The 71,911-nt window shown below is 46.1% G+C and overlaps 1 protein-coding gene across 6 annotated transcripts; it reads right to left on the reverse strand.

The window, feature by feature from the left end:
• Window positions 1-12,973: 12,973 nt before the first annotated feature.
• Window positions 12,974-53,766, reverse strand: MRAS (muscle RAS oncogene homolog). Of its 6 annotated transcripts, none has more exons than XM_075093102.1 (7): window positions 53,645-53,766; window positions 52,984-53,155; window positions 31,206-31,416; window positions 21,667-21,820; window positions 18,295-18,394; window positions 16,973-17,052; window positions 12,974-13,923 (listed from the first exon to the last, which is right to left on the reverse strand). In XM_075093102.1, the coding sequence occupies exons 3-7, from the start codon at window positions 31,396-31,398 to the stop codon at window positions 13,824-13,826; spliced, it is 627 nt and encodes a 208-aa protein (XP_074949203.1). In that variant the 5' UTR covers window positions 31,399-31,416; window positions 52,984-53,155; window positions 53,645-53,766; the 3' UTR covers window positions 12,974-13,823. The 6 variants fall into 6 exon arrangements, with proteins under 6 accessions (XP_074949203.1, XP_074949201.1, XP_074949200.1 ...); XM_075093100.1 differs by having other exon boundaries at window positions 31,206-31,419; XM_075093099.1 differs by lacking the exon at window positions 53,645-53,766 and adding an exon at window positions 53,389-53,491.
• Between the last annotated feature and the right edge of the window lie 18,145 nt (window positions 53,767-71,911).

A 71,911-nucleotide genomic window follows, 5' to 3' on the forward strand; every position in this document is an offset into this window, starting at 1 on the left:
TCTTACATCAGCCTCTGCTTTTTACTGACATTTGCCAGCGATGCCTGTCTGTGTGCCTGTGCATTCATGCACAGCTTCAACATAGTTAAACCAAAACCCTGCCTGTCCTTCCTCATCAATCAATGGCCCCTCAGTATTGTCCTGGCACATCCCCTTCTGCCAGCCATGGCAGGAACGGAACAGAAATCCTATGGAAAGACATTGACCCAGTTTTACCCTGGAAGCTGCCAAGACCAGGAGAACAGAAGATGAATGCGGGATGGGCGTCAAGGAAGCATGCAGACCTGCCAGCTCTACAGCAATGCAGGCGATGAGCTAGTGGATATCTGGATATCTGCCAGCCTGGGCTGCTGGGCATCCGGAAATCCTGGGCAAATGCAGAGGGACGCTGTGTCCCACGCGCAGCAAGTCGGATGCATTGTGATGTGCTAGCCCTCTTCCACATGTGCAGAGGCTATTCTGAGCAATCCAGTTTGGAATGCATTAAAACACACTTTTGGACCTGAAGAAGTTGTTAGGTTTGTGTGTTCAGGCTGTAAGAGGACTGGGAGAGCCCCAGGGGGCTGCAGGATGAGTGCACAGGCATGGAAGGGTGGGTAAGATGGGAACGGGGAGCCAAAGGTCTCCACTAACTCTTGGCACTGAGGCGAGTGTTTGCACAACCCAACCTGAGGCATTTAAATTAGGTGTCTAATTTAGGAATGTGGTCTCCAGAGGCTCTTGAATATTCATTGGAGAGAGGCAGGCTTTCCTGCGGGGCTATCTGCAGCAGAGCCTGTATTATGTGGGAGAGGAGCCCATCTCATCCAGCAACTGCAGTGGGAGCAATGGTAGTTTGGACTCTTCACTTGCACACCTAGCTGAATGCACGGAGTTAAATGCTGTGACCAGCACATCTATCCAAGAGGGAAAAGACACAGTGTTTATGTATTTAAACAAGTGTCTGGATGGAACAAGACATCCCTGGCCCTAGGCACAAGACCCCTAACCCTCACTGGACTGTATCCTCATGGTCCAACAACAACCACCTCCCTCTGTGTCATACTGGCAGGACTGTTGCTCCTGGCCTCATCCTAGCTCTTGCCAGTGGTGTAAAACATGATTTCCGTTTATCGAGGTGTCTGAATACTATTGGGACCCGACTGACACCTACTGCCGTTAGTCTGTTTCCTGGACCGTGTGTTGTGCAACTGGTCCATGGCTCAGAGGTGGGTGTATCATTGCTCTGAGTAACGTTAACCGTGGTAAGACATGGGGCAGCCTGCAATGTCCCACCTCTTCGAAAGCTTTTTCTCCTTTGGTGACTACTATGTCACTGCCTGTAAAGTGGAGGGGATCCTTAGCGTCAGTAGAGCTCTTCAGGTTGGTTTAGGGTTTTCAGGGTGCTGGCTGTTCTTTTATTTTGTAAATACCAAGTGAGCTGCAGTCAGATGGGTAATCGCTGATGCTTCGATTAAGGCATTGTTGCATGTGGCAATTCATTAAAAATCCCCAGGGAACTAAAATGAGGTTTTTATTTTAAAAGCTATAATCTCTAGGACACACACAATGTTCTCATGCATCCCAGATTTGTCACAGCCGGCTGCTATAAAGCCCCATTCTCTGCTGTAAGCCATCTTCAATGCATTGTCATTAAAATTGACAACAGATCTGTTTTTTTCAAGTGACACTCGAGGAGGATTGGAGGATGACAGCACATGACTGAGTAAAATCATAGTTAGGGAAACACAGGAAGAGCCGACTCTTCCCAGAGAGCTTGTGGCTGTCAGGCAGGGTTTTCTTTTTTGTGTCTGAAATGGGATTAAGCCAAAAGGCTCATGGATTTGCTGCCATTTGTGCTCAGATCCTTTATAAAAGCAAGTAAACCAGTGTCTGTTTTGAATACACTGGATTAAGATCTGACCTCACATTTTGCAGGGTTTGGGCATCCGAGTGAGTCCCTGGTAGGGCCCCGTGTGCACCAGCGGGTCCGGGAGGCTGGGCTGCCCATGCTGCTGCCCTGGGCTTTCCAGCGGGGTCGTGAATGAGCCCCTTTGGCTTGCTGGGACCCCTCCACCTTGCAGCCTGCTGCATGATATGCATGGGGGGGTGTCTCCAAATTTGTTTTCGATGTTTAAATTTAAACAATCTCTCTCCCTCACTCACGTTTCAGGCAAGCAGCATTAAGCCCTTCTTTGTCTAATTACTGCCTCCTTTTCACTTACAAGGTCCCTCTACTCATTCAGCTGACCAAGACTCCTCTTTGTTCAGATGAAGCCCCTGCTCCGGTGCCACCTTACAAGCACAGCCCTGAGCAGCAGGACTACATTTTAGATCCTACATTAGAAAAGTCTTCAGCAAAGAAAAAAGCATTACACGCCAGTAAGTCTTAAACAGATGGAGAGTCAGTGGCAAAAACTACAACAGCGAATGCTCCAGGAAAGTAATGCAATGAAGAAAGGCTCTTATACCAGCTATGGTGGAGAATATGGAGGGAAGATGGAAAGGTAGTGATGGAGGAGTAAAGGCAACAGCTAGGAGAATGAAAGGCAGACAAGGAGAAGGAAGGTATGAAAGGAAGAATGATCTGACTGCTGATTTGTGGAGAGGTGGTTTGCTGCTGCAAAGTACAAATGGTCTGCACCAGCAACACAAAGCATTTTCTCTGTGATGCATGCATTTGGTGAGCGCTCTGGATTATGTTGTAATGGCCTGCCATAAGTCTCTTAAGCATAACTGAGTGTACATTTAACTGCAATGGTTTTATGAGGGTAGCAGGTCAAATGGACGACAGCCCCTCTGCAAAACAAGCCTCTTACTGTACTCAGCAAGTATTACTTGTGCTAGGTCTTCAAGATTAAATACATCTTTGTTCAGTTTTGCAGGGCAAAAATGCAGAAAATGCTTGTTAATAGGCTACCTTCGCAAGTCACTGTCATTTTCATGGGGTCTTGTATTGCTAATCTCAGTGAAGATGGGCTCCTTGACTGAGCAGGGCAATGTGCAAAGCGAACAGAAAGGTGATTCTCAAAGCACAAGAACTATCAAGGCTCCGAGTCCAGGAAAACAAAAATAAGCTTCTGTTTAAAAAAAAACCCCCACCCATAAACTGACAAGAGATCGATTTACCTGCATAAGTGTCTTTCTGCCTTTTAGAGAGATGTTACCCAATGAATACAGGAATAAATTATGTAGCAGAATTGAATGTTTTAGGGAGAGGTCATTTCTTAATTGAAATTGTCCAGTATGAAGGATGGCTGTGAATTAAGGCATAATTGCAGAGCCTCATGACTTTTGTACGAATAAAGAAGCTGGTCACAGCTTTTCTGTCAAAATGATTACTGAACTGAAAAATTATTGGTGAAGCTGGCACTTTTTGTGGAGTGCCTCCTTTCACAGAGTTTCTGTTGCTAGAAGCCTAACCGGTGCAAGGTCTCAGCCACTTCTTCCCCTCATGGTTTCTAACTGAATAATATCTGGTTTATATTTTGGCCTTCTTGATGAAACGTCAACATTTTTTTCTGCATTTCTCTCCATTGCCTTCCCCTGTCCTCTGCCTAAGAAGGGAAAAGCAGAGGAATAAAGCAGCTACAGAATACAGCCTTCCAGTACCTCTGAATGGACAATGTGCTTTAGCAGTGACTGAGGGCTCCTTTGAAACCAATGATAAAAGCATCTTTTCTGTCGAGGAGCACAAGGCTCACAGGGGCAAGAGACTTTAATGACACCATTATCTTTCAGGCAATTAGGACTTGCTGGCACAATCTAGCATGGGTACAGGCACTGTTTTGATTGCACTGCAATGGCTTAGTGAAACAAAGACTGCTGAGACTTAGGAACACCACAAATCGCTTTTAATCTCAAACCACCATGGATAAAAATGTACTAACACAGACATAATTGGAATTCACAGGCATATTTTCTCTTTTAAAAACATATGCCTGGGAACAGAGGTCTCCCCTCCTCCTATCCTCTCCCCACGTACATGAGCTATGTAATGCTTATTCTCCTGCTTCTCTCCTAAAGCATTTGCAAAAATGGGTTTGAGCCTGCCAGCTGCGTGTGTGTTTGTTGTGCATTGTGGATTATATTTTAATGACATAGCCTAAACCTCTTACACTCGAATGTGCATATAACTGTTTGTGCTGGTTTATAAGGGAGAGGGTCAACCAGCTTATCCCTCAGCTTCTCTGCAAGGGCACTGGCCAAGAATTTTAATGGAGGTTTCAAAAGCCTCCCGTTATGCAAGGTGCCCTTAATGGAGAGTCCTCTTGCCTCTGAAAGTTCCCTCTTATTGCTAGACACAATGAAACGCGAGCCATAATCTCTGCAGAGAGCGCCCGGATTTTTTTGTGTCACAGCGTGTAGCTGGGATGCACGGCACGGCTCCCTCCGCTCTCCTGCCACAACCAGAGGGATTCATTTCATTAGTTCAGAAAGCTATTTTGGAGGGAAGGGGGGTTATGTAGGTCACCGATTCATCCCTGCTGCCTTGCAAAGAGAATTCATTATGAAATTTCACTTTAATTAATGTGATGCACCGGCTCTTAGTAGTATTTCATTAGGACATCTGGTAAAAGCACATTAGCTACAGTTTAATGTTAAGACATAATTGAACAGAACTCCTGTTGGAGCTTGGCTTTTGCAATATGTTTCACTTCTTCTTCAAGCTGCTGATTAAAGGAATTGTGGGACTCCCTTGTCAGAAGGTGATGGAGCCTGATCCAAAGCCTGTTCGACTTAACAGAAGGGCTCCGGCTAACACTCATGGGTTCTGAAGTGGGTCTCCGAGGAACAAACCCGACATCCATTCTATGTTTACATACCAGGTACTGCTGGTACTGCCACTGATCTATAATCCTGGATAAAAGTAACAACTCTGGTGTTTAGTTCCACTTGTATTTGAAAGGCCACTGTCAAAAGGTCTTTATAAACCATTTTCTTTTGGCTTAACTTAGAGCTCTTTCCTGTTCTAATTTTATCTCTGCATAATTGTGTGTTTTAATACTTATTTGATTATCTGCCCAAATTAATGTCAGTGCAGCAGCTTTCCAAACAGCGTATTAAATATTCACATCCAAATTGGATTTTTTCAGCCCTTTGTTTTACAATAATCTCCTGGAGTATGAATGTGAACTCTCAAAAGATTTTAGTTACTCAGTAAGTACTAGGTCATGATTATTTAAGTCTAAATAACAGGCTAAAGAGCCTTTGGAAGATTAATATATTTAGAAGAAGTTTGTGACCTGTTTGATCCACCATGAACGCAAGTGCAGATTAGTTTGTTTCCCTTTTACACCCTCCTCCTCTGGCAATTTTTTCACCATTGTTTTTGGGGCAGTTTTACTCCCAACCTTTGCTGAGAAGGGACACAAAGGCCTAAGAGGTGTTAGAGAAGCTCTTTCTGCTGTTTGGTTGTTCCTTGGGTTATTTTCTGCACCGATAGGAAAGCGAATGGGACAGGAGGGGTCTGGAAAAGTGTCGTATGCCCTCACCAAACCCCCCAGCGGGTTTCTAGTGGTGCCCAGCTCCTGGCAGTCCTGCTGGCAGTACCTACCTTGCACACACATGAAGCAGTCCCGTGGGCGTATTGACCTCCCCAGTCACACCAGACACGGTACAGCTGGCTGCGTCCAAAGGACCCCGCGCCACCCACCGCGTCTGCATTTGCTGCTGGACGTTGTCACAAGGGGCAGGTGGGACAGACGGACAGCACTGGGACAAGGCCAGGACACACAGCAGGTAAGGTCACCTCTCCTCACAGACGCTCTCCTGGGGTCCAACCTCTCTATAAAACAGCTAATCCTGATTCCAAGTAAAAACACAGACCAATTGTTTCTGTCCTTGGCTGGTCAATGCAGGGGATTTGTTTCTGGGAAATGGTCAAATTGCCCCAAAGAGATGCTAAGACCCCCTTAGTGATACAGGTTGGCAATGAATACGACCCTATCCTTGAAGCTGCTCAATGCTCCAAGCCCACATCATCAAATTCAAGCCACCAGCCTCTCTCCAGGGAGGAGCACCAACTCAGTCCCCACCTTTACAGAGCTCCTGGTAAAAGGCTGTTGGTGAGGAGAGACATCTGGGCAGGAAAAGATGCTGTGCTGTAGCCAAACTGGCTGCCCAGTGTTTTTTTCAATGCTACAAGTCCCATTCTGGTCACAGTAAGAGGAAAGCCAGCTGAGACCATTGCTAGGGCTGAATAAGCCTGCAGTTTGGCATTAGCTGGCACTAAACATAAGAAACATATAGGCAGCCTTCCTCCCTGTAGCATTGGTCAGGCTGATGCTAATGCTGGCCCAAGAAGCAGAAGTAGTTTATTCAGCACAGGCATCAATATCGTTATTTATATGGCCAGTTCTGAAAGTCCTCTGGACGCTAAGATGAACAGCCAGGCTGGCATTAGATAGCATCCTTTCTTTGTTGTTACCTTAGGACAACATTGCCAAAGGGCCAGCCATTTTAATAAAAAATAAGCGTTGGTCTCTGCCCCTTGGGAACTTGAAACAGCAACCCAGCTGTGGGCTTACACAGCTTACGCTTGGTGCTCACAGGTTTGTTCTCCTAGGGCAGCCCATTTTTAATACAGTCACTGATATTGGGGACTCCATGGGACAAGCAGGGTTCAAGCTTTTGTTCTGGAAGAAGAACCAAAGCAGTCATGCAAATAAGTCCAAAAACGTTTTACAAAGAGTAAACTTTTTATTTTCTTAAATGAAGTAGAACTTGCAACCTTTTCCATATTTGTTTTATCTCCATGATGTGATAAGCTAGATCCCAAATTAGGAAGGAGATGGATTGTTTAGGGAAAATACTGGGAAATATGCTGCTCTGGAAGCAGCCTATATCTAGTAGGTATTTACAGTTTGTATCAGGGACTGAACCTCTCAAGATAGCTGGCCTTAGACCTCTTCTTCCAGCATTTAATATTTATCTTCAATTAAGTATATGCTAATTGTAGTTCTCAGCTTGAAGCAAATTGAACACAAGTCCCAGCAGTGCTAGGTGTTCGGGCATCTCACCAACTACAGCGCTTTCTTTCTCCACATTTCAAATCTCTGTTCTCTCATTTCTGTAGCCTACAGAACAAGGTCTGCTACCTTGGAGAGTCCTGACAGCAAAGTGGTTGGATTGATTCATGAATACTTTAAGATCCTGAAACGAAAAATCATTAGCGCCACTTCTCTATTCTTACAGCAGCAGGTATTGTGTGAATTTTCCCAGAATAATTGTTACGTGTTAGAGTAAAACCACCAAAAACTCAGCAGAGTGCCATCTCTGACTTGAAGTATTTCATGCTGGTGGTGTGACTCCTCTTCCCCATGAAACACCTTCTGCCAAAGGCTGCCCAAACACACCCCCCCACATCAGCAAGCTAACCCTTCTGGCCAAAGGGTGCTGAAGGAAACAAAGAAACTTCACGAAGCTGAGCAAAAAAAAAACGTGGGAATGAAACTCTGTGACCAGCTCTGTGGGAAACTCAATGCCAGAAACCGGCTTAAGCTCTTGTGAAGGTTTGGAGACAGGGATGAGGGCAAGGCAAGGCAGGAAGCTCCCAGGGGAGGGCGGGCAGCACCCTGTCCCCAGCTCACACCATTGTGCTTTGTTCGACCTCCACAATTGTGTGAGCAGAGCCCGGCGCATCAGCCTTCACTTTGAATTTCCTGCTTTTTGTCGGCTCACATCCCGGGGACTGTTGTTTGAAACATGGCTCTTACTATGGAGCTTGCAGAAAAGAAACCCCTGCCCCGTAAGCATGAGCCCAGGCCTTTCAGCAGCTTCCCAGCGCCAGGGCTCTCGCTTTACGGGGATGTGGGCTATTGAGATGCAAAGAGGCATGCCAGATACCCAACTGGGTCTTGGACTGGCTGGGCTTGACTACTGCAGTTGAGGGGAGCTGCTGTCACAGAAGCCACAGGGTAACCACCTCTGTGTGTGGCAGTCCAAGGACCAGCTCGTGACTTGTTCAGCTGTGCTGACTTCTCAGCAGAGATTATCCTAATCATGGACCATGCAATGTCTCTTACCCAGATTTGCGGAGGATCTGGCTTTGTAGAAGAGGCTTTCAGTTCACGGAGTTCCTTCCTCCTCCTCCTCCTCTTACTCCTGCTCTCTTATTGAGCAAATCCAGGATTTTTTTCCGAGTCCCCCCGAGACCTGACCACATGCCCAGTCTGAGCTCTCAGACTACGCTGCATGCCCTCGTCTGCATTAGAGAGACCTGGGAGGAAGGACGGGAACCAGAGAAGTAGTAACGCTTGTGGCAGGTCAGACTGCTGTGGTGGGGTTGGAATGGTGTTGCTGGTCCCCAGGATTTGGCAAAAGGAGCCCTCAATTCAAAAGAAATAAAGCTGTCCCAAAACTGCCAGAAGGATTAGGGGATTTTGCCTGTCTCTACTCTGCACTCAGTACTGCTGGACATCCCCATGGCTGTCATGAGCACTAACCCCTGCACTCACTGACCCGGTGGGTCTCACATGCTGACTGTGCGCCTTCCTCCCCTGGCTCCCTCCCTTTGGCACCGCACACAGCAGCAACGCACGTTTCTCCTGCCTCGGGAAGTCTTGGTCTGCCTGACCTGCTGGCCACTTACTGCTGACTTCCTGGAGCTGGAGTGATTTGCCACAGCAGTGGGAAAAAAACCCCAAACCAGAGCACGCATCCATGCTGCCGCTCCCCATCGCAGGATACGGCACACGCAGAGCCATCTCTCTGCTCTGTTCTGCTGCAAGCAAGTCCCATGTCATCCCACAAACCGTGGCTGTGAGATCATCTATGAAATATTTATTCCTCTCAAATGCAGGAGAAAAATAAGCAAAAAGCCTGCATGGTATCGATGGAAACCCTGATAACTAAATATTGAATTATTTACAGCCTAATTGTGCAAGTGATACTCATGAGATCACTTAGGTTGCAAGATGCAATTCATACATTTCACAAAATTTGTGACTTCTACTTCAGACTTTGTTTTGATGCATGGGTGAGTCCTTAAAACACAGGTGAGATCCCTTTGTAGGAGAAGAGCTAGAATAGCCATGGACACTTGAAATATCCTCAGACTTTTTTCAGAGTGCTGTTGTGAAATAAGAAAGGGGTCTCAAACCACCAACTATATGCTCACCTAGCTGCCTGAAGATAGGCATCTGGAGGCATTTCAGATGCTCAGGTGAATCTTAGCTGGCTGCTAGCTGTTGCTTCAGAAGGGCACAGATCTCCTGTACGTGTTGTGTTACATCTGAAACTCCCAGGCAAATGCCCTGGATACCCCAAGGCATCTCAGATGGCATTAAATACGTATATGCAAGACACAGGAATAAGCCTATGTGACCGCTGGCCCCAGCAGACTTCCCAGCACACGGATAAGTGACCAAGAAATTAAACAATCCCTGTGCCATAGCATCCTTCATCTCCTTTTTCCTGTAGTGCTGGATGTGAAGCTGTAACGCAGTACTTCACTCACACTAACGGTCCTCCTTTCTGCCCAACCTACAGCAGACTGATTAGATTGGCCACCCAACCCCAACTCACAGAACCTGGATTTCCAGACACAAAGTTTTTCTGCCCAGTCTCAGGTACACGGGTTGATGTGGCTGTTGTCACAGGGGCTTGGATATTTCTCTAATGCCAAACTTCTCTCAAGCTCTCTCATTATAAATCCGTATCTGAACACTGACATCTGGAGTAGTCCACAAGTTGTGTCTCGTAAAACACTCTTATATTCTGTACTCATTATATTCTTCCCTTAGCAGAGCTTTGGGGGGATCACCTCACTCCCAACCACTTCGGCAGTGTTTAGTGATCATCCCTTGAAATCACTGGAGCTGAACAAGGCTCTGGGCAGTGGGTTTTGTCCTTAGGATGGTAACAAGCCAAAAAAAAAAAAAAGGAAAAGTCTAAGCCAGTACTACAATGCTGTCCTCTGCATGCCTAATAATGTTCATTTCCTCTCAAGACGAGACTCATCATGTATGTCTAAACCCCTCAGCCTATCCCAATTTAAAAATTCTAGTACAGCCAGAGTTAATTATGACAGATTAAGGAACAGAGAAACATACTGCAATGCCCTCTTGTTAAACCGAAACATCTGATCCAAACCAAGCAATCTCAGCCCCTCATTAAGCTCCTGCTTGCCTTTTTCACCATCTCTGGTGTTTTTCTGCTGAGCACCATCATCTGAACATGGTTTACTCAGACGTACCCAGGCTGTCATTCAGCAGCTTTACCAACAATAGCACTGGCCTTGGCTGAGACAGCCAAGAAAGCAGGTTTGTAGGTAGCCCACCACCTCTAGGGCTGCATAGTTTTTTTTTTTTTGTTGTTGTTGTTATAAGGCTTTTGTTCCATTTAGAGTTGGCAAGCAGAGAGGAATAATTAAATTCTCCACTCATGCTAAAGGAAAATGAATTTATTTTAGCCAGGTACTTCTTCTCTTCCTTCCCACCCCCCTTTTCTTTAAATGAGAGACAAAGATAGGCAGACAGACAGACGACTTTGCTTGTACAATAAATGCCATACATCTCAAAAGCCAGTAAGAAATCAAGCCTGTGTCTGCTCTATATGCAGAACAACCTGAGGGGGAAACAGCAACACAATTTACCTGAAGGCAGTGATACAGCTGGGATGAGATCCCAGGTTGGGGAGGTGAATTACTCCTTTACAAAGCCAAAACTTATGTAGCTTGAATTTTTTGTTGTTTTACAAATATTATTCAGTGCCTAAAATGAAAAAAAGGAGGCCATTTGGTTATCAAATACAAGTGAATCTGTAAGGTTTTGCCCTTCTTCTCTTATTTTGTAGGTGTCTGTTAAAAACAAGGTAAGGCTATGGCCAACTCTATCTTCTAAATTCCTGTTTAGCAGAAGAGGAACCAGATACAAGACAAGGGAAGGCAGATTTACCCAGGGGCTGAACATGATGTTAGGTCACTGGGACCATCAGTTCTTTGGAAAATGAGCCCCAAGCACACCCTTACAGGATCCTTCTCCAGACTTTCTGATCACAGCAAATAACTCCCTTTCCATTGGATGCTCCATAGGAAGAAATAAGGCACCCACCAGCATAGTTGGTACTTTTAGTAGCGTAAGTACCACCAACCAGTGTTTCTCAGCCCAGGTCTCTACATGCTGCATATAGCAGGGAAGGTGCTCCTGGCTTGCTGAATATGAAAGGGTGAGTTAGATGGCAATAGGCATTGTATCTCTTCACTGTTTTGGGCACCCTAGACTCATTAGAGAGGCAATCCCTGTTGGAAAATACCTTGCTATAAACAAGTTGCACATAGAAGAAAATGGGCAAGCTTTCCCCATTTGCCGCTACCCATATTCAGTTGCTAATCTGCTGCTTTCCCCTCCTCCCCGTTATTCTGCAATATTTGTTAGTTGCTAAAGAAGCTGAAGAAACAATTAAGATGCTTCAGAAAAAGCAGCTAATTTCTCACATGCCGTGCTAAGTACCCAGCAGATGTGACTCAAGATACACACATGCTGTTTTCAAGCAAGTATTCCCAAGGGTTTAGATAAAAAGGATGAAGGGTTTCAGCAGAAATCAGGTTATTTTAAAGTGGAAGGGCTCTATGGGTTATTAGCAGGGGTCCCTGAAAACGCCATCATTTTCTTGTGTGTGGGATCCCACAGCATTAGTTGTGTATAATTAAAAAAATTAAGCCAGTAGCCAGGCTAGACAGGGGTTCTGGCAGGAAAGCGGCAATGGGGGTTACAGCAAATTGGGTTGGTTGGTTGCATGTATCAGCCACTAGAGGCAGAACAAATGAGATGCCTACAGGGAGCTCTTCATCCCCAGAAGATAGCGGCAAGTCTCAAGAGCCAGGGAAACAATATAGTGGGAGAAATGCTGCGATGGTCTGGAGCCAGATCTCCATTGACATAGGGAGCGTTAATGCGTACTGAAGCGTGTGGCCCACATCCAATGCAAGAGTCCATGAAGAATATTTCTCCCCAATATCCACCTCCTTAATCCAGCCCCAGCATCTGTCATCACACCAAAGAGGACAGAGGCAGTGCAGCCAGCATTACAGTAAGCAGCTTGCTGAGCCAGCCGCAAACTTTTGCCATCTTCTGGCCGTGATGAAGATTGGACAAATTAGGAAAATGTTTTCATTAGCCGCACTCACCTGAAAAATAATCAGCAGCTAACTCCCATTTCACAAGGTGGCCTGGCAAAGACTCAAGAAATGAAATCTGGCAGCAAATACATTGCAAAGACAAACACAAACAATTAAGTTTGTGATGATCCACTCTCTTGAACGGATCTTCAATATCCAATACCAGGATTTTCTGCGCTCAGACACACGAATCTCAGGCATCCGTACTCTGCCAATATTTTAAGTCGTGCCCATAAAGCATATTTGAATAGGATTCAAGCTGATGAAAAGCAAGTTGTTACTTTTAAAGGGATTTATTGACCCTGTGAATGGAGCTGATGGCTTCAGTCCAGCAGATGACAATCCATTAAATTAAAGAAAAAATTGCCACTACAATTTTTAGTGCCAGCAAAGGTATCACAGAAAACGTGGCCCCTCCAGGATGGGCACAATGGTATTTCTGGTGCCACAGATGGCAGTAGGTTTTTTGCCTTGCCATTTCATAAGGCATAACGATATTCAGTCTCTGCTGTTCACAAGGAGACATTTTAGATATATAAGCTTATGAAGAGACACATCCCACTTGAGTAACTTTCAAAACACCTCCTCCTTTCAAGTCACCAACTCTCAGCAAAGGGGGGAGAAGAAGAAATGAAGAAACATTGAGCAAAAGCCTATAAACTGATTTTTGTGTGTGAGATGAGCCTGGGAAAAGCAAAACAATTCATCTACCCAAGAGTGGCTTTGCAGGGAAAGGTTAAGGAATAATAAAGAGGGATTTAGATTGCATCACTTTACACACATTTATGAGGGAGAAATTCAACACCCAGATAACACATTCAGTTCAGGTTTTACTTCCTCTCTCCTTTCCTCCCCCTTAAAGATGACAAACCCTTCCATTTGTAAATTACTTTAATTTAAATACTTCCAGGTTAACAAAATGTCTTAACTTTGACATGCCCCAAATTACAAAACAGAAACAAAACCTCTTGACAAAGGGTAAGAAAAAAAAATAATCCAAGCCCAAACCTCCTTTCCTAAGCTGGAGTTTATGGTCTGTGAGCTGGCTGCCCTCCAGGGTCTGACACAATGTCTGGAGCACCCACAGCAGCTGGAATTCATTTTCTTCCTCCAAATCTATGCATTTTCATATGAAGTCGTGTTTTGGCACTGCCGCCTAAGAGAGTTCAGTGCAAAAAACCTAACCCCGGCCATGTTTCTCTGCAACCCAACACTCGCTGAGCAAACAACGAAAAAGGAGAAGAGGACAAAAAAAAAAACCAACTAGAGAAAGAAAAGCCCTTTCCCTTCCCCCACATACACAGACAACTGTACCAAACAGGGGGGCTATTCATGGCTGTTCAGAAATGGGTCACAAGGAGAAGTGTTTGCAGATAAACCCAACACTTTTTTTTTCTTTTTTTTTTTTTTTTTCTTTCTCTCCCACTTTTTTTTTAAATAAACACCGTGGAGGCCCCTGGAAGGCACTGGGGATGTTCAAGAGTTGAGTCCTGCTGATCCCTTCTGCCTCCCGTTTGCGCGGCTCCCACGCCAGCCCCGATGAGCAGCCCCGCTCTGGGGGGGTCCGGTCCCTGTTGAGCCGCCTCCTCTGAGCCCAGGCCGCCGTGGGGAGCCCGAGGGGGTGGCGGGACCGCGCGGGCCTCACGCTGCTGCTCTTTGCCTGGGTTGGCGGTGGGTCAAGGGGGGAGGAGGGAGGCGTCCAAGACACTCCCAGGCAGTCCCATCACAAAATCACACACTGGAGTTTGTGGGAGCCTGTGGCTCTGTCCCCTCGCCATTTGGCCTTTTTTTTCTTTTTCTGGCTTTTCTCTGGGATCTGTTGCCTGTTTTGGGAGACACAGAGGAAAATAAGCAGGTGAGTGACAAGGCTGGGTTGGACATGAGCATCCAGAGCTCTGGGCAGCCAGGTGTACATATGTATATTTGCATATATATCTCCATATATCCTTCCACCACCATGTGGCTTTTCATGCCACACAGCTAACACCACAACCCCCTGCATTTTCAAGGAAGGAGGAAAGATGCCATAAGCAAACATTAAGGCTAACGGCAGGGATGTATGTCCTGCCAGGGTACCATGCCTCTGGTTGCCCTGGGTGAACTGCTGCCTCCTTCCCTGCCAGGGGGCTGCTCTGGGAAACAGGGATGCTCTAAGCAATGCAACGTCACCCATCACGCTGCTGCTAACACTCGTTAGGGAGGAGAGTGAAAGAGATACAGAGTACACAGAGAAATAAACCCTCCTGGAAAGATTGACTTTCAGCTGGCATTGCCCTTAGCCAACTGCACTGCTGTGGACTTGGTTTTGGAGGGGGGCACAGAGAGCGAGCTGACCCCAGCAACCCCTTGGTTGCCTGAAATCACAGCTGTCAAACACGCAGCAGAGAGCCCTCCTGCGCTGTGCCCTGGCAGCCCCCATCACTCAGGTGGGTTAGAGCAACCTCTAAAATGTTATGTTGAGGGTTTCTCCCTTTTCATTACGATGAGGCACTGCCCAAATGCCTGTTTGCAACTGTACCTGTTTGCAGCAGCCCCTCAGCTGGCCCAGCGGTGCAAATTCAACAGAAGACGGCTTTGTAGTTCAGACACCCAATAGGCAGCCCATAGACTTAGATTTTATTGCAAGATAAACCAAACGAACACCAGCAGCTTCCGTTGGTTCAAACAGTGTCTAAATAACCAACCTGAATTTGAATAGTTCAAACCCAGCCTCTGCTATGTAATATGCAGGCACTAAACTGAGCGCAGACCAAGTTATCCAGAACAGGGTGAGACGTATCTGGGGGACAAACCATTATGTCTTCCATCTGGTGTTTTTCTTACAGCCTCAGCTCCCAAATGTTGCAACCACCTGAAAAACTCAGCTTTGACTAGTAAGATTTTTTTTCAGCGCATATGAAGGCTGGAGGCATGAAAAATGTAAAACTTTAAAGCTCAAAACTAGAAAGCTGAAATAAAAAAATACTTTAAAGTTAATCTGGATAAACACTAAACGGCCACAAGCTGTTCGCAGTGTTCTGGAACTGTTTTAGAGACCCAGAAAACCACGTCTCATGCCTGCTCAAGATTTCTGCTGTGACAGTCCTTGTGTATGCACTGCTGCAGCATAAAAGGGATATCAGGAAATTTAAAAGATCTAACAGGCAGACTCAAATCACCCCACTCTTTTCTGGATTACTTTCAAGCAACAGTTTCTTGCATGAAGCTAAATAAACTGGGAATTAGCTAAGTACAAGGAGCACAAACAGTGCCGACCCTGAACGAGTGTCCTTACTCTGCAAACTCACACGGGCTCTGAGGAGCATCTACATTTGCAAAGCACTCCAGGAATGAAACAGTTATTAGGGAGCTGTAAATTTACATTTTATTTGTAAAAGCTTACTTAAAAAAAGCAATTCTTGGTGGGTGATGCCATCCTATGGCTACAGACAGTTTGCAACGTCCAAAGACCACACGAAGCTGCTTTGTGGCAAATGACCAGCCTAGATCACAGAGCATCTCTCTGCTCTCCGACTTAACCTGAGTTGCAGCTTTTGTGAACATCTCTGGTGCCCTTGGTGCTGTGGAGGGTTCCCCCTGGCTGGCAATGACTTTCAGAGTGACTACTCAGGGAACTGAGGTGCCTCACCTATTTCTGAGGTTACAGAGTGCATTTTCAGGGCTAGAATTTAGTGATGTCTCACTACAACGCTCCTTCCAGCCCATCTGGAGTTGCGTTATGTAGAGAAAGCAAACAGAGCCTCACTATCTTATTTTGGCTACTTTTTTTTCCCAGAGTAGAAGAGATGGCGGTAAGAGCCCACTGTAACACAAAAGTAATATCTAGCCAGCTAATGCTGAGTTACAGAACAGTTGGGAAATAGCTTGGGACATTTCCAACTCAGCTCTGTAGTTCTCCAAAGACTTTCTGCCCCCTGCTTTTGAGACATGTGGGAAGAGTGGGCAGTACCATCTGCTTTTGATGGAGGCTGACTGGAGGCTGCACTAAGATATTCACAAGTACAGATATGCTGAGAATAAATGCCTCATGGTTTAACTGCCGAGCGAGGCACTTTGACTGCATGGCAGGGAGGAGCATGATTTCAGCTCAGCACCCTCCCAAAACGTGAAAAATGAGGGCCCAGAAAAATCTGGCAGACAACCGGTGCCAGAAAAACAAATCTTCTCAGAGAGATGTGAGGTTATCAGCCGAGATGCTGAGATGTGCGTGCAGCTCTTTTCCTGCAGGGCAGCCGGGATTTTGGAAGGCAGTCCCTCCCTGCCGGCAGCGGGAGCAGGGGTTCGCCCGGAGAGCAGGCGTTTGCCAAAGCGAGCAAAGGCAGCTCATGCCAAAACTGGGAACAAACCTCTGCAGTCTGAGGAGGAAACCTGCGGCTTAGCCATTAGGTCATGCTGTTTCTCCTACAAAGCAGCTTAATTTTTTCCATTTAATGAGCAGAAAATGTTAGAAGTCACATACAACATTAGAATTTTGTAGAATTTTTTGCCAGTCCTTTTTAACCTCTGGCAATACGAAACCCTGAGAGGACAAAGCTAAGAAAACCCAAATTACTGGTCCAAAGCTTTTAAAGCCAGCCTTTTAAAGCCGATCATTATAGTAGGCTTTGCAGTATTCATTGAATAACACATTTTTGTCATGGCCACAACTAGTTCTCAAACTGCCTAGCAATGATGTCCAACAAGGGTAACTAAGTGTTAGTAACATCCCTATGCAGATACAGAATAAGAAAGTTTAATAAACCTCAGAAATCTCCCACCCCCAGCCAAACCACCTGGCCCCTGCTCCCCAGAAGCTGGCTCCTGGCTCTCCAGGCCAGGACTCCCGCACAACCCATCTGTGGGCAGTGAGCAAGTGAAGGGGCTGCAGCTTACCTTATTACCCTCACGAGATCATGGAAGGCCTTGTCAACGTTCAGAGGTGGGTCCTTGGCGCTAGTTTCTATATAGGGAATCTGGAGGACAGAAGCGTTATCATGAAAGAGATTAGTAACAGCCTACATGTTGGTAGCAAACCAGTTTCAAAATGAAAGAACCTAAAGGCTGGAGAAATCGTGTGTCTAAGAGACCAGGCAAATACAGGTAAACAAAGTGTTGTCATGACACTGCTATCAACACCTTCACGCTCACAGCAAGGTCAGCAAGCACTTATAAAAGGTCTGGAATAAGCACTAGGCAAACCAGCTGCTATCAGAGCTCTGGGTGTGGGGAAGAATAATCATAGACTTCATGTCGTCAGATGTTCTCTCCCTCTAAGCTGTGCTAGCAGACATGAAAATAGCCGAAGGTTGCTGAAAGACGAGCACTTGCCAAAAATTCTGGCTTGCCACATTTTATTAGGACTACTGCATGAATATTTCATGACTACAATTCCCCTTCAGTGTAAAATGATCTTCTCCTTCAAAGTCTGACAGCCAGATGGGGCCTCCTAGAGTGCTTGTCCAGCACGCTGGCAGATTTATAAAACTGCCTCTGATAAGGTATTTTCATACATGGCCTTTTCCAAAGCGTGTGCATACAGATGGGTGCAACATGTTGCAGTTTAGGTGTCTGGGCTCCTACAGAAACGAGCTGCCTTGGGGAGGGAGTGAACCTGCTGTTTGTTTGCCTTCACCTTTCCATTCATTTCTTCCTACAGGAGCTGTTGCCTCCCTCTGGGTGTTCATGGCTGCTGGCATTTAGAATTGATTAGTGGAGTATCATGTCATCTACATTCATCCAACACCAATTTCTCAGGGTAAACTATGGCATGAATAATGCAGAGCTAAGATGGTGGGCCAGATTTATATAGGCTTAACAACCCTGTAACTTCATTGTGTTTAAGAAGCTCACTTCCTACAGACACCTGAGTGTAAATCCTAATGCCTGACTCTGTCTTTTCACTCCAAGAAGGTGCACTTTCTTCCCTCATTTTGAACATTTCATGTTTCTCACCGCTTGCAGACACCTTGTACACGTGGCTTTGTGATGGCCACAGCTTTGCTACAGCTCTGTGTACAGAGCTCTAGTTTCAACGATGAATTGGCCCTACTGAAAATAAACTGTATAGTCACTACTCTGTAGTAGTCGAAAATGTAATTGCACATGTTTGATTGTAAGAGAAATGCTTTAATTCAGCTCCAAGTGCGTAAGGAATTCAATTCTAAATGCCCGTAGTAGGACTTAAAACAACCAATTAAACTATCATGCAAACTTACATTATGTTTTGTTGCCATTTCTCTTCCCTGTTCTCTTGTAATTTTCCGTAAATGCATTAGATCAACTTTGTTCGCTACCAAAATCATTGGAAAGGACTCTCTGGAAAAAAATCAAAACCACCACCCAATTATTAGCAAACTACAATAAAAAATGCTGAGCATAAGTTTCACTTTCTGACGCTGACATCATCTAACATTTTCAGCTACAGACATACCACATACATGTAAAGAAATATAAAGAAAGACCAAACAAACACACATCAGCCCCCAGACTGTGCAACACATGTTCACAAGTTGCATGCATGCATACATTCATTCTTACTTGCAGGCACTTCATGGAGTTAGTGTAATTGCTTTTGCAGTACCTGGTAATAGCTAAGACTGAAGGTCCAACTACATGAAGAGCTACAGAATTAGTCAGGAAATTAATTGAGACAGAGACAGATCTTGAACAGGAGAACAGAACTCTTTTGCAACAATTAAGGCATCTCAGTAATCACATATCTTGGCAGCTGCTAGTCATTGCAAGGTAATGAGCTATGTTGGAGGAACTGGTGTCAGTTCATGTCCTGGTGGACACTCATCCACTGAGAGCAACCATGGGGGAAGAAAAGACAGACTCTGGGAGAGCTGGCACTTCAGGGGGCACCTCATGGGGGAGAAAATGACTGGGGGCAAAGATCCCCACCAGTTACCCCACGACAAATTGAAAGACTGGCAGTGGTAGCTGGAAGGATGCTGGAGGGACCCGAAGAGTCTTCCTAACTCTCCAGATGCTATTACCTGCTTCTAATCCCAGAGCAAAAATCTGATGAACAAAGGTCCCTTTCTACCAAAACCATCTACCTCTGTAATAATACTCAGTATTTCTTTAACTTTACGGGGCATGTAAGTGACTGTCTTCAGCCACCACCTGAGAAGAGACCCATCTATCCACACCACGTCCAGTGCAACACTCTTCTGACCAGGTGTGCAGGTCAGGCCCTGCCCTGGTAGAAATCCCTGTAGCTCCAGCGACTAAACCGAACCGAGCCAGCTCATGCCATGGGTGGTCCTCGCAGTGTAGCTGCTGCCCACCCCACCTTCCATACAGGAGCCTCTCCTCCAGCTGCGTGATGCAGAGAGCAAAGTCATGCTGCAGGGCCTCTACCCACTGCTAGGACAGAGAGGGTCCCTTCTGATAATTGACAGTTATTGCAGTATTATTTTCTTATATTTAACTTTAAACCCTCCTAAAATGATTCCAGTGTTCTCTGCTGTAACAGAGCTGATTTTACTGGGGTAAGGAGCAGCTGGTCATACTAATTTCTGCATAAAACACTTCCCTGAGTAACTCAGGATTTTCAAACAGCGTTTCTGTGTCATTTTTCATCGAGACGGTAAGGGCTCCATCTTCTTTCTGGCATGTTGCCCCTTTGCTCTGGCTGGAAAAATACCGTACTGCACTCTGCATTTTAAATGAGGCTTACAGTTGTTCATTCTGATAATGTGGTTTTGATTTAATTTTAATACCTGAGCACTGATATATCTTGACTCTGATCATTCTGGAGCAAAACACTTGCTTGTCTGGATTATTTAATTCCTTTTTGGCTTGCAGCACATTGATAAGAAAGGGACTGTATTTGGACAGTATCTCGTTTGCCATGTTTACATCAGAAATAAAAACTCTATGGGGACTTTGTTCCCTCTGGTAAGCTGTACAATTGCTAGTTGGACAAAACTACTATAGTTGGAAGTTTTACTGTAAGGAGGATTATGGAAAGAAACAGGAGGAAGGCTTTGAACAGCTCTGCTAACGAGGCAGCCTGCAATTCCTCTGGATTTTAAGTTGCCAGAACAACCTGCTAGCTTGAAAACCAGGGCAATGCTCTGCTCCCAGCTACCTGCACGTCTGGCAGGATGGTTTCTTTACTCACGCTGCTCTTATTGCTGTGATTTTCTGAACAGGCTCAGGTTTTAGATGAAGCGTTAAGCCCCTCGCACTCTGTGCTTCGGTGGCGTTGGGCAGGGAAACAAAAACAACCTCACCAGCGTGTTTCACTTCCTGCTTCTCACACGCCGGCTGCAGTGTTTGCACGGCGTATGGAGGGGTAAAAGTTTCAGTCCAGTGCAAAACAATGAATACCACATCTTATTTTCACAAAGTTAAATAAGGTAAAACCAGCATCGGTTTGGGGCAGGTTACAGGAAATGCCGTCCCATCTTCTCCAGCTTTCAGAAACAGATTTAATTTGCCCCAAGCTGAGCTGGCAGTGAAGAAAGGACTGTTGTGATCTGGGAGGCAGACTGAGTGACTGGCATTTTTCTTCATTTAGATTAAATCAAAGGGTGGTTTTTCCTTTACTTTTCACTCTTGTGGGCTCTGCTTTGGATGCTTTACTGGAAGAGCTGTCAGCTGTGAACCTCACATGATACGAGTCCACCCTTCCTGTGGGGAAGTTATTCAGAACTGTGAAAGGAAGCCAGAAACGAGGCCCGAACCCTCTGGTGGCTTTTCTTGATGACTTCCATAATTAAAAGCCATTATGAATGGAAAAACTAAGCGTTTCAAAGCAGCAGACAAAGCAAGCCGTGCTTGATTCATACCCCACCCAGTAAGGATGGATTCATCACCTCTTGAACTGGGATGGGAAGAGATAAAACCCTGGCAGCTTCCCCTCGTTCTGTCAGGACACATTTGCTTACCATGATTAAACCCTCAGTGCTACCTTCTCCCACGCACGCACAAGGAGGGGAGCAAGCAACCTCTCTTCCTTTCTCCCCAGTCAATCAGAGATGTTTTATTCATTGAAAATGGTTGCTGCAGAGCACAATGCATTAACTGCATTGCACCCCTTGTAAGAAACACAGCTCCTCCCGATGTGAGGCGTTTTCCCCCCAAGACCCTTGTACACAGCCCCATACCATGCAAGACCTTCTAAGGTTGGTCTGGCACAAACTGAAGCCAGGGAAAGGAGGATGCTGCCAGGACACACAAAAGGATTAGGGCTGAATGAACACTTGCTGACTCCCTGCTGGCATTCCCGAAGTGCATGCACTGCGCACAGAGCATCCTTCTCCCTCTACAGAGCCAAACGGATTACCTTCAAAGGTGTCTGCCTTGCTCCGCCAGACTGTTCTGGCTGGAGTTTCTTCCTTCTAGACCCATTTCACTCCATCATAACACTACTGAATTTTTCCACACTGAAAGCACTAGATGCTTACCAGAAAAGGTAAAATACTACTTCTTCCTCATACATAGGTCTACAAACCCATAGAGAGCAAGGATTCGCCCTGGGACACCCAGGAGGAGAAAGGCAGGGTGAGATGCGCACCCACCCCACAGCACAGTCTCCATAGCAGTCAGGCAGTGCCTGGCTCCACAGCACCCACCTGTCTTTGACTCTGAGGATCAGCTGGTGGAACCGGTCCACGTGCTCGAAGCTAGCCTTGTCTGTCACTGAATAGACTATAAGGAAACCATCTCCGGTCCTCATGTACTGCTCCCGCATTGCGCTGAACTCCTCTTGGCCTGCAGTATCCAGAACTAGGAAAGAAGAGAGAAAAGTTTTTAGTTCCTCTGAGGACCTGCGGCTCCTGTCACCACTACGTGCCCTACACGGCCCTTCTGCCTCTGCCAGGCTTGGTCCTCTCAAAGGCTGCAAGATTTGACAAAAGCAAGTTGGAAGGACAAGGTGGTTTCTTGTTGCAAAGTGAAAAACACCCCCACACCCCACTCATCACTGTGTCTACACTGGGAGCAAACGGAGGGGAGGAAGACTGCGGATTTTACCTTCCTTTTCTAGTATCAAATACTGACCACTGAACTTGGGGTGTTGCTCTGCTGGCAAGGTATGACTCAAAGTATTTTGCAGCCCCCCGTCTTCCAGCTCTCTCTGTTCCCCACATGGAAAAACCCAAGACTGGAAGAGTAAGTAAATGCCAGTTTAAATGTCAGAGACAATCTACAAACTACAGGGTGAAGCAGAGCTGGGAGACAACCCAGGGTAATAGCTACAAACACTTTCCTTTTCTCAATGCCTGGATATTATTTCTACACAATTATGTGCTTTCAGAGCAAGATGGTACAGCCTTGAGGAACTCCCCTTAAATATTTACTCCCAAGTGGTGTTCTGATATTGAGAAGCTAGTTAAAACAGGTGGAAAAGCTTTAAGTGACTTGCATATCCTATATAGCAATCATGTTTCTGAGCATTGACAATGCCTAGATCTATGCTCAAATCCCCTAAAACACCCCAGTTGTGGCAGCGACCCAGATGCTGTTCCCCGCTAGATTAACCTCCTCTCTAATGTGACCATAACTCACTGGCTCTCCATCACTCTGCCTCATGGGGGGTCCCATCAGCTACATCATGGACCACATGTAGAGCAAGCTACGCCAGCTGTCTGGGTAAACACCACATACTGACGCACACCATCAATGTCGATTCTTGGGCCCCAGCTTCCCACATGGCCAGGATTTTGACTGGCAGGAGGAGGATACAAGAGAAGTTCATCAGCTTAGGCTATGCCAGTACAAACGCGGTGTGAGCTCAGAATGCATTGGCTGCTCAGAAGTAATAGTGCTAATGCATCATTGTATCCTAGTGGCAAACAGATGACCTTTATGATAACTGGGAAAGTTTTCGCATCCCAGTCAATTGGGCTGTGTGGGAAAACTGTTTCCACCTCTGCTGTACAGCCACAGTGTTAGCATCTGCTGCCCACGAGTGGTGGGGAAAGCCCAGGGCACCAGTGGATGGAGGCTGTGGCAGGAGCGTACTGCTGACAGCAGCAAGGCTTGATACGGGTTTTTCTAGTCTGAGCAGGCCCACAGTCTTAGCAAGGTGTTCCCTGTAGGGGTAGGTACTCAGGCTGTCCCAATTTCTAGATGGGGCCAGGATAAAGCCCACTTTGCTGCGGGTGCTACTTGCTGAATCAGCACAGGTGGCCACAGGTGGACATGTTGCATGTCACAGCACATCCCACACCTTCACTGTATGTCTGGAGGAAAGGCAGCTTCACTGGAGGACCTGAGACCTTACTTGGTGATGGCAGGCCCTTTAAAGCCTTCAGCCTCATTCATTCGCCTGCCCTAGCTGGTCCTGAATGCCTGTTTCGAGGCACCTTTAATGTGAAAAGAGCTTCTAGGCTCTTACGGAAATCCTGAGACTTAGGTTTGTTTGCTGAGTAGCTGGAGCTTGCTGGAAAGCTGGAAAGTCATGGGTGTCTTTTCATAGCTTTTTATCCTGCTTCTCTCCTCTAAATCTAGGAAACAAGGATCTCAGCTCAAAGGCATCCAGGCTATTCTTAAAGACTGTATAAAAAGAAGAAAAAGAAAAAAGACAAACAACCCAAGGACACTGCATGTGCTGGTGAATTTCTATGCCCTGGGCAGAATTGCTACCATGGAATAAGGCCAAGACTGTGTGGCTAGGACGGAAAAGGAAATTAATCCTTCCTACCCACCCAACCTGTAAGGAGAGGTTGGGCTACCCTCATCTGACTCCTGCACCAGCTGGATGCGATGTCAGGGCAGGGCTGACAGCTGACAACCAACACATACACACACAAACACACCCTCCCTTCTCCTTTCCAACACACATACCCAACTTGTGGTGGAGTGGGACAGCTTCTCACAGTGGCCAGGCTCTCCTGCCCTCCCTTGCTGGCACAGAGCAGGTACCCAAGCACAAGTTGTGGGCAGGAAGGTAGAGATGGATGTGCCATATCCTGCATGCTAATTTGCTTAGGGACTTCCCCTTGCTCTGGCACATTTGCAAACTTCCCATGAAACACATGAGAAGCACCCAGCTCTGCTCTTGCACCCATCAACCCATGCCCAGCTACTGTCCCCCAAAGCTTTTCATCCCCTGCGAGAGGGCAGGGGATGAACCCTGGGGGGGCCTGTGGGGATACCCAAGGGATAGCACAGGGCTGTGCTCCTGCCACTCCTACCTCTTCTGGATCTTGGCCGCAGCATCGCACTAAACACAGGCACAGCTGCTGTGTCAGCAGCTGCTATTTAAAGGGAATTCACTTGCAGCATTCGTAGAAAGGCAAGCAAGTCCAGGCAGCATTTAAAATGGCACTTTGGAAATGCAAGGGACATGCAGCAGTGAAGGTTAAGGTTAATCTCAGATGAGTTATTCATGCAAAATTAAGCATTATGTGGTTGGCCAGAAAAAGCCTTTGTTTTAACTTTAAATGAGCTTTTAAAGACACCACCACCCCGCCCCATCCTAACAGATCTGTGCTACATGGATTTTCAACAATCAGAGCTTCAAGAAAACTCTTATCTACAGAAATAGGAACATAGCAAGGAGAAACCTTGAGAAGATGAAACTGGGACGATGATTTGACTGACTTCCCAAAGGAATGAGGAAATTTAGAACGTTAGCCAGCTTTCGTCGTCTCCTAAAATCCACATTTCTGCAGACCAGATGCCAGAAGACATCGAAATAATCATAAGCAGAGAAGAACTGCAAGCTTTCTCTTCCCCGGGTACACTTTAAAACCGGCAGTTGCCTCTTACTGGCAGTTGCCCCACTGGCAGTACATAAAAGCCAATGTAGAAGCAGGGCTGGACCAAAACACAGCGGGTTTCCCCTACCTCATCTTCCAAGAACTGCAATCAGATTCATAGCCTGCGCAGCGCATGGCCAGGGACTTCCAACAGCAAACTTGGAAAAGTTTGCACAAACTTGACCGAAGCAGCAGCAAGAAGGAGCATTAGCAAAAGCGTCTGGGTGAAGAATGAGGAGAAAGAGGCCAAGGAGTATGTCTGATGCAGGAACAGACATCTAAAGAGGGCAAAGCCATTTTACAGAGCTATCACGCAATCAGCTGGAGACTAAACTAAGAGCAATTAGGCTTTGAGAGCTCAGCAGGGAGGTCTCTTGCTTCGCAGGTAAGAGGTTGCTCAGCAAAGAGATGCCCTTTTCTACTTTCCAGTGGATGTGACCCCAACTGTTCTGATGAACTCGTTGCTAATTGAGTCCTGCCCCATTACAGCTCTACACACCATTCTCCTGTGAATCCTCATGGGTTACGTAAGAGTGTGGCTGCTTAGGGAGCACTTCTGAGCAGACACAGGAGCCCAGGAAAACACAGGAATTTGTGGCCCAAAACAGAGGCACTTGGTGCTTCCAGGTATTTTATGTGGCAATATCTCCGCTACTGACAGTGCTCCGAGTGCCCATCCAGAGACACAGGCATGTAAATCTAAGACAAGGGCAGAGACATACTATGAAATCTAAGTCACAGCATTGCTTTTTCTAGAGCCAAGGCTAGATTCAGTTCAGATTCAAATACAGCCTTCCCATCCTTCAGAGAGCTCAGATATCATTGTGCAGGTTAGTTCCTCTTCTCTTTTCATACCTATGCAAAATTTCCTTCTACATATTTATCTTTACATTGCTGGGCAGCTAGGCATATAGATCAACTCAAGATGGTGTCTCCACTGTCCATGGCACCTAGGGGGCCAAAGATGACCAGACAAGCAGGTTAAACTCATTTTCTATCCTTCAGCCCTTGGGTTTCGCTGCCTGGATCAGACACCAGTGGCCCATTCCAAGCAGTGACTCCACATTGCTGCAGCCAGTCCTGAAAGCAGCGCAACATAGCTCTTGGAACACCTTGCCTTCCAGCATCCAGAGAGTGGCTGCACACCACGAAGCTCAGGGACAGGACGCAGTTTGTGCCTACCTTGATCTCATGCTTGGAAAGGTGAGCACAATGTGTACAATTTGATTTTTGCACGCAGTCTCCAGTGAAATCCCTTTGGCTACATATGTCCAGCACACGTGCAAGCCTTTAAAGAGCTGGACAGGGCAGCAGGCAGAAAAGAACCTGAGTTCACAGCGCCAGGGAGAGGAGCACCACAAAGCAGCCTGACCCTAGGTGTTTTCTGCTTCTTCAGTGACTTATTAATGTGAAATACAGGAAAAGTCCCTGGAGCAAAGAGCAGAACTGGGAATGTGGCACTGTCAGGGGAGTGCTGCCATCATGGGTTACAGAGCCAGACTCCTCTTGGCGCTTCTCTCTCTCCAAGTCTTGCTTCCCTCTTGGCACTGCAGCTCTGCTTCAAAAGGTGAGGCCAGAGAGAAACTCTATCCCCAGCTGCCCCGCAGCTTGGTAGCGAAGTTCAAGGGAAACCTTAACTTGAATTGACAAGTCAGACCAAAAGAGTCTCAGGCTGAGGAAAGCCATCCCCACATCTTCATCTTCCTTCCATCAGCAGCGCAATGGGCAGGGCAGCCCCCATCAGACATTGGCTTCAGCTGAGGAATTGGTATTCTGGGCACTGAGCAGATGGGGTGCAGGGACCACGGCTTATATTCTATATTCCCATACCCCAAGTCACCCTGAGGAGGTATGGAGTGCCCATGCTGTGCGCAAGGCAATGCAGATCCTTCACTTGGTCACTCTGATGCTTCTGCTCCTTCTCAGATACAGCCACACTGCCCCCAGCACAAGAGCTTTCCGCTGGGAAAAACATGGGATAGGGAAACACTGGGGCTTTTATGAGCCCTTCTTCTGTACCCTAACTAAATACACAGATGTTATAACATGGAAAACCCGAGTACTTGAATTCTTGCCCTTACTTTAAGGAAAAAGAAAAGAGGGGCCTTCAGAAGAAAGGCTTCCACATCAATAACCAGAATAAAGATGTGAGCCCTTAAAGGAGCTCTTTCTTTAACAAAGGGCAAGTATTCAAAGCCTGTGTTTTCCATGTTGCAACATCAAAATTTTCCTGGCAGGAAAAAAATCCCCACAACCCAAGACAAGAAACCCTCTTTCAAAGTTGCAAACTCCCAGCAATTAAGGGAGGGAATATACTGTACACACAAATAAAAGAATGAAAGTACAAACTTAATTTCAACTTTAATTCTTTCAATGGTGCTACCCAAAGTTTAAATAAAAAAAAAGTGAGCTGCAAACCGACTCTTCTGCCTGCAAGTCTGAAGTGACCTTTGATCTCCCTTTGGCCTCTTGGCTGAATTGTTCCCAAGCTTCCTGAGGAGAAAAGCAGACAGCCTGTCCTGGGATGACTAGCAGCAAAAACCCGTGGCAAAAAGGGATGCATGGGAGACACGGGTGGAACGGGCAGAGAGGGAGCCCAGGGGAAGGAATGGTGCTTGGTGTTACTCCACAGGGGTGCATACCAGGGCTGTGCAGGTCCAGCCCAATGCAAGGGCACCCAGGGATTGAGAGGGGACTTGGGAAGAAAAGAAATAAAATGGACAACTGAAGTGCAGGAGCAGGAAGGCAACTTCTAGGCAGTGAGAGTTTAATCTAAATCATACCAGGGGAAGGAAAGGCAAGAGAAGGGAGACCACAGCCTCCTTTCACCCAACACACAGGCACAGTTCCTTGCGTTACTGGTACCTATTGGCACCTCCCTACTGACAGCTAAAGGGTTTAGCCCAATTCATCAACATGCCCAAGCCATGTGCTTGTGACCATCCCTTCCTCTCTTCTTCCTCACCACCTTTTTATCTCTGTGTGGTTTATGGGCCATAAGGAATTTTGAACCATTGGGAATTTTTTGCTATATTAAGGTATTCCACTTTTGGCTTCATGCCCAGATTAATCATTCCATACTGGCATTTTGCAGCCACACCAAAAGAAATCCTCTGCTAATTGCTAAATTAGCCTGCACACAGAAAGGAGTTTACAAAATTAATGATAGCAACTCAATTGGAGCAACAGCTAATCAAAGCAGATTAACCTTGGCCCCCACTTAATTCTGACCTGATGTGTCTATACAGCACCTGCATGTGAATGCATTTAACCAAGCACATCACCGTCCTGATTTCCATACGAACAGCAGGGAATAAATGAAGATAACATATGCAGCGAAAATTGGAGGCTGATCTTAAAGCCTCATTGGCAGCAACTGAAAAAATGAGCGAGCCACAAATTGCCTGTGCATCCCTTATTCAGGTTTAGCGCCCTGTTCCACCCGATGACCCTTGTCCTCCAGCGACTGCATCAATGGTCTTATAAAGCTGGTGTAAGGCCTATAATAAAGTATTTTTGTGTAGTGTTGGACTTGAACACACCAAGCAAGGTCCCACAGTCTTCTGCGAGGCGGGGAACTATCCTAGACTCTTATTTGGTAAGAAAATAGACACAAAGCCAGAGAGCAAATATGTAAAAGGAGTGTGAACGTAGGTTTGGCTCCAAGGTCTAAAATCTGAAATAAAAGCCTATTCCATTTAAGTCTGCTTTCAGTGAGAGATTTCAGCAAAGGAAAAAAAATGCAAGTCAAACATTTCATTGCACTGCCGGTTAGTGCTATTGAATAAATGTGGGTGGAGGTCTTTATGGATGGAAGCCAAATGCTTTATGCAAGCTGGCTAGCACAAGGTTGTTTTTTGGGGATTTTTTTGTGTGGTGGTTTTTTTTTTTTTACAACATAATGCCAGTGCAGATACCGAATGCTAGAGATGCTTTGTACAGAACTGCTCAGGCAACAGCCTGAAACAGGGTGGGCTGTGTTGTCCTTTTTTTTTTTTTTTAAGTTGTTGGATGCTGATGTATTTGGCTTTTTTTTTTTTTTAATAACTACTTCTGCAAACTTAGAAACTTATGGAGCCCCTCACACTGTATCCTCACTTGGGAGTCTCAGCTTCTAAAGCTAGTTCCTATTTTGGGGGTGGGCAACTACTTCTTCCCAGCAAGCACTGCATGAATCAGCAGCTTGTAAAGGATTTGGCCACGAAGGACAACTGGAAAGTCTAGAATTTATCATGATGCATCTTCATCCTTCCTATCATATTTGTCCCTAATTTTATATCATAAGTGATTCATGCAACCACATGTAACCACAACAAGAGCAGCTGTCCAAGTATATGGTGACCTCTGAGAATGGCCTAGATCCAAAGCCTATGATGGAAAGCTGTAGCAGATGACACATGTGATAGTCTTTATGTCCTGTTTCTATTGGGCAGAGTGTAAAGGCTCACATGATTTTATAAGCAAAAATATTGCCTTCCTTCCAAAATTCTGATTGTTCAAAATCTCACGTGCTAGGAAAGAGAAGGAGAAGCTGCAGTTTCACTTCTGTGGCTGCAGAGCATCTGTGGGCACATGAACTCTGAAAATCAGGGATTCCCAACATGCCATTCAAGGCCACAGCTGAAATCAGTTCAGCCCCAGTACAGCCACTAAATTCCATCTGAGCAAAAGAAAGGCTTGTTTTGTTCATTAAAACAAAGGGTTAAGTTTCTGCCTGTTGGAAAACAGCCTCTTTCCCCACTCCCACCCAGGTCAGGGTTGTTTTCTGTTTGGTTTTTTTTTTTTTTTGACTAAACAAAAATTCCAAATATTCAGCAAAAGATGCCTTTTCTACTTCCAAATAATTTACAAAACCCAGGCTGTTTCAGCCAACACCAATGTGTACAGCAGCTGGTACTGTTATATCAGAACACGGGGCATACCACTGAAGATAAAGATTGCTCATTTAGAGGACTGGCTCTGGACTAAAAAGAAAGAATGGACTTCATTTACAGCAGGATTAGATTTTTCTTTTATACAACACTGGCATTTTAAAAATAAAGGTGCACAGGTACATTATGTGATGGTTATTTGAGAACGGGTATCTGATGCAGATGACAACAAGACATATATTTGGGCAATGATTTCACAAATATTCCCTAATATCAGCGATCAATTACTAACATATTTAAATGAACAAATGTTGGCAAGATTAAGTTGCTTGGTTTTTTTTAATACTGAGTAAAAGCTGTTCTTTAAGGACCTTGGGGCCATTTGTACTCACTAAATTGTATCTGAATAAATCCTTAAAAGTGCAACTAAAATCTCAAGTTTCTGGACCAAGCTTATGGTCTTCACAGCAAACCCCACCACCCTCCATGTTCCACCACTCATGCCAGTCCCCCAGTTGTCTGTCCCCGGACACCAATGCACGTACAGAGACACCAAAGATCTTGAGTGCCTTCATGACAAGATGATGGAGGTAGGAACTCACTGCAAGTGAGGTTAAATTTAGTTCAGTTGTCTTAGTGGCCACATACATGCACTGGGATGATTAAGGCACAAAATATTTGCCTGCTTTTGTGTACCATCTAATTATTGTAGAAAGCCAAATAAAACTTTTAACATTTAACAGCAAGATTCTCCTTATGGTTGTGGTCAGTCTCTATCTTGCAGCACAAACTAATAAGGTGCAGCTTTAGGTAATGTAGGGCTTTTTCTTCACCTGCAGAATCAAGATTTTTTGGGTGTTTTTTTTTGGGGGGTGGGGTTGTTGGTTGGGGTTTTTTTGTTTTGTTTGGCATTTTTTGTTTGGCTGTTTGGTTTTTTTTTAAGAAAAAAAAAAAAGTTATTTTTCTTCAAAGAACTGAAAGATCTTGGTTACAGCAGCTCTCCAGGCTAGTACCCTACCCATATTTAAACGAAATGGGTAACTAGATATGAACACATCACGCCTGAATGATGGGAGTTAAGAGGTGTTACAATTCTTCACTGTCAGTGGATGACAGCTTTGATTAAATGTTCTTTCTGGTTACAACCCTCATTCAGTTACCCACTCACTGTTATTTCCCAGGGGATGAACCTAACCACAATGAAGTATCATTAGCAACAGCCACCTCACAGTGCTATAATTCACCCTTTGTAGAAGCCTACCCCAAACGTCTGTGATGATCTATAGGTTTTCAGGCTCCTGCAAGAAACATTTCTGTGCAGAACTGGAACCAACACAACTGGAAGCAGAAGCTTTGCTGGAGGTCAGCTGCAGACCATGTGCTGTAGCTCACAGGCCAGTTTGCACTCAAATTCCTAGCAGCCCACAGTGGAACAGGAGCAACGCAAGGACACAACGCGCTGTGGGAGGCACTGAGGTCTATATGTGCTTATGCTCAGCTAGAATGGAAAGGGGACCACGCGAGTAGCTTGCTTACCATCAAGAATTGCCCATTGCCCATCTATTTCCGTGTGCTTCAGGTAAGAGTCTTCAATAGTTGGGTCATAGTCCGGCACAAAAATCTTCTGGAAAAACTGAATGGTGAGCGCACTCTTCCCCACGCCACCGTCTCCAACCACCACCAGCTTGTAGGTGGGGAGGTTTTCGCTGGGAACGGCACTTGTAGCCATGCTTACAGTGTACTAAACCTGCTGGAGAAAGAGATCATCTCCCATCACTTGTTAGCAATGAAAAGAGGGCAACAGCACAAGGCGACTTTCACCTGGTGCCAAAGAAGTGAGGATGAAGGCAGTACTCCAAGGCAGCAGCCCAGTGGTTTCCCCTGGCTTTACCCCCTCCCTGATGCACTCTGACATCCAAAGTCCTTTTGGACAGGAGTGGCAACACCTACCATCCCCAACAGCTCTACCATAACCCAGACCTGTCACTTACAAGTGCAGACAACCCCAGCACTGTAGCTTGTTTACTCCTGTCTCATCTACAGCAATCACTAATTGCCACCCAATGCGTGTGCAAAACTTTTATCATCTGAATACCTTTCCTATAGGGGCTAGGCCCATGCGGGCATGCCAAAAATAACCAGGGGTCACCGTAGCTGACAAGTTCCAGATGACTTCCAGTTGCCAGTGACCAAATCCCACAGAGAAGCCAGAGCCCTGCTACTCTTCACTGCTTATCCTGGGGTACAGCAAACATTATATGGTGTGTTACATCCAGAGGCCAGATCTGCTGGCAGAACTGGTGGTGTTGGATGAAGCTGGAGTTAAAGGTCCAGTCCTGACTATGCCATCAGACAAAAATGCACTTAGCTGCTTTCTTCTCCCTCATTTTCAAGTTTAAGAAATAAAAGCAAGAAGGCAGCAGGCCAGGAATGACAGGTGGTTTTTGTTTTGCTTTTTTTAAAAAAAAAAAAAAAAGCCCAACCCTGGCATGGCAGGAAAGCTGGTTTCTGTGGCTACGACACAGCCCAGAGAGCCAGGAGAGCAGCTTCCCCTGCACCGTGGTCACACCGCTCCCTCATCTTGAGTGAGCTGTGGAGGAACTGACTCTTCAAAGAAAGAAGAAGAAAATTCACCAGCTGGAACTGGGCAATCGCAAACATGTGTGGAGAAAGGAGAAGAGGCAGCCATTGCTGAACAGCCCATTTCAACACTCAACAGCAGTGACGGCTTATTTATGAAGAAGCCAGGTGTGCAGTTTTGTGTGCATGCTGCAGAAGGCAGTGCCCTCCACCCGCTCGCTGCACATGGGCAGCAGTGATGCTCACTCAAATCACATGGGCGATGGGTGGCCATCTCCCAAATTTGAATGGCCACTGCATTTTCAGGGAGGTTTTTCAGACAGTAAAAAAGTAAAAGCAAAGAGGGCAGCTGATTTCCTTGTTATGGGTTTTCTTGACACAAACCGTACAGCGCAGGAACAGCTGTGGTGACACTTTTTGCAGGCACCTGCTCCCATCCATTTTGGTGTTCCCATCCATTTTGGTTTGGTTTTGCTTGTGTCCTTCTGGCTGCAGGCACTGGCTGGGGTAAGGGCTGAGTGGGGACAAGGACTGCTCTGGACTACCTGCTCTGGGGAAGCATCCATAAACTGTCAGGTTTTTTAGATTTTCCCAATTACCAGAGGGATTTTTCTTCCTTAAGAAGAGGATTTAACGTTTTTGTTCTGAGAGACCACTAACCAAGGCCAGTCTCAGTGCTGCAGGCTGACCCAGGTGGTGCTTAGGAAACAATACTGCATGGCTGCTGCATGCACAGTGCAAGTTGAGCCACCAGCTAATATAATTTTATTTCAGCCTAGAGTAGAGAATATTTTTTCCCAGAAATTCTTTCATTTTGATATTTTCCAGAAAACCCACTTTGACTCTTAATTCCCAAAGAGGCCCAAAAGCCAACTTAGACCATTTTTCAGATAGACAAAAGCATAACCCCCTAAAGGTTTGATTTCATATTGAAAAAGATATCAGACCTCCAAGTTTATTTTCTAGTTTCTCTAGTCCCTTTCTCCTAAATTGAACCATATTGAACCATAAAGGCAACTGTGTGGGGATCCCATGCTCCTTACTGTATGCTGGAGACCCCGTCCAGAGAAAGGGCTTTTCACAGTCATTTCACAGCCCTACTAACCAGCCTCCCCCCCCCACTACATACCCACCTTCCCAAAAAGGCAGGCAAGTACATGAAAGTAGACCAAATAAAACCAGTTGTGAACATTCACATTTGAGTTTAAGTTTTACTTATGGGAAAAAGATCCTCTGGCCAAAGCAGCTGTATCTGAATTTGAGCTATAATCTAAAATGTAACTCCCCCAAAACACTTGTTTTCAGTAGGTGACCTGAGGCATGCCGTGAGAGCACCATTCAAACCAAAGCACGTCAAAAAGACAACGAAATATGAGTGATTCACCCTATTCTTTTTCTATCCACAAGGAAGGCATGCGAACAAGGTTTCCTTGCTATTTCTTGCCTCTGATCACTACTCCATAATCCAACTAGTACCAGCAGGACACAGCTCTGGGGGTTACATTCCCACCTACAGTCACAGCTCAATGCCAGAGAAGAAAAACCCTCAATTTTTTAAGTGAGGGAATCTCCTCTCCTCCATCCTCCCCAACACCATGTTATGTATGATGACAAGGTACAGCTTGCACTTGAGGGATTTCTGCAAACACAGGAATAACTTCCCATATGCATAATCTGTATGTATGTTGAGCAGGTTAAATGCCTTGACCCCTAATTAAGGTCATGTACCGTACATTTCTCCTTGAACCAAATGTATAGGAACTGTCTTAGTTTCTCCTCCAAAAAGAAAACCCCATAAGAGGGAAAGAGAGGGTGATCACAGAAGTGAGATCACTGAGGCTAATAAGAACTGCAAAGGCCTCTTGTCCAAGTTGAGACAAGCCAAAATTTTCAAAGCAGGAAGAAACATGATCAAGTTGGCTTGTTTCTAAACTATCTTTGGAGAAATTCTGGAGAACAGCAAGATTTTCCACTGCAAGCAACAGCTGCTGGACAGGGAAAAGGAGACCAAGCACCAGCTGAGATCTCAACCAGTCTTATTGCAGATCCTCACCATAATCCCAAGGAAAAGTTTCTTACTTCCGTTTTAGGAAGAGTAAGTTACTTTCTCATGTTTATAAGATCACCTCATCAACAGCAGCGTGCTTGTCTGGATAGAAACCAACTATCAACTAAATTTCTCATTTTTCCTTGGAAGACCAAGTTTTCTTTCTGAGTAATCCCGCTAGGGCTGGACGATCCTCACAGGCTCTTTAGGACAGAGACCCTGGCTAAAACCCTGACACACACACCCCCAACCCCCCTCCCATTTGATGACAATTTTTTGCTTTGCTCATCGCCAAGATTTCACCCCATCCTTCTTTACATGGTGGAGCGGCTCCGGCCGGGCGGTATGAAAGGCCCATTGTTACTGACATGGCAGGGGACAGGCTGCAGATGTGAAAACCATACACTGTTTGTGCATGATTTTTGACCTCATCACAAAACCACAAGCTACTGCTCGGCAGACAAGTGTTACATTTTCACTGACATTTAGTACAGCCCCTTCAACTCGCTCCTAAGAAGCCTCAAGCTTATATTGCGTGAAACACTCTCCAAAGTACTAGGATAATATTTAGCCCATTGTACTAACTGTGACTCTGCCCAACATGCTTATGGGCTGAACTGGGGCATTTGCTTCCTGTTGTTTCCAGAAGTTTGGTCATACTGTACATCTAAGCCACCAGTCTGAGTATTATGTAGCCTGGGGAGAAAAACTGAACTGGAAAAAAAATAATTACAAAAAGAGTCAAGCACTCTAGGCTGGTTTGTCGAGCACAAACTCCCATATTTCAGGTGATGTTAGCATGAACAGATGAAAACTTCTATTGAGTGTCAAAAGGCAGCAAGTTTAGATGTTTCCACAGGGCTGTTCCTACTGCTTATGGAAACACTCCTTCTACTGAGATGGCAGGTCCCGTGCTCCTAACAGGCAGGTACGTAACACAAGCCCTCTGAAAGCCAAGTACATCAATCCCTCTACACCTCCACCTGCCTGATAACCAAAGCACGAAGACAGCTCATGCCTTGACGAGATTATAATCTAAACCAGCCAATAAATCAAACCTTAAAAACAACATATGTCACCTCCTGGAAAACATTAAACACTCCCAAAGGTGTGCAGAGCTTCCGTGCCGGCTGGTTACTTTGCTATGGGCAAGTGCACAAGACTTGGGCTGATTTTAATGTGTTTTTGGCAAGAGTACTGATACAGTCCTCCTTAGGTGGGGACAAGAATAAGCGTGCTTGCTGCAGATCCGACTAAGAAAAAAAAGCACAGGCATTTTTATCTATTGTCTGAACGCAAAGCGGCATGTGGTAACACACTAATAAGCTCTGATGATAATCATCTTACAATTTATATAGTTGTTTATTTTGAAGGAGCCAAGAGAACGATCCATACCCTATACTGACGAAAGCTGTCAGGCTCTGGTTAAGTCACTGGAAGGAAGCTGAGTTATACTGCTGTCTTCATATGCACCGGTGAGATCTGTGTCCTGACAGCACAAGCCAGTAATGCTGAGACAGTCAGAAATGCGGCTACTTCTGAGGTAGGTGGTAAGGAAAAAAAGAGAAATGCTGACCCAAGAGTGTCACTGAGGCTGAGCCTCCTCTGCAAAATGGATTTGTTATGGAGGCAGAATAAACTCTGTGAAAACCCATTTACCCGTCTGGACATGGGGGTGGAGTGGAAAGGCTGAGCTATCCCCCCTGGAGCAGCCAAGTAATATAAAAACACCAAAGACTGAGAAATTCAGCTTAGTTGTGTGACTGGACCCTCAAGCCCCAACAGGTCACCACAACATATAGGTAGTGCATCTGATCCTCACCCTTGCTGCAAAACTTGTCCTGAACACAAGCAGGACAGATCTCAGCTTGTGTAAATCATTATAATTGCTGTTCATCTGAGCAGAGGTGTGGCCACATACCACAATAATAAAATTGACCCCGGATATTTGATATTCGGTGTGCGAGCACCCCTATCCCCAGTTCCAGCTCTGCTCTCCTGGAGGCAGAACTCCCAGGGCAAAGCCATTACAGCAGGTAAACGAGCTGAGAACCAATCCCTGGATTTCCAGGGGAGGTTAGTGCAATTAAAGACACTGGCTCCCTGACAGAGACGCCCAGCATGACAGTGATTTATGGTCTCCATAGCAACATGTGATACAAATTGCTTAATTCTGTTATGAAACCTCAAGAAAAAGCTGCAGCAGGGTCTGCGTGGGAACCACCAGCTCCCTCCTCCTCTGCTGCAGCTCTCCAAAACTGACAACTTTAGGGAGCCTGTGACCACTATAGCAATAGGCTGAGATTTAGCATATACTTAGGTATATGTATGTATGCTGACCAATCCCATCAGCCCATGGCCAAGGGAATTCTTCTATCATCAGCTTGCTTTGGTCCATGGATAGCTCTTCACATATGCCCTGCCAGAGCTCTGTGTACCTGAAGACACCAACCTCACCTGAGGCCGAGGAAGGCTATCAGCCACTGGGGCTGCCAACTACTCCTACGGTTGGGATTAATAACTCTTCCTCTAGCCACAGCTCACTCAATTACACCCTTTTACCTGGCCACTTTGCAAGCGTTAGCAGCTCCATGCAATGCCTCCAGGGCTGAAACTCTGCAAGACCTGAACACTTCCCTCTCTGTTCCTCTTGCAGACTGCTGGCTGCAGCCATACAACCACCACGACACACCCAGAGACGCTCGCCAGGTACCAAAATAATTCAGCCTTATGTGTTGCAGGCAATCCTTCGGACTGGGAGTTACTGAGAGCCCTTGAAACATGGGACATGCCCTTTTAGGAGGCAGCTACCTCCGTTGAGTCATGCTCAGCAGGACCAAATGAACTTCAGGAATTTCTCCCTCAAGTTGGCATGACCATGTCCCAAACCTTCAAAAGCCAAAAGACCCATAGGTGTACGAACAACCACCACCACCTATTATTAAATAAAGATGATTAACTCTCAGCCAGGTTTCCTCCAGTCTGTCAGATTTCCTGCCCAGTCAATGCCTCAGAAAGGACACACCAGGCCAAACCTGGGCTGCATGCAAGCCTTCAGTGGGAAGTCAGCATGGAAGAGATCCATCGTGGGAAGCCAGAGCCTGACACCCTTTGTAATTCTGGCATTAAGTTGTTCAAAACCCAAGTGAAATTTCAACTTTCTGAGGTTTTCTGATACACAGGATCCTGCCAGGTGAGAGTGCTCTCAACTCCTATCAGCTTCCAGGAGATCTGATGGAGCCCAGCACCTGGCAAGACCTGCACAGGGAATTACAGGCATTTCCTTTTGGAGCCGTGATCAAAGCACTATCAAATTGCTACTAAAGAGGAGAAAAAAGAAATCATAAACCAACTGTTCTTTTAAAATAAAATCCTCAACCCAGCAATAAAGAGTCACAACCAGTTGGGTTTTGAATTTGGGGGATGTAGCTGCAGGTCCTGGAAGCAGCTTCATGAATTCTCTAGTGCAAAAAGATGCTGTACCCCAAGGGCTGCACTCCCTGAACTCCCTACCAGCCTCGTGTGCCAGCCAGACCTTTTCTCCTTTTCAAGCCAAGACTGCATTGCCTCCCTCACCACACAGATGCTGCTCAGATTTAGTGTAAGAGAAAGAAAACTCACCGGGGGAGTAGCGAAGCACTTGAGATTCACACAAAAGGCAGCTAAAGGCAGTAGCTGCCTGATGAATACTTGGTAGTTATTTCAGGAAACATGGAATTATAGCCTGAACAAATAATAATAAAAGCCACATCACTGGAAATTGCTGTGGTAGGCGGCCCCCTGTCTTCCCCCTGCTGCAAATCCTTAAGTGATAAGGAGCCCTTGCTGTAGCGCTGAGCAGCAGCTTTCCTGTGGCCAGGCTTGGCTCAAGGTCTCTACTGTATTTATGTGGAAGCACGTGCTTGTCGGTGTCCTGATCTGCATGCAAGTGCAGCACAGCATGTGTCAATCATATTGACGAATGTCATCTGAAACAAACTCCGCTTCTCTCCCCCAACTCCTCCTCCACCTCCCACAACCACACCATTAATCTTCAGCCTGTTTCTCTTGGTGATTTAGTACCCTTTTCAAAATACATAAGAAGATCCCTGTCACTCTGACAAGCCAACACTCGGATACAGAAGCCAAATTTATTTTTTTTTAATTAAAAACAACACTTGTCAAATTTGGGTCATCTGTAGAGTTACAGCCCTGCCGCTACCAGTTTTGCTGGAGAACAGAGATATGTGACCAGAAAGCAGCTATGCGAGACCATTCCTGTATCTCTCAGACCTTGATTCACACTGTATGGTTCCCAGATTAGGGGTGTCCACTGGAGGTTGATCCAAGCCTTTTGCTAAGGTGTGAAATGAGAGCATCCCTGCTCATTAGACAGGGGCCTGAGGAAGCAGATGGCTCAGCTACTTTTACTTGCATCACTTCTGTGTGTTTAAATCCACCATCCACTTTCCTTATTTATTTCCAAAGCTCTTGGGCGACATCGGGGGATGACAGATTCCTGTATTACTCTTGAAAATTCTTCGCTAGTGAGGCCAGGAATGCCTCTCCTATGTTATCATGGAACCAGTGAAGCTGACCTAAACATACTGTAGCAAAAGATCAGATAGCCAAGATGTTCCCCTGCCCTGTCCAGCCAGAGATAACGCAACAAGAACAAATTTACAGTGGAGGAAGCGGCTTCAAATTCCAATAGCTGCCCTTCCTGCTCGCACAATCCCTGGAAATGGGCAGCTTCCCTCCTACACATCCCAGTCTGCTGACACACCAATATAAAGACCCCAGATCCACTGCCCTGGGTGGTTTTGCTGCTGTTACACTGCTCAGCAAACTTTCTGAAGGAATAGCCCAGCACTGCAGCACCACTTGGTTTGCAGCCAGATGCTCTGCTGCCCGCACGTGGCCCTGCTGCTGGTCATGCAGCCAGATGTGCACGGCACAGCCCTCTCAGCCTTGGCTAGCACTGCCCTGGGCACACAGAGTGGTCCACATGCCAAATTTGTGCAGTGTGGAGCTGTGGGGGAGATCCTGAGCAGCGCCAAAAACTGCCCAGCATGGACTCACAGCTTCATCCTGCCTTCCCTACCACGGCCTCAACCCCCTGCCAAAACAAGGGGTGCTCCATAGTATCCTGACCATGCTGTGCGCCTACACCCTACCCTCCCCCCCCCCCAGCTCCTTGATGGCTCATTGTACTGTGGTTTTATGGACATCATGATGTGCACAGGGCAGGCACGGCTGCACAGACTTCATGGCACCTACGGATGCCTTGGAGGTGGTTTATGGATAGAAAGGGTACAGGGCCATCTCGTTCCAGTCACCCTTCTGCAAATCAATCAATGCATTTGGCTCCAAGCTTGTCTTCCAGTCAGGCTCAATTCGGTATTTAATGCTTTTTACATCTCCAGTGTTGCTACCGGATGTCTTTTGGGATGTAAATGGATTTTTAAAGACTCCCTTTCCTCCTGGCAAACACACTTTGCATCTCTTCAGACAGCTGTAAAGAGCTGCAGGCTGCGAAGGTCCCCAGTGTGGAATTCAGAAGTTGAAGGAACAGCCACCTCCCAGGTTTACCTAAATAGGCACTTTTCAGTAGAATTTCAGGGTTCAAAATCCCAGAACCGTGTGGAAGGCTATTTTCCAGGCATTTCCTGGGTCCGTATCATTACTTTGTCACTTGGAAGACTCCAAGATCTCATCACTGGCCCAGGACCCATAACAGTAATTTTTTCCAGACTCATTACAGTGTCTGCCAAGAGCATGTGCCTCTTATTTACGTACAACAAGCTGGGGAGGCAACTCCATACTTGGCAAATCCAACAGGCTTGTCTGAAACAGGAGTGTAGGCAGAGCTCAGGGCCAGGTACTGGGGTGAGGAGCAGGATGACAGCGATGCGCAGCCCCTTCCTCTGCCCTAGTCATGGCAAATTCACAGCTGCATGAGGCCTCAGCATCTCTGTGAACCCCTCTGAGGACAGGGTACACGCACACCACCAGCATCCCAGCCATGTGCCGGGCCAAGCCCGGCACCTCTTCTCAGCCCGTCTTTGGCAAGCTGCGCAGCTGTCAGCTCCCTCCCTGATGCCCTCCTACTGCTCCCTGCCAGCTTGGGCAAGCCCTCCCGGTGGCAAACCTTGACACTCAGACCAGAGGGTAACTGGCCTAACCACCCTTGAGGAACAGAGTTTACCCATGCATGACTCAAGTCTTCCTTCCCGTCGAAAGCATTCGCCCTGCGAGGACTGGAGAGAAACATCCCACAAGGATACCCCTTCAGAAAAGGTGTACCGGGGTCCCAGCCGGTGCTGCTCAGTACCTGCGCTTTGCTGTTGGATGCTCAAGTTTCTTCTCAGGTGTCATGAGTGGATGATTCCATATATCAGAGAGCAGCAGCTGAAAATCAACACATCTTTGAAAACACCCTATGGGTCAGCTGACCCAACTTCAGACCCCTGTGGCCACCTCTCGCCCCCAGCTTCAGCACAGACCTGCACCAGGATACCCTAATCCTGTCCCTTTTATGCTCAGTCTAAACCCTCTGCCTCAACTTTTAAGTCATTCAGCTTGCAGCTGCGTGGGAGGGTATGTATGTACGTTCATTAACACTTCCATTATGCCCTGTGGTTTGGCAGGTGGTGCTGCATTATGGATTTAAACAGTGCTAGCAAGCAAGTCTACAGCACTTCCCTGGATTAGCATGCTATGGGAAATCATACCTCAAAAGTGTTTTGCACTCTTGTGAAGCACCTCAGATGAACGAGGCAACAGCAGGGCTCCAACCACCACCACCTCTGTGCAATCCCATCAGAAATTCACTCACAACTCCAGAAAAAGATAAATGCCCTCCAAAACCAATTGCTATTTGGGGGAAAAAAAAAAAAAAAAAAGAAAAGAAAAAGCAACAGCAGAGTCTCTCCCCAGTTAAAGGAAAAGGGAGGAGCACACCCTCCACTGCCATCGCCACAAAGCATCTTTCACATACACCAAACAACAACTTCTTCTGCTTTTGCCCTATAAAATGGTTCTAGCATTCACATGGGAAAAACACATCACGCATGGTTATACTCATTTCAGAAGTCAGCCTTGAAGGTACTCAGCCTCCCAGTGCCCCCCGCCAAAGCTGATGCCTTCTGTCTAATCATCAGGCTGTCACTAACAGATTACCAGAAACTGTGCAGTCAGATTCCCCAAGGGGATGCAGTTCTAGAGGGATGAGATGTGCTGGGCTACACCTGACCAAGGAGCTCCCTCCCCACAGCAATGCAGACAGCAAACACACAACTCGGCATTGGTGAAGGGGCGGACAAGGACCTTTGGCAGGACAAGGGGAAAAAACATCTGTTAAACACAAATATTACCACATTTCTCAACGTTTACTGAGGCTGGACACAATCGCTTTTCGTTAAATGTGAGTGGTACTACATGCAGTTGTACCTGCTGTGGTACAGAGCGCTGGCTCCCACAGGCGTATGGGACTTCTGCTTTACCTGGGCAATGGGAAGGGTCGTTTCACAGGTACGACCACACATGAACTGAACAAAGCAAAGTAACTGGACAAAGTTTCTGAGTCTAGACTCTCGAGGTCAAAAGAAGAGCTGCTTTCAAAGAAGAATCCCTGGTCCTTGATTAGCTCTTCCAGAGCATCGCTTTGGTTCAATTACTCTGGTCTCCTGTGTGAACAGGTTTTCTTGCTCAAATTCTCCTGAGTTTCAATCCCCTACAGACCTTGGCTGAGAAGTTTCATAGAAATATTTAGGCTCTACCATCAGAGCCCAGGAAGATGTTTTTTATCTCCATCTACCACACAGCTGTGAAGTACAGCTATCCTGCTGCAAAGTCACAACAGAGTCAAGACATCAAGGTCTCTTCTCAGAAATAGTGGGATGCAGCACTGTGTTGCTCTGACCTTACGGTAGATCACATACGCCATTTCTATATCTGTATAGTGCCAATATTTTTAAACATCAAGCAAAGAGATGCTAGCCTTAGTCTTGGCAACTCAGGTACACCTCTCATTTGTATCACATTTTAAGTATCAGACTGGCAGAAAGAGCAAGAAATTTGGATTTGGTTGTTCTTTGAACTGCTGGGTTCTCCCTAAGGGACATTCACTCCATGTAGAGGTCTTTTTCATGTGCTTCAGCACATTCAAGGACACTACAAAAATAAAATTTTAACTGAAAGGCAGTTGTAGATATCCTTACATTTTACCTTGACCTTGTGAGCTACAACACAACATGGGATGGTTTACCCTGATGGTGTCTTGACATGTTTCTGCATATAAAAATATCTCTATTAAAAGCACAGACAGAGATGGCATGGATTGCAGCCACTTGAAAAAATAAATAAATAAAGCCCCAAAGCATTAAGGGCTGGTAAGGGACAAGATTACTTTCATCCTGCCACAGCATGTTTCAATTTAACCACTGCATCTCTCAGCACTTTTGGTTCATATTCTTTTACCACACAGAGACACAAGATGGGTATACGCCCAGCCTTAGGAAGGGGAAATTATATTTTGGGTCATCAGCTCCACCCACTGTGTCCACCCACCCCTCCACTCCACAAGGCTTTTGAAGTGCACCGGTCTCCAACAGAGGTGACAGCACATTAGCCTGGGGTCAGGAGGGCTTGGGATGCCAGATCGCTCCTGAAGCTGGGAGGCATTTCGGGAGCTTGTTGGGGCCAAGCAGCTCCATCGGCAAGTCCCTCACCTCCCGCTGCCCAGGAGAACACCCTGCCCAGGGCTGCCTGCCCCTCTGCTCCCACCACGGACACCAGCAGACACTTCCTCACCTCCTTCCTCAGCTCTCGTTCACTGCCTTGAAGGTGGCAGACTTCCACCTACTGCTCAAGTTCAGCAATCCTTCACCTCTTTGGCTTAGATAGCTCCTCTTTGTCCCTTCCCACCTCTTGGCTAGACCCATCCACCTCTTTGCAAGCCTTCCCAAGTCCATATAAACTACAACCACAGCTATTTTTTTCTGTCTTTTTCCCCCCAAAACGGACGGGGGAATCTGACCTCCAAACTAGAGAACTGCTCCCAGTGTTTTGCACAGCAAAGGAATTTATCCTCACACTGCACAGAATCAAACAGGAGCTTCAACGTAATATACGCCTGAAAATGCAATTTTGCTCCTTTGCTTTGACAACCTAACATTTATTCCCATATTCTTGTGAGGCTGGTATGTAAACAACAGGGAGTGACTTGCTGTGCTCAGGAGACCTTAGAAAAAGAATTGTATTTCTCTGCCCTCCTGGATCCAGTAAGTCGTCCCCCTGAGGTTCAAAGAGTTTCTGAAGCTCCTAATTTAAAAATCGAAGGCATAAAAATGGGTTGCTTGAGCTCTTTTCCAACACAAAAGTAGATTGGAACTGTTGTTATTTAATAATTCAAATCCCAGATGCTTAATTAAACAGACTTGCTACACTGCAAAAAGAATAAGAAATTATATATCCCCTTAGAAAACTTTGCTGATTAACATGAAAGACTTTTCACGCTCCGCAGGTGTTCCTCTCCAAGTCAAACTTTTGAAGATGGACTTAACACTCCACAAGTAAATCTCATGTAACAAAACGCAGCTCACAGGACAGGCAGGTTGCAGTGTCTTATCAGCACCTCTGTGCTGCATGGAGCCATTTTGCAGAATGCGCAGAGGAAACGATGCTCAGCAGAGCATTTTAACAGAGCTTTTCAGACTAGACCAAACTCGAAGAAAAGCAAATGGTCTGCTCAGCTCCTCATGCTTGCTATTTTGGCTGTTCACAGATTAAATCTGAAAGCACCCACAGCATGTGGAGGAAAAAGAGATGTCTCTCACCAGCGATCTGCCCTTGAGCTACAAAATATTTTCTGAAGGAAGAGCTGCAAGTACTCATTCAAGTCCACGTCACCACTACAGCTCTAACCTTTGGATTTTTAATCCAGAGTTACAATCCTTCATCAGCTACCCCCAAGGTCTCTTCAGGTGGAAGCAGAGCAGGATGTGCACAGGATAGGCTCGGGCAACACCTGCCTTGTTCTCCAAGGGTGGTTATGTCAGACGTAGACTCGTGGCTAGGCGAGTACCTACCAGTGAGATCATATGCTATGCGGAGCCACGGTGCAATACTTGATGTTGCATTGTCGTTTCACAAAAACAACTGGCAACAGCTCGAGGTTTTGCCAGAGCACTAGGGCATGTCTCCTCCTCTCCCTAGGTTAGCTGCGGACTCCTGATACATGTGATTCTGTGATTCTTGTCCCCACTGAATGCCAGCGGCCATGAAACCAACCTCTGGTCTGCAGCTTAGCAGCAAGCACTCCTGAGCCGAAGGGAATCCTTCAGTGATCTCCCCCTTCTCAGTTCATCACCCCACAACACAAGCTCTGTGAGTGTCCTTGATGATTATTTCTGGGATTGAGTGCCGGGTACCGAATAACTTCTTTCCCAAGAGCCCTACTTTATAGATAGATGTTCCCCACCTGGCAAGTCTTGTACTTAGGCTGGTGGTACTAATACTTCCATAGAAGTATTACACAAGACATCAGCTACATATTTTCTGAAGATCACAATCTCTACTAAACTGCCAGCTGTCTACACAGACCACTCAAGAGCTGTTTGGGTATGTTAAGTACAGGTGACAGACCCGATAAAAGTGTCCGGATATGCCTGAAAGATTAAATTCCATCTGCATCCTACTACTTTTTGTCATTTCATACCTTTTTGGAGTCTTTGTGTGTCACAACAACCAACTGTTAAAGGACCTGGCATCACAGGCTTGCAAACTTAGAGAACAAAATCCTTTAAATGCCTTTTTGGAGGGACCCAGTACCTGGAGACATGTTACAGGGGATGTTTTAGTAGCCCTTTAAGTGGGAAGGCCAGTTCAAGAAAAAAATGGATTGGATTCCCACTGCACCAATGTCCATTAACATCCTTTTAAATTGGGTTGGGTGGGTCTTTGTTCCAGCTATTGTGTATCAGAGTCACCATTAGGCTTTGTGCTTCCAGCAATGCAAATAACAGATCCCTATTCAAAAGCTTTTCAATCCCTCTCACTATTGCAAGATGAGCAAGTATTTGTTTCCACAAACCAGAATCAGCCTCACACCATTACAGCCTTTTCTGTTTTCCAATATAACCTTGAAAAATATATCGAAGGAAGCCTAAAGATGCTCATTTTGGTACTGATATGACAGATCCCTAAAGAAGCAAAACATAAAGCCCAGTAAACTTTATTATTTTCTGCTCACTTTGAAAACTCCTCCTCTCAAATAAGGAGGCAAAACAGAGCAGCTGCAGAGCACCTTGTTGGTACCAAATCTGCATCTCCTGGGCACACTGCACTGTGTTCACAGTGAGTCCATCTCCATCCTTTGTTCTCGGCCCACCCAGCAGGGAAGTCCCTGTCCCCCCTCTACCTGTGGTCAGAGCTGAGCCATGTTGGCAAGCAGAGACTTGGAAAGCTGAATTCAGTGGCACAGTATTCCACTAAGGAACTTTTAAATAAAGAAACAAACTAAAAAAATCCAACACTTGCACTTCATAATTAAGTGCAAGCCAACTGAACTAGCATCAAGGCATGCCATAAGCAAAAGTATGCAAACCCTGGCATCCCTGTGTCCCCAGCAGGCTCTGAAAGCAGAGCTCCGGTAGCCTGTACCGCAGCAGACGCCGACCTTGTTTCTCTTTGGGACTACAGCTCTTGTAGAGAAGTGAGCAGAAGCTAAGACATACCCAGGCTCTACCTGCTCCCACTCAGGGTGCAGGTACCTGCTCACAGGGTGCTGTGGGCATGGCCTGAGAGGCACAGGGACATCCCTCCCCTGGCTGTGACCAAGGGGTGACTTTCCAGGCGAGGAGCTGTAACATCTGGGAGGGTAAGATCTCTGCTGCAGCCCACAGCTCAGCAACCTCCTGCCCGAGGCCAGGGAAGGCAACAGTGCTGAGTGCTCCCAGGTTCTTCAAGAAGAGTATTTCACTGTAACCAGCACATGGTACATGATACGGGCCCTGAGCGAGGCACAGCATGACTTACAGCTGACTTCAGTGGGCTTTAGTTTGATCTGTAAATCCTCTAGACACTTCACAAGGGTGTTGCTCAACTCCTGCTGCCTTCAGCCTCACAGGAGGTAGACATAAATACTTAGCATTAGCATAGCTCCCCATGGCTCATTTTTAGTCCTTTTTAAATGTAGCATCCTATACACATGGATACATTCTGAGCAATAAAACTCATATTGTTACTGTTCACCATGCAACCGAAACAAAAAATTCCTCCTGCCGGCTTTGCAACAGCTTCCTTGCCCAAAACTAGAAGACCGGTGTGCCTCACAAGGCTGGGATGGAACAAAGGCAGCTCTCCTCCATCAGGGAGCCCTGGCAGCACAGGGACACAGCGCAGTGGCAGCAGATGTGGAGCCAGCGGCTGGGCAGAAGGCTTCATCGCCAACCCAGCCACTCATATCAACTTTACTAAAAAGAGTAGAGCTAGGTCAGCCCAGGAAGAACAGGGGGTTGCCCAGAGAAGCGGAGTTTCAACAGCTGTGAAGCAGCCTGTGCCAGCATCAGTGAAGCCAGGCTTGCTGAAGAAGTGATAGTGGCATCTCTAGCTGGGGGATGCTCTCCATCTTCCCCCAGACATACATCATCTTCACCTTCCATCACCAGGCTTGAGCCTTCCTCCTTAGAAAAGCTGAACCCCACCTCATCTAGCCAAGGAAATGCTCCAAACTGCCTCAGAAGCACCAAGGAGGAACCTGATGGGAAGAGCATGGACCAGAGCCTGGTATTTTTCATGAGAATTGAGACCCAGTTTCAGCATCCTCCTGCCCGTCCTGCTGCAGGCTTTCTTGTGTGATCCTGTGCACTGTGTTTAGCCTTACTGAGTACTTCAGATCCCCAGCTGTGTAAGTGAGATAAATAGTAGGTCCCTATCTCACAGGTATGTTGCAAAATAAGCAGATTTGCATTACAAGTGTTAGAAGGATGCTTTACAAATTGCTCAAATAACAAGACTAACCCATCACTGCTCAAAAAGAAAAGTAAAATCGATAGCAAATTAAAGCCTTACCTACACAAACATAAAATAGTAGGGTATGCAAGACTGTTTTCTTAGTTTACCTGTTTCTTCTGATAACCCTGTTTGCCCTGGCGACTCGAACCGCTCCAGTCACAAGTTGTTTGAATTCAGTGCACCAAATCGTGTCTGGAGAAATGTATGTTTTCCTCTGTCTACAGTGACAGCCAAGACATCGGTCATCCTCCCAGCTGTTCTAAAGACATAGCTGAAAAGTACATGCTCACATCCATCCTGCTGTCAGGTGACTTTAGAGTAGACATTATTACACCTTAGACCTCTCTAAGATTATCCATGAGGATCTAGTTTCCACAGTATTTTTCTAATTTTTTCTTCAACCTCCTTATTTAATATCTGAAACAAGTGGAGTGGCAGAGCTGCCGTGCTCCTCGTAGAAACTGTCATTTTAAAGACATAATAACTGAAGCCTTTTCTTAAAACTTCCAGGAGTATGTGTGGCTTAAAAAGCTGATTCCTGTTTAAGATAATGACTAAGACTCTTAGGAATCTAACTCCCAAAGTCACACAGGTAGTTTTGAATATGTTACCCTTTTAGAGCAATTATGCCATCAAAGTTCCAGTCAAAAACTGATGAGCGTTACTAATATATGCCTATGAGTGAGCCTGTAAGTGAAAGACTTCCTTGCTTTATTTACACTCTAGTAGATCAGAAAGCACGCCAAGACTTATTTTTACATACAAGAGTAACCGGCCTGACCCCAGGACACACTTAACGGGTTAACCCACAGCCCAGGGAGCAGGTTTATTGTAAACTGGCTGCAAGCTGATGCAGTTGTACTCATTTCCTCTGGAGATGACGGCAACTTGGAGCAGCTGTTTGGTCTTCAGGTGGACTAACACCAGTCACTACATAAACCAGTAGTGGGTCTGAGCCACCACGTTTGCTCATTACAAGTCACCATTGCAAAACAGTCCCCAGGAAGTCCTCAGTGGCACTCACCCTTAGACCAAGAACTAGGTTGCAGTTAGGAGTTGGCAATAACCAAACAGAGAGAGCAGAGATCAGCCAACCATGTGGGGGCATTTTCCCCACCTTTGAGAAAATTTAGACTTTCCCTTCCATGAAATGAAGTGCTTAGCAAGTTAATATGGGAATGAGAACTATTGTACATTCGAAAGGGAGGCTTTGTATGGAACCGTGGAATTTGCAGCCTCGGAAGTCTTAGATAGTGGAGAGCTGAGAGGGATGAACAAAGAATAAGCCATTTTTACCACACTGCATAAAGTTATATATTTGGTACAACATTCTTTCCAGAAGCAGACCTTTTGAAAGAGAAGGCATGGCAGGCATTATGTTATATGGGAGAAGGTGAAAGCATGTCAGCACACTTTAAGGTGCTCTATAGTAGTAGTAGAAGAAACTACAAGAAAGTAGTCCAAGATTTTAATATCAAGCCCATCAATGGCAAACAAATTCTGAAGCCAACAAGATTTAGCCAAAATTTAATTTTAAAAAATCTCAGTTGTAGAAGCATTGAGCAATTCTGCTGGTCAATTCTGGCCAGAAGAAAAGCCGCAGGAAGGGGAATCCAATCCCAGAGTATCTCAGATGCCTTCTGAAGTATCTCAGCATTTGCTATATTTATGCTCCCAACACACCCCACAAAGAAGAAACTTCTACCACCCCATTAAAGAAAGAAGTGGGCTCAATGAGAGGCAGATTTACAGTTGTGGGTATCTGTAAGAGTTGCTGACCTCTACCTACCCACCTTTGGGCAGCCTGTGACAGAGAAGGTACCTGGAGGAAGGTTTCCCATCTCTTCAGCTAGCTTCAGCCATTGGACTGGTCTCTGATGAAACCTATATATCTGTACAGCACTAACCATCACTTACTGAAGAACTAATGTCGGAAGCAGAAAAATTAGCAGGAGAGTCAGCAATAAATACCATAAGTACTATAAGTACAGAAAACTACTTAAAAATATCATTAACCCTGCCCCCACCTCTTCCCTCAATCATTATTTCAGGAGAGATATTTTTGTAAAATTATTTCATCATCTGTGAACAGGTGGCCAGTGTGCCATATCTCTATGCAAGACTTCCATACATATTACTCCTCTGCAGACATTTTCTCACATATACATGCACGCATGGATCAGCAATTGCTCCACTACATTCTCAAATGGAAATAAGAGTGTCATAAAACTCAAAAAAAATGAGTACGCAAAAAAATTCAGCATCTGAGGTTACAGCTGTTTGTTTCTCCTCTCAGTTCAGAAAGAGCCAGTCGTGGCTTATTGAAGATGTTATTGAAGTTGATGGTCTTGCTCTAGATTTATATTGGATACATACACCCAGGATGTGACCCACTGGAGCGTTGGACTTTTGTTTCCCCATGGCAAAAGATACAGCCAGCAACATTCAAATAGAACAGGAAGGCTGTATTCTCCTCCCCCCTGAATATCTTCTCTCAAGTGCCCCTGTAGGCAACAACAGGAGAAAGAAGCAATAACTCCACCAAGGAGTGGGCTAACCTTCCTCCCATCTGCCAGTCCCACGCTCATTCTGTTTTCATTTGAACCAATTCCTCCCAAGCCCTTCTGCTTTATACTTCATTAAACTTGGGTGCCTCAGACACCACAAGTAATATCGTTCGTCTTTGAAAGGTCACTTTCAAGGCACATTTCCATATCTTTTAACACCACTTTTCTTCCTCAGCCCTGTCTACAGTACTGTCTTGGAAGCCTGAAAATTGATTCCGTATTTTCCATATTGTATCTATCTCCTCACCCCTGATCTGCTTATTTATGTCAGCAAAAGCTTATGCAACCACTGCCACCATGCAAAACTACTCCCTTCTTAGTTCCTGTGGATCCAAGTTAATATTCTCCATCTCTAGAGCACTCTCTGCATTAAGGGCTGCCCATGCTGAGCTGCAATCCCTCCTGTCCCCACCTCTGCAAGTAAGAGAGGTAAAGCGATGCGCAGTCATGGAGAAGTTACAATGCTGAGGCAAGAGCAGCACCGTGCCGCGCCAGAGGCCCTGTGCAGGCTGCAAAGGCTGAGCAAGGCTGGAACAAGGAGCCACCAGGAGTGACAGCAGGGCTGAGCAGTGCAAAGCAAACAAACCAGGCAAAACCAAACTAAGACTGAGCCAGTTGAAGTCTGGAGCCTAAAGCTTTCATAGGGCAGACCGACTCATCCTAATGAATTGGCTCACCAGTACCCGGCAGGTCAGCAGGGATGCTGGCTTGGCAACTGTGGGAAGTAGGTAGAGGCTCTTGGCTTGAATCCAGCCACAGAAAGTATTTCACACCCAAAGAGGGAAGATAAAAAGGGAAGGGCAGAAATGAACAAAACCAGACAGCTTTCCTCAAGGAGCCCTCCAGAATTAAGAGCGGAAGGGAGTAGTTTCTGCCCTGATGGTCCCAACAGCAAAACACCACCCGCAGTGTGTGGTGTGAGCTAAAGGGCCGTGCAGGTCTTGGGTACAGGACACTCTTTCTGTCCACAGTTAAAGAGCTCTAAGGAACCACAGCATGATGTCAACGATAATGATTTATCACATTCGCTTGTCCTTATGTTGCCCTCGTGTACTATGCCAATGACAAGACCAGCTCAGGTGCAGGTCTCATCCTCCTCCTTCTAGTTCCCCAACTGCGACATCTCCCCCAGTGCCAGGAAGCACGTGGGGAGAAGGAAAGAAGGTCTCTCTAACCACCAGATGATACAGTTTTATTCCTCCCTTTTGTTAGCCTCAGTCCCAGTTTAAGAAAAAACAGACCCAACACAACATATACCAAAACTCCCCATGAACATGAAGAAGGCAAGCTTTGTTTCCGTAATTCTAAGTTCCTCTGCAAAAAATTTTGAGCTTGTGAAAACACCCACCAAAAAGTCAATAAATAGAAACTGCCTTTCACATCATAGCTGATAACAGATGCTGGGCCGGCTCTGACCCTGGTGCAGCTGCTCAGGTTCGGGGTCGTGCTGGTGGTGTGTTTGGCCCTCTGCAATCTGGGCTACACACTCGATCGTATGGGGTATCTCCTGGAATGGAGTATCAACATCAAAGGAAGTCAAACAAATTGATGCAGAACTATAATATGAAGAACACCTATTTGTCTATATGCACTATTACTTTTAAAGAGACACTATCAGCTTTGTATTTTCAGACTCAAGTACCTAGAAGGAAATCCTACCTCCATTAGGCAGTCCAAAGCTACACTACTAAGAGGTGGGTTTTTTAAAGCTATTACTTCACAATTTCCTTGCCACACCCTTGTTCTCTCTCTTATCTTCTCCTGTTTTTTTTTTAAACTAATAGACCCCATTTTTGCAATGCCCCATATAGATTCAGAGCAACAGACAAGCACCTTTCACACAGAAGAATAATAACTGACCCATGCAGAGTTAGGCCTTTGAAATGCACCTCTGTCATACAGAAACAGCCTGAGCCAACCAGGTAATTTCATCGCGAAAATTCCGAAAGCACATCTACACCCAGGTACGACTACAAAGTTGGTGCACTTGTTCTTGGTACCAACTATTGTACAAACAACAGCCTCCAGATGAAACATAAAGTTTCCAGTCAATAGCACCCCTTTAAGCCTGCCACCAGAAAACGAACTTAGACGACTTAAGATACCTAAGAAGTTGGCAGCTTAGATTTTCACGCTTTCATAACGTTAGGCAAGTAACGTAGAAAGGCACCAGCTGATGGGTGCAGAAGGGCTGCAGTTACCTGTGCTGGGGGAGAGCCTCGCACAGGACACAGGACTCCACTCTGCGCTTTGCTCTTCTAACAAAACCCCATCCCCTACTCCGGACAGCCACGGCGCAAAGTCCCCGTTCGTTGCTCAGAGTGGTCAGCTCGCCAGGGAGGGTTACTGGAGCAGCCGAGCACAGGATGCTGAGACTAGTCCCCTCAAGGTCTAACTCTCAACTTGCTCCTCAGCTCGCAGCCAGCGTGGCTTTAGCTCAGTTTCTCTGTCTGGGAAGCAGCGTTTTCTAAACACTGTTTCATAGGCTCTTGAGCCATCTAAAGAAAAATAATAATAAAAGAGTCATAACTTTTCTGACTAATCCCCAGCAATCCCAAGAACAAGTCCTTGTCCTTCAGCTGTGGTTCAGTTGGTTTGTTTTTTTTTTTAAGTAGAGAAAAAGTAAAACCAGAAAAAAAAAGAGAAGTACCTCCTCCTCTCCTTGTTTCTTTATAATTAAAGATAGCATCTGTGCCTTTCTTCTGAAAGACTAGCAGATAACTCAAACCCATGAATCTGGAAGCTTTCCCAAAGTATTTAGTGGTCCAAGAGCAGTTTTAGTTCAAGATAAGAAACCTTGCAATAGATGAGAACACACAAGGGGTAGGAAAGTAAAAGATGAGCCTGGCTCTGAATCTGCTGGGGGGGAAAACCCCCCGACACAACAAAAATCCAACAAACCCGCAACTTCCAAAGGTCTTTCACTACCCAGGGTAACTCGGAGCGACCCCCCTTCCCCACCACCCACCCAGACGAAGGCAGGAGACCGACAGCGGTCCGGCCATTCCTCATACAGCTCATTTTCAAGCCTTCAGCGGGGCAGGACAGACCCCCGCCCCCTCCCCGCGGCACCGAGAGCCCAGGGCCGCCGCGCGGCGAGACCCGCGGCACAAAGCCACCGTACCGTCCCGAGCCCGGCGTCTGGCGCTGCCGACGGCGGCGGCTCCGCGGCGACAGCCCGTTCTTCCCGACGCCGACCTCCGGCCAGGGAAAGCGGCGGTGCCCGGGGAGCGCTCCTCCCGGCGTGGGGCGCGGGGCTCATGCCCGAGCGGGGCACCGCGCCTCAGCAGCGATCACTGCGGGAGAGCAGAGCACAGGAGAGCGGGGAAAGCCCCGCCGCCGTTACCGCTGCGTGTCACGGCCATCCCACCCCTCCCGCGGGCTTTTCACGCGTGGAGCGCCGTAACTCCTCGCGGCGCTATCCCGAGCCCCCACGCTTCGCCGGGGCAGAAGCACAAGAAACTGCGATTTATGGTGGGTTTGGGGGTGCTTTTTCTCCCACCGCCCCCCCCCCCCACGCCCCGCTCACCCGGGGCGGCGCCGCGCCCTCACCGCCCGCCCATGCCCGCCGAGCAGCGCCCGCGGCCGGGCAGCGCCGCCGGCCCCGGCCCCCGCTCCCGCCCTGCCCTGCCCCGCCGGCCGCGGCAGGGACGCCCGCACCCGGCCATCCCTTATATCGCCGCGGCGGCTGCTATAAATAGCCCGGCCCCGCCGCCGCCGGGGGCCGGGCCGGGCGCCGCCGGCGGGGGTTTCTCGGCCGATGGCGGCCAAGACCCCCCCATCACCTGCGGCTCGGTGGCGGCGCCGTATTTCGCACTTTTGACCCATTTTGATGCCGCTCTCCGGCGGGCGCGGGGCGGCGGCGCTGCTCCCGGGGGGCCCCGGGCCCGCCGACCCCCGGCGCGGCAATGGGCCCGTCCGCCGCCGCCGCGTTAAGGTGGACCGCGGCGGCGGGAGCGGGCGGCGGCACCTTAAGCCGCCCGGGCGGGCGGCCGGTGCCTCGCCTCGCCCCGCCCGGCATCCCGGGCACCGTGTGGATGAACGGGAGCGGACCGACCTCCCGGGCCGCGGGGCTCTGGGCAGCCGCCGGAGGAGGAGGAGGAGGGTAAATAACGGCGTCTCTGCAGGCGCTGCTAGGTGGACGGGGCAGCGACCGAATGGACGGGATTATACAAACGGAGTTCATGCCCCATGAACGCCACACGCTATGCCGTTAGGAACCAGTACTATACCCTCACACACACACGCATATATTCACAGCAAATACAAGGAAACATTATCAACTTTCATCACAATAACAGAATTTGAGCTTAATGCACCAGGGTTCATCCTAGGTGGGACTTCAGGGAACACGCGGGCAGTGGTTACTTTTCCTACCTCTCCTTTGTGCCCTTGGCAATGGGAGACAGAACCAAAGCAGCGATTCACATCTGTCTTGCGGGCTCCTTTGCCACCTCACACCTTCCCCTTGCAGCTGACGGGTGCAAAAGTCCTGCTTCTGCATGTGCACTCGCTTATGTACGCATGCTGCCCTCGCAGAGGATGCAGGCAACAGCTGCGTGACAGCAATCCATGAGAGTAGGGACTGGTGGGTCTGGCTCTGCCCCATGTCCTTCAACGGGACCACCTTGGGCACAATCCTGCGTGGTGCTGAGGCACATACCAAGCAGCCAGAGCATCTCAGGGGACTGCATTTAGGCACCTGCTAACTTACCTTGCTGGGTCAGGGTGCACCTCCATGCCGGTTTGCAAAGCAGATGTATGTGTTTTGAATTGGTTCTTGCAGACAAGTGGACAGCAATGGCTCCCCTTCTGTGCCAAACTAGCATTAGGTACACCCCAGTACACTCCCTGGAAACATACCCGAGGCAGCCTGGCACTGTGCTGCGGCCTGCACAAACAAGAGAAAGCCTCCATGCTGTCTTTCCCACATAAGTAAGAGGCAGAGAGGAGCACACTGTCATTTTACAAGCAAGATATACAAGCCTCTGCCTCAAAATTTGCATTGGTCCAGTGGCATGGAGGAGGTAAGAGGGAGCAGACCCACAGCAAGCAGCCACAGCTCACCTGGCCCCTGGCCACGGCACCCATGCCAGCTCACCCTGCAAATTCTTCACTAATCTCACCCTGTATCGAGACAAGAGACATATCCAGGGGAACCCCCGCAGGCTTTCCCAACCAACCAGGGGACCGATGCATTTTGTTCTCATGAATCAAAAAACTGGGTTTGTTAGACATGTTTGTCAACATGTCTTGATGTCCAGTTTGTCAACAGGAGTCACAGGTTTGCATGTGAATTTGGTGCAAAACTCAGCTCCTCTGTTGGCTGCAAGTTTTCCTTCCAGGGTGAAATGGTCTCCTCAGTTTCCCAAGGGTGGCCTTTGTCAGCAGCCATGTGTGCAGCGCAGCAGTGGAGGTGGCTGGCTACAAGGAATCTGGACTGGCAAAGCTGCAGGTGAGCAGTACCCATTAGTGAGTTTCAAAACACAGCAGGTCATTTATACACTCTCAAAGGTGTGGGAATGTTGTTGCTAAATGCTGGGGACGCAGCAGTCCTGGGACCCATAGACCAAAGGTTTCAGGTTTAGATCTTTACATCTGATCATCCAGCTTTGTACTTGGGCATCTTAAAGACATCACCCTTGAGAGGAGGCTCATTTCTGTTTCTGTGGAGATAGCTGTATTTCCAATCCAAGCCCAATATTCAGACACCCAAACCTGAAAACCGTTGATGCATTTCATACCAAAGTCAGTAACATCTGAGAGGAAAAGCCCATGGCCTGGCTCCTGCATGACAGGTCTCTCGGGTATTCCTCAGTTCTCAGTAGCCTTCCTCCCCATAAGAAATATTAAAATTATGTAAGGAGGAAAGCCAAAAACTCCTCTTTCAATTCCAGCCACTATCTGGAGCAGCATTAGATTTCTTGTAGTGCGTATTCGTTAACAACATTGCTAAAGGGGAATTGCTGCTGTGGTTGAGCACTTACACAATACAACTCCTATTTAAGTGCATTTTTGTATCCTGCTGAGTCACCCCAAGGAGCCCTCAAACAAAACTTCACGTTCAGTTTGACAGCACAGGCAGTGGCATGAAAAGCACCCCCTTTAGCAGCCCTCCCCAGGGGTATACAAGGACAGGATGGGCAGCACTTCAAACTGTGGAACTTAATACAAAGCTAAAAGAAAACAGTGCCTTAAGATTTCAGGGAACATTTCCCCCCATACAGCCTTAAGCACACGACATTTCCAGTCTGTTTCAGCTTCACTTAATAGATTAAAGTGACCGTACAGTCTCTGAACTGCTCGGGTCAGACAATACTTCAGTCGAACTGTCTCTAAATAAGAGGACGCATTATTTATATAGCATAATATTTCACTATTAGGGCTAGATGAATGTGCCTGTTTGTTGTCCCATATTAAAGCTGAGTGGGTTAACGCAGTACGAGCCACGTGTGGCCTCTTGGCTTGTTTTGCTGGCAGCTGCCTTTCGGGCTGGCTGGGGACGCTTCCTTTGCCAGCCCCTGGCATGCTGCACGCGAGCTGAGGTCTGCAGCGGGCAGCTGCAACCACAGGGGCTTGCACAGCACGGGAGCAAGGCAGGGACTGTTTGCACCAAAAAAAAAAATCAATGTTTTCCCTGCAGGAGCAGGGCCGTGGGTAAGATTTTTGTCTGTAGCCAGGGATAAGAGGTCACTGCAGGAAAGGCAGAGGGTGGAGATGGGGTCTGAGGGCCTGCGGTGGCCCTCCCATGAGCTAACCCAAGGCGCTGCTGGCATTTCTGCCTGGAGGGCAGTTGGGTTGTGCTGGAGCAGGGAGCTGTACCCAACTGCATCCCGCAGACATACATGCACCCTCCTGTGTGGGATCAGATCTGGCTAGAGTGGAGACCGATGCGCCTGGCCTTTGGTGTTGAATTTGGAGGAGAGCACAAGGAGAGCAAAGGCAGGAATCCTGCCTGATGGCTCAGTCTCAAATGAGAGGCAAAGGAAAAAGTTGAGGTGCTCCCATGATGTGCCAGATGGCTCCAAATCTGCATGAAACCCACACAACAGCTTTGCTGTCACTTTAAGTCCAGTCAGTCAGAGGTAGCAGATCACTCCTCCAGGCTATGGATGAGGAATGTTGCTTTGCATCTATGGACTAGGAACAATGAAGCTATAAAAAAGAGCTTAAACAGCTGAGATTCATTTCGCTGTACTTCTGTGTGGTGCTTGGCACTGGCTGCAGTAAAGCTACTTAGCAGTAGAGGACATCTAGTGATATTCACATGCAACTACATAAACCCGATAGAAGTTCACATGTGACTGCTAAGGAGCCAGCATGGCTGAAGGCGGGATATGGTGTGGCAAGAGGGCTGGGCTGACTGCCCAGCACCCTCTATAAAGAGGGCAGAAAGGAAAAAAAAACCTGAGAGGCATTATACATAGAAAACATACAGCGAGGGCATAGACAGAAAGCTCAGGTGAGCTGGTAGTGCTGCACCTTTTAACAAGGAGGCATTACAGGGAAGCAGAGCAGTTTTATTTCTACAGCAAAGGCTCTGTAAGTAGGGATGCAGAGATTACAAGAAGTAGTTTTCTTTCAGGAGTCTTTGCTCTTATCTGAATTTGCCTTTCATGTGATTCACCCTGAGCACACACTGTGAACATCAAGATTTTTTTTCTTCTTCTAGTACAAGAGATCAGCCCTTTCTCCATACCCTTTTGCAGCCTGCCACTCTTTGTTTGAGGAAGGATATATAGAATACTTGCCCCCTCCAGGTTATTTATAACAGGGGATTCTCTGGAAATATTTTTCCGTACATATTCCAGGCCTGGGATGAGGAATTTGGTTGTGGAACAAAGAGACTTCTAATTTGGTTTCTAGAAAGACAAGGATCAGCAGAGCTTTATAAAAGAACACACTTCCCTAAGGAAATAGACTCATCTGATCTGACACTTCCTTTGAATGGAATTATTCACATTAAGATCACCATTGATTTAAGGCCCCACCATCTTGCACTTATTTCAATGTCAGATGTGCTCAATTTACAAATGCTGAGGAAAAGTGGGACTTTTTTAGTCCTAATAAAACTCAAGGAAAGTAGGTTTCTGCCAGCCAGATTGGATCCTTGGGAATAGCTGTGCAAACCTACAGTACGCAAAAGTTTATGGCTCAGCTGCCCGAGATGGCTCAGCAAACAGGTCTGATACAGGATCTGAGTGGTACCTGGCTATTAAATGATGGCAGCAGACCAGCACTGGGTACAGACTCTGACCAGGGCCAGCAGAGAGTGACCACAGCATCAGTGAGTAGCCAGACAAGATTTTTTTTCCCTTACAGGATAGTTTTTCTGGCCTGAATTGCACATTGAAGGCCCAATCCTGGACACTCCTGCAAAGAGAACTGAGTACGAATTTGGTACACAGAGATATCTACTCAAAATGTGAAGGATGGTGTTGAAAGGCCATGGGGACAGAGGAAAATGCTGTATTAGCTAGGACAATGCTGCAACAACTGTTGGTTTTTGGACCCTTCAGGCATCTGTGTTATTTATCAATGGGTTCTATAGTTAGCAATCATAAGACCAGAGTGTGGAGCAGCCCCAGCTCCTTGCTGGTGAAGGAGCTCTCCAGAGGGGAGCTGGTGGCTAGCAGAGGCTGGCACAGCTCTGAGAGCTCTGCAGTAGCTGCTTGTACAAGGCAGGAGTCATTTCTCCAGCACACTGAGTCATTGTAGGAAGGAGACTGAATCTTACTCAATTTCCGAAAGCAGAACAGCTCTAAGCTCTCTTGTGATGAAACAAAAGCTGGCGGAGCACATGCTGTTATATAGCAGGCAGAGAGGCCACTTGAGACACATTCAGGAGGTCTTCATATGAGCAGCAGCAAAGGATGCTTCAGAGGCTGAAAGCTGCTGGTGTTGAGCAGGGAAGGCACAGTGCTGCTGCATTAGTACTGGAGAGCCGCAAATTAATGCATGATGTGAGTTTTAAGGCAGAGTAGATGAGGAAATCAATGACCCAGACAGAAGGGGAGATAGTGCCAGATGAAGCCCAATGACGACATTTCCAGGCAATTTGTTCACACCGCTGGGTGAGCTGCTTGTGGAGAGATGGAACAGATTAACGATGACTGCATATACTTTGCCCAAGAGCAAGATTGTGAGATGCACAGTTGCGAGGGCCTTGGTGGCCGTACTGCTTCCATGCAGAAATATTAATAACTGATTCTCTTAACTATCAAAGCATTAGCTCCAGCTGATGTTACCATTTCTGCATGTAAAAAGGTAATTACTTTCCCTCTTAGGGATTCCATCTGAGGGATGTACAATGCTACAGTCAGTTACATATTCACTCACAAATAGAGTCTCGTGAAAAAGGCAGGCTTTCAGGGGAATTTGAACCTGAAGGGACATGTGTCAATCAGAACACTAACAAAATTTAACTATGAAAATCTTATTCTGTAAAATACTGTAATTGCCATTTTACTGGAGAGAGAATGGCAAGGACTTCTTACATCGTGCTTGCAGTCCAAAAGCAGTTGCAATGGGGTAACCTGCAGAAATCTAACATCCAACAGCAAGAAAAACTAGCTAATCTATCTAGTTAATCTATCTAGTTAATGCTCAGGTTTCTGGCTGGACACTCACCACACTTCAAGAGCTAAGGCAACAGAATTAAGTGCAGGAGAAAGACAAGTGGCCTGGACACTGGCTGCCTGCTGTGAGACATGAAGACAGAACATGGCAAGTGGGAAGTGGGGTATATTCACATTGCTTGAGGTTTAATGATCTCAGTCCCACGCATACAAGAGAGCAAGTCCTGTGCATGGGTGACTCTCTGCCCACGTGCTCTAGAATTGGCAGGGCTAGTCTGCCCTGCCACCTGCCATTTACTGAGGGCAATACCTTAATAAAGCAGTTGAGTTTGTAGTGTCTGACAGACCTACACTGGGGCAGGGACCCTGCTCTTGGCCTTTTTGGCTTGTGTACAGAGCAGAATGCTCTAAACAGAGCTATAAATACTCCTGTGCCCACTGCATGCTCGAGGTCAGAGCAAATGATCATAGCAATTCCTTCTGGCTTTAAAAATAAGCTATGAATCAATGCATTCATTGCAGGCTGAGTATCCCCGGAATGAGGCTGATGGTGCTGCTCCAAAACATTGTCATTCTGGGCAAGAGCACTGTAGACAACAAAGTCCATGGTAGTGAACAGCATAGAAGAGGGCACGAAGCAGCCTGGTCCCTAAAACCCACCTCTGGCAAGAAGTGATTCAGCAGAACACCTGGATGCCAAACCTGGAAATACCTGTTGGCTCAAGGAAGTATTTATAACCCTCTGAATGGTACTGATCTGTCAGGTTACATCTCAGATCTCTCTGCTGCATCTCAACCTCCACGCTCTCCATTTGAAACTCACTTTATCAGCTCATAGCGGAGGAAGCAGGACAGGTGAGAGGAATGGGAGCTGACCTGCAGTTGGAAAGCCAAACCTCAGCCCTAGGCAAGGCAGCACAACCTTACTGCCAGCACATTAGCTGCCACCCTGCAAGCTCAGAGAATGCAGTCAAGAAGGCAGGATACATCCTACTCAACATTGCCAAGAGCAAAAGCATTCCGAACTCCTTCAAGCCCAAGCTCCCTACACAGGGAAAAGGCCTTGGATCCAAACATCTGCCAGAATTATACGGTGGCAGAATCTAGCTTTAGATTAATCCTGCCTTAGCCAAGCATGTGAACAAAGGTCCATCCTCCGTATCTCCTTTATGGGAAAGCCCTGTAGTTACACCTTCAAGTGATGCACCCTCTGAACCCACCTTGGATGTCCCCTGCAGGGAGTCACTTCTCTGATTTCTGAAAGGCAGTTTTATGTGGAAAGAGCAACTGTCTCCAGTAAATTCTTGATGCTACTGGCCCAAAGACTATGGTAGCCAATATTTTTGTAGAAAAGCATTTCAAAGAGGCTCTCCCTCGGATTCTCTTTCCAATTCATATTGCTCTTCTCTCCCTACTTACCAACTTCACAAACATTTTTGTGGCTGAGTAACATTTTTGGTCCACTGCCTGTTTCAATCAAGGAAAACCTTTCTATTGACTTCTGGGACAGTCAGGCCCAGCTATTAGTGAAACATAAAAGCATTCGAACCTCACACTACTGGGACTGTGTGTGTAAATGGCATTACTTCCCTCCTCCTGTGGTTGCTCATGAGATCAGGACACAAAGGCAGCCTGTCTTTTGGGAGCTTTCCTTCCTTTAGAAGCCTGTTTGCCTTTCTATCTCATAATGACAGTGAGAAATCCTTAAGGGTTTTCTAACTCCCATTCCCCAGCAGAGAGCCCCAGTAGGCAAAGGCTTTGTCAGGCAGCATGTTAATGAAACAGAAAACATGACCTGAATTTTTATAGCTTGTACTTAGCAGGTCATTTACTTGTCATGAAAAGGGACATTTTGCATTGGTTGCCAATAATAGCTTCAGAAAAGCAAGCACTTAGTTCTCATGTTTAATTCCCATGAGATGGAAGGGGGAGAGGAAACCCAGAGCTGCTCCCTTTCCCCCACCCCACACTGGTATATTCAAACTATGCAGAGCACTCTCCTAAAATTTAATTGCAGGAATGGGAGTGCTTGTGTGACCTTGGTAGTGAAGCCCACATGTGTGGCCAAGCTGAGCCCCAGATCCCAACCGAGAAGGGTTTCTCATCCTCGCACCCTGCTCTGCAGCAGCTCAGCTGAGCAGCTCTTTGCAGAGCAGAGCTTGCTATTTTCCTGGCAAACCTGCAGTCTTCTGGCTGGCCAAGGCTGGGTCCCCAGACCTAGGCTAAAACTGTAAATCAAAAGTACCCTAGCTGTGGGGTGATTTTCAGAAGCTGGATGGTCAGGCCTTCCTCTTTATGCAAGGGGAACAGTGAGGCATGCAAACGCCCCCACAGATAAGGAAGATGTTCTTAAACAGTCTCTGCATCCAAGCTAGCACGTGTACCAGCTGCAAAACTGAACTGGGCACAAGAACAGTCTAGGCCTGTGCCAAAGAAGCACCTGTCCAAGAAGCACTTGGACAATGCTCTCAGAGATATGGTGTAAATTTGAGGTTGTCCTGCGCAGGGACAGGAGTTGGACTTGAAGATCCTTGCGGATCCCTTCCAGCTCAGGACATTCTATGATTCAATGGAACCTGAATCATTAGATGAGTACTGACAAGCACTCTCTGTCTCTACAGACGGGCCACAAAGGCCCATTTCTCTCCTCACCTCTCCATGCCCATGTAAGCCTCAAATAATAAAAAGGATAGGGATGAAGCTCCTCACAAGACTTTGAGTGCCTTTAGCAGCTCCTGCACTGGCCTAGAGGTGAACAAAATCTTCTTACTGACTCCAAGTACTGCATTTTCAGCTGTGCAATATTCTTTGTGTCTCATGGAGAAACCTTAAATCTAAGACCAAAAATGTTTGTGATTTCCACTCTTTAAATGGGAAGAACTTCAGATTTCCATTGAAAACTCTAGAGAATGTCCCTGGTTGGTACAGACTGCTTTGTTCTCCACCCAGGATCTTAGTGTTTTGCCTCAGCCTTGCACCTCCTGTTGCCCCTGTGGCCATAAACCTCTCCAGCACCTCCTCGATGTCTTCAATTAGTTGAGTCCCTTCCAAAGAAGCATGCTAAAGACTGATGAAGAAAAAGAAAGCAACACTATGACATTTTTTCCAGATCTCTCATGATTCCCTATGCATATATCCAACATCCTCTCCCCATCCTTAGACCCCTTTCAGTGTACACTACGGTGTGAACATTTGTGCATTGTGCAACATGACAGAACTCCTGGGCAGGTTTACAGACTCCTGGAAAAGTATGTTGGAAGGGACCTGTGGAGGTCTGTAGTCCAACCTCCTGCTCAAACTGGAAGTTATTGCCAACACTAGACCAGCCAGCTGTGATTTTGAGCCCAGATACAACTGTAGTGTGTTAATTACTGCCTGCTGCACTCTCACATATGTGAGCTATGTGACTGGTGGTCAATGGCAACAAAATTGAGTCACAATATGATTCCATTAATTCCTTCTGTACTACAGCTTAATGCTGTCAGCTGTACTATTAATGAAGACATCTGTACTATTAATGAACTAAGATCATACACCATTTTTCTGGAGAGCATATAAAATTAAAGGCCAGTGTTTTCATGCCCTCACCAATTAGTAGTACCATAGTCCATCATGGATCAACGGGGCTGTTGCTGGACAGCCCTTTGCTCCAAAAAGAGCCAGGTGTCAAAAGACTGTCCTCACCAAGAGGTAGACCCTGCCCTCAAGAGCTGAAGTAGACCAAGCATAGCTGAGAACACATGACTGCATGAGGTTGGAGCCAAGAGTGCTGACATGGCGCTGCTCTAATTCATGTAGGTCCACACGCTTCATGATGCATTTGTATCCAAGGGACAAATCCACACAACTGTCAGGCTGGTCTGACTGATGCCTTTCACACATGAGCCATCAAACAGCCAGACTTGCCCCTGTGCAGGGTCTTTAAGACCCTGGTATCCAACTCTATTCACCAGGGCAGGATCATTGAATTACTGAGTGTGCTCACTATAGGATATTTAATAAGGGCATGAAAAAGCTACCAAGAAAGAGAGATCATGACCCTGTTTCTGCTAAACCAGTTTAATTTTAAAATAAAAAAACCTCTAAATAAAAATTTGAAGGGACCTGTAAACATGGATAGCATGGCTCATCAGATTAATTACAGGACAGAGTGCATTTCAGATATTGATCTGGGTCTGGAAAGGATTTAATAAGATTAGTTAGGAGTTACTAGCACAAGATGGAGATATCCATCTAGTTCATAGCTTTGCTGAAGTCAGGGTACTTACACTAGACAGTAGTGCAGCCCTTTGAAATCCCGAAGCAGAAACTACCATGAGCTTTACAAACATCAGTAAATCAAGCCTCAGAGGAATCGTTACCTCATTTCACATATGAGAAATGGGAAAACAAAGGCTCTTTGCCCCACTGTTGTAAACGTGGTTGATGAGAAAACTTCAAGCACAGCAAATTTTAGAAGGAGAAAACCTACTCACAGCTCAGTGAATCTGCCAGGCATTAATGAGGTCAAAACCAAGCTTATATCACTTACTCAAAAAAAGATCATCTGGAAGTGGAAAGTCACTAAAATTGCCATCATGGTTGGTACAAGTTACCTTCTTTTTTGGTGCTTCCTGAAAGGTGAGTTGAATTTGGAATGGTTTCAAAGACAGACTAATGATTTCAGCTTGAAGAGTCACTACTTGTCCAGCATCCAGGCACCATGTGGAAACCTTATCAGGATGCTGCTTGGACTGTGCTACCCTTCATGTTTCTTCTGCTTGCTGCCAAGTTCTGATAGAAGTCAACTATTTCTTTTCAGAGGGAAATCTATGATCCTTGCCTGAGTGAGCAAGGACTTGGCCTTCTCTCCCCATCCTGTTGCTCACCAGGCCTGGGTGGTGTTTATGGAAGGCCATACATTTTTACAAATATCTCTTTGCAAGAAGCAATGCTGAGGGTCACGGGACTTCAGCGGAAGCCTCCTGATGAAGGCTTCTAACGCTCTAAGAACCTCTGCTTAAGTATAGCTGCATGGACGTATGCAAAGTTACTTGCAGCATCAAGGCTCCATCTCACCCTCAGCATACTGCCACTCTGAAATTCATTTGGATAACGGGTGTTGCTTGCACAAGTCTTGATATCTGAGGACATAATCTTTTGAATTCTGTGACAGTTTGGGTTCTAAGGAATAATCCAAAGGGTGTCCTGAATGAGCATGTGGGTGTTGTTTGCACTGACAAGATGGTAATTTGATCTAAGGAGATGCTTCAGCACGCTGCAGTAATTCAAATTGCATGCTAATTCAATCCCTGGCCTCTTTTCTGTTGAGTGTGTGTCACCAAAATTTCCAGCATCTCATATCAGCCGTGCCTCTTTAGAAAATGGAACCTGCCAGCTCATTTAAAAATCAGCTGTCAAGTAACATCAGCTTTTACTCAGACCCCAGCCAAGATCCAAATCAGCAAGACTAGAAATAAAAGGCTCTGAAGTGTGCTACTAGCTGGGACCTATTCATTCCCCCAGACCTGTGCAAAGATCATGATCAGTTACATTATTTGAGAGCCTGAGGAGCATTTCTTAAGCCACAGAGAACCCACAGAAAAGAGAAGTCCAAGTGTCATGACTTGAGACATTTGAAGAATCATCATAACAGAATATGAGGAAAATTGAGTCACTTATAGAAAGAAAAATAATTTCTAGGCCACAGGGACAGGGTACCTAGTTCACCCATGGGCTGTGGAAAGCGATCTGGGCCATTCACGAGAGATTTTCCTTTCTTCTGCCACAGGAGGATGACACAAGCAATCGAGTGCATTGCATCTTTGCCTAGAAGTAGAGATCCTCTAACAGGAGTGAGAAATAGAAGACTTAAGAGAAGATGGTCTTGAGGTATGATGGTATGCAGGTGTTGACTTTTAAAATGTTGCAATTAAAAGGAAAAACTCTGAGGAAAGCAGAAAGTGACACAGCAGACTGAAAATAAAATCCTTGGAAGAGTACAGATTCAGGCAGAATAAAGGGATTTAAGGAGCTGACATATCACATGCACTTCAGTGAACAGAAAAAAAGCTACAAATAAAAGTAAGCGTTCCTTTGTAACTTGCACTTTTATTTTGGAGTGAAGGAAAAAACAAAAGCCTGGCTCTCTATTGTATTGGGGGGAAAAAACATCTGATTGTGTTCCTCTCTTAAGAAATTAAGCTAACAAGGGGTTTAGATTTGAAAGGAAGAAAGACGATCCTTTCTGCTTTCAGGTTAAATGCCTAACAATCACACTTCTGCCTGGAGTGCTTAAAATTGGCGGAAGTGCTCACAGGTATGCTAAATCCACAGGAGTTAGATCTCAGAGGCTGAAACTGCAGAGGCTGGGTGAACACCATCAGTCAGATTCCTCCTCCACCTCTCCAAAATCTCATCTCTCCTCCTCCCACTGCCCTTTTCAGCTTTGATGTGAAATCGCCATTTCTAGGATGTGTTCTTGGAAGCTGACAATCTGATTTTGGGGGAAATCCTCTATCCATGATAAGCCGTTTCCATGGGGATTAAATATTTCAGTTTCATTTTTGTGCTGGGAGCTTCTATAGATTTACTTGCCAGTTTTCATGCCACTAAAAAGATAAGGAAAACATCATCATGACAGAGGTCAATTTATACTCCCTACATGTAGAAGATACTGGGTAGGGTGAAGTATGGCATATCAAAGCTGTTTGATTATGTACGACAAATCCAAATGTTTTCTCATTATGGAATAATCTCAATATACAAATGAATGAGAAATTTCGAGAGATCATTTTGAGTAGGTGCAAGTCTCCCAGTCCCTATTGGCATTTCAGAAGAGGCAAAAGGAAAACCAACCCCCTAAACCAAATTTGCCTGGAGTAAGCTGGGAAAACGAGTGGTAATGACATATCTAACCAGGGATTTCTCATTTGCTTCTTATTGTATTAATGATAACTGGCCCCAGCCTGAATTCTGCAGCTATGCAAGATTCCCAGTGAAGCCACCAAGAGCTTACTGGGGCAGGAAGGAGGCAAGCCTCTCGGTTGCACCTTTGATATCTGGAGTCACTCCACCTGTGCCTGGAAAGGCTAAAGCATCTTGGCCATATCCTTTTATACTTGGTGGAAAAGCTCCTTAAGTTGTACAAAACTTAGCAGCACCACTTCACTGATAAAAAATACATCTTTGATGCATTTTTTCCCTCTGCTTACTAGATTACAAAAACACTTAGAAAAGCAGACTGTCCCATTCAGTATAGATTACTTATTCATGTTTCCTGATTGCAAAACAAATATTTCTGTGGCTTGGCAGGGCTTTGGTCCTGCTCCATACCTGCCTATTTGCAGGAGTCTGAATTGAGAATAGATTCTCACAGCTTGGGCGTCTCCTTCATATGTTCCCAAACTTGGTCACTGAAACCAGTTGTGAGGTCTGTCTGTGGGGTGAAGTCTCCTTTGCTCATGTCTCCTCAGACGGGCCTTATGAGTAGAAGTCTAAGTAGCATCCTACTCTCAGAGCAGTGTACTCGTGTCCCCATCAAGAAGCATGGATCCAAACTGGTCCACGGCAGAGCCAGAGCAGACAAAATCCAGCACAGTAAGAGCAGGCAGCTGAGCCATGCAACAATTCAAAACTGAACACTGGCTTGGCACTAGTGACACCCAAATGGGTCCTTCTTCAAGGCAGTTCTGCAATGCAAGTGCTGTTGCTTGTGCCATTCATACCTGGATGGCCCCTGCTTAAAAATGATGATGGGAGACACTGCCAGACTATAATCGGGACCTGAAGGATTTGTCATAGTCCTGGAGCTGGTCAAACAGTGGTCAGAAAAGTTGGGTTGCTTTCCTCCAGAAGTACCATTTTCTGTTGAAAAAGTGTGTGTGTGTTTTGGGGGGGAATCCTCAAAACAGATTTCTTCAAGAACTCTCATAATTTCACTCGGCCTCTTTTACACTTTTAACCCCAATATTTTTCCAGGAGGGAAAAAAACACAAAAGTAGATGACAACAACATCTAAAGAGAACTTCCTGTCTGTCTTTCTCCCCTCTTTCACATTAGTAATGGGAAAATAATGAAAGGTGCTTCCTGGACAGCTGTGATGGTGAGTAACCTGCAAGGGATATGGGACTTTGAGAACACAGAAAAGACTTATCTTATCCCCTCTCTACATCTACCTGTCTGGGAAACCAGCTGCAGTGTCTGCCCCCCTTTTTGTTGCCAAAAACCACCAGACGTTAAGGTACTTAGTATGATGCTGGGTTTGGACACCAAAGAGTAAGCAAGCACTGCATGAGCTAATCTGAGCAGTGAGAACGGACGGGGAGATCCTTGCTTCCAGCTGTTTTGTTGTGTGCTGGCTCATTCACTTTGTGATTTGTAATTTGTTGCTGGTGAAGCAAACCAGAGCTCCTGCCCATTGCTGCCACATGAAAAGCAATGGGGAGAAGCCACCTCTGTAGGCTGTCTGTGACACAGACCTTCCCACTGCCTCTCCTAGGATCAGGAGCACATTTGCAACACTGCTTAAAGGCTGAATTTGACACCATCTTGTCTTTTAAAGAAGCTTTAAAGCCCCTTTTTTCTATTTAGCAACTATCATTACCTTGAAGAAATACAGTTCTCAAATTCAGCTTGTAAAATTAATCTATTTCCCCCAACCCCTGTTACCAGCTGGAGTAAAATATCCATGCTGTTTTCTTGATTAAAAGATTGTTACCATCAGCAATGAATGAACAACTGTTCATGAGGGTAAAATTGAAACAAGCCCTGATGTGAGCACATGAGCTGTTACACATTTTTCCATGCTGAGCTTTCAAAATAATTATAGTAACCCTGCATAATTCAGCCTTGGCTTTATTGTATTCCACATCAAATCAAACCCAATAATGGTTATTTCTAAAATAGCAATATTCTTTCAGTACAACTCGCCCAAATAGAATCAGTTCTCTCAAGTGGGTTTCCTCTTCTATGAAGAAATGCAGCGTGATTTACAGTTACACAGAAATTGGCCCATTGATGCAATCCTATCACTGATACCATGGATAACAGGCTCTGCTGTCAGAGATTCGCCTAGTTAAAGATAGCAGGTATTTCACACCTAATACACTAGTGACAGCCCAAGTGTTCCAGCTGCTCTCAGACTACACCCTGGAGAAATAAATGTGTCTGTTTTTTCAGCTCTGGACCTGATCTTGCCCACAAAAGCAGCTCTGCCAACTGGCTCCCAATAGCCACAATCTGGATCCTAACAGTTCATAAGAAAAAGGATCAGGTTAGAGGCCTGCATCCTGAGATTTGGCTGGACAAAGAAAAAGAGTCAAAAATTACATAGCAAAGGAGAAAGAACAAATTAAACTGGATTTAAATAGACTTAAAATGTTGTTGGATACAATTGTACAAGTTAATGCTCAGTTGGACAAAGGTTGGAAGCCCTAGAAAATAATTAGAAGACTTTGGACTGATGAGTTTGGGGAACAGGAATGGGAACTGAAGGAGATAATCTTATTATGCTACTAAATTGTTGGTGGAATTACCGAGTGAAAGTCCAACTCATGAATTGATGCATTCAAATATTCCCTCTGGAGTTTACCCTAGCAGGGAGTGGCAGTACTTGAAGAACTTGCTGAAAACTGAAGCTGGAAAAGTTTCACAAAAGAAATAAGGCAAAGTATTCTAAATGAAAGCAAGAGTTTATAATTGGAATAAATCCCTGGTGGAAGGGCTAGATTTTCTCCCATTTGTCATTTTGTATGGAGACAATATGCCTTTGTATAAGATCTGAAAAAAACCCCACAGTTTTTGTCCTTAAAATAGGGGAACTTGGTAAAATTAGAATCATCTGAGATACAATGTTGTTCCTTCATGAGAGACTTCAGTTTTGAAATAGATTTTTCTCTTCTGCCAGCTACAGAAGTAAAGCTTTCAGGACTCCCCAGTCCCAAGGACAGAAAAGAAAGATTCCCCACAAGAATTAGTGTGCCAAAGCCCAGGGCTGATCTGCGATATGGAGCTCTGGTTCAATCTCTTCTCTGTCCAGGCTGGTGAAAACTTTTGGATCTCCCTTTTTGCATAATAATAATAAATGCTACAAAGATGTTTCTTTAAGGTAAGCACTAATTATCCTATGAAATTACCAAATTAGTAATAAATTCATCAATTACATTTATTAAAATAATTCCCATTACAAAGAGACCCGTTTCAGTCTTAAGCAATTGGGCAAGGAGGAAACGTGAAAAGATTTCTCTGCAATTCCACATGGTATTAAATGGCCTGTGATGTGCAGACAATCATAATACATGAGGAAGTGAGCACAGACCTTATTCTTTCCAGCTTTAGACATCTAGGGAATAAGATTTTATTAATGAGCTAGGTGAAGTTTAAAGGTAGATATGCTATAACTGGCTTAACAGGGACAGCTGAAAAAATCAGACAGGTAGCTCTGCTTCTCTCTGGAATAGAGATAACTATGTGAGGCTTCCCAATTGACCATTTAGTTATCAGTAAACATGCGAGGGGGGGGAATAACCTTCAGCATGAAGCACGCACTGATATTTTACAGAACCAGGACCCAAAATAAGACTGATATGGTCTGTTCAGTAACTCATTAGCAGATACGATATGAAAGCATTTGCACTTGCTTATCCGCAGTGGGACAGCTGCGCTCTTTGCATCAGGAGGGATTGATTCCCAGGGATTTTCAGCTCTGTATCAGGCCCTACATGGTAGAGTTTGCCACACTCCACATGCTTCAGAGGATCTAAGCCAAGCCCCTGAATGCAGATTACACTGTCTACAACTGTGGGTCACATCCTGAAGCCATTCAAAGCCATTCAGAGCTATTCAGGAGAGATGCTGCTAACCCCAAGGTGCACGGTCAGAGCCTGGAGATGGCTTAATTTTGAAGATTAACTCCTTACATAAAAAATGCAGTTACTCAGGTCTTGCTTTTTAGCCTTTGCCCCTCCTGAAACAAGAGCCCTCCCTTTTCCTAACTGATCCAAAAAGTAAGCGAGCGAGGACACTAAGTGGACAGTCCTAAAACGACACCCTCCTGCCCGAGGCAGCTTCCAGGTGGCTCTCGGTGGAAGGCAGCTCCCCTATTCAGCAGGGGGCCAGGAAGCAAAACCTCGATTTTAGTGGCCACTGGAGCTTTCCCGGGGCCAGACCAGATAGCAAAATGGTCACACAAGTGTTCACACACGCAGCAGTAGCACCGCTGACCTCCGGATGAACACACTAATTTCCTGCTGAAGTTCTGTACAGAATAAATGACAAAACTCGATCCTCTTGCCAGGCAGTGTAATCACTGTAACCCTCGTTCTTCCATGCTCCAAGCCTTGTTCCTTCATGCTAGCTCAGTGCTCTGGCCAGCTTAATATTTCAGTTTATTCAGAATAACATTATAAGGCACAGCATTGACTTTTACATGTCATTTATGAGTGGTGAGGATCACTATGCTGTTATCAGGAAAAAGACTTTTCAGCACATTCTGGTGGTGGAACTATGAAAGGACCTTGCATCACCTGGGGGAAAAGATGCCTTATCATTCACTAGTAACTGGAACAAAGTAATTTTCTAGGAGAAGAATGTGGAGTAATTTACTTAGTTACTCTGAAAAAAAACCAAATCTGACATCTGTATTAGATACCAGGAAGCTGAAACAATACCCAGATGTCTGACATTGTTTAAATATCTGGCTGAAGCATCCTACAGAGATATATATCACCTGTTTTCTTACCCTTGTTTTTTGGTTTCTTTGCCACCCTGGCTGTTTTCACTGCAAGTTGCAACAAGAACTTTTCTCTAACCTGTCCTGCTGCCATAGATCTGAGATAGTATAAGAGGTAGGATAATAATAGTCTCGGACTAAACCAAAGGTTTTTCTCCCACACAGGTTTTCCAAGGCTATTATCTTTGCAGACTCTGCTAACCATGTTAAAATTAGGTTGCGAACAACATTTTTTTCCAAGAGAGATCTCCATAGCACATAGGGCATTTGCAACAATGCTACTAAAAATAAGAGCATGGTCTGGCAGAGCATTCAATTATTTATGCTTTCACAAGTACAAGACAGGCAGGCTCGCAGCCTTCAGATCTGCTACCACATCACTGGTACTGGCCGGCTCTGATAACTGTCAGTGCAGCATCTGCTGGATGCACCGCACCCTTCTCCTAAGAACAGGCCAAACCTTTATTTAACAAAATGGTATGGAAGTCCAAGGATGAAAATCCCCAAGTTCTGAGAAAGCCACCTCAGCTACCAGAACCTTCACAGTCTGCTCCTGCGGGCACTCAGGCTGTCACCGCCACACCAGCTCCTTCCTCTCAGGGAGACATCTGCTAGGAGGCCAGCTCATGAAACATTCACTCTGCATCAGTGTCATATACTGTGCACTCTTCTGTCCAGAGCTATAAAAAATGCAGTGTGCCTCCCTGCCTTTGGTTAAAGGGAATGGTTTTGCAGTTAGCTGATTAACCTTTTCTTTCCCACCC

Source organism: Phalacrocorax aristotelis, chromosome 5 (assembly GCF_949628215.1).
Source record: "Phalacrocorax aristotelis chromosome 5, bGulAri2.1, whole genome shotgun sequence".
Classification (NCBI taxonomy): Eukaryota; Metazoa; Chordata; class Aves; order Suliformes; family Phalacrocoracidae; genus Phalacrocorax; species Phalacrocorax aristotelis.

Bases quoted from the DNA above. Each gene is read 5' to 3' on its own strand.
- MRAS (XM_075093102.1), bottom strand. From the start codon at position 31,398: ATGGCTACAAGTGCCGTTCCCAGCGAAAACCTCCCCACCTACAAGCTG. The intron at 18,395-21,666 runs GTGGGTGCTGTG...ATTTTTTTCCAG, and splicing joins ATCCTCAGAGTCAAAGACAG to AGAGTCCTTTCCAATGATTT. The intron at 17,053-18,294 runs GTAAGTTTGCAT...TCTGTCCTCCAG, and splicing joins AAATGGCAACAAAACATAAT to ATTCCCTATATAGAAACTAG.